This window comes from Pelophylax lessonae (assembly GCF_965119305.1).
Source record: "Pelophylax lessonae genome assembly, chromosome: 2".
In the NCBI taxonomy this organism is placed as follows: domain Eukaryota; kingdom Metazoa; phylum Chordata; class Amphibia; order Anura; family Ranidae; genus Pelophylax; species Pelophylax lessonae.
In genome coordinates this window covers 462,527,873-462,599,961 of record NC_138769.1, presented here as the reverse complement: position 1 = coordinate 462,599,961, position 72,089 = coordinate 462,527,873, and positions in this window count along the sequence as shown.

The following is a 72,089-nucleotide window of genomic DNA, read 5'->3' as shown; positions in this document are numbered from 1 at the left end:
TAGAGAGGTATTTATACCTCACTTTTTTGCTGATTGTGCTACACAAGGGGTATTATGTGTAATGTTGTGTAAATGCAGGACATTTTATGTAGGAAACACTATCCACCAGTTGAGACAATGCATCAATGATCATATATATTACTCTGGAAGTGTAAAAATAATGAATTACCCAGTTAGCTGCCACTTGGATCTCTATAATAAACTTGATACATCCTTAGTTCAGTTTCTTGTGTTTAACACTGTTAAAAGAACCCACGTGGTGGATACAGGGATAAATGAATCCTGCAGAAGGAGAGAAAGTGGATCGAACATTTAAACAATACGATCCCTCCTGGATTAAATGAGGTACTATCTTACAAGCCTTTTTTGAATCCGGTAGGTATGTGCCTTAAAGGTTTATGTGGAAACTGTGGTTACAAACCATATGTAGTTTCTTTGGTGTAGCTAAGCCTTTTATGATATGGGTAAAATGTATAACATTTTTGTGATGTGTATTGTACAGGTTCAGATCCTCTTTGGTTTGTATAAAATTTTTTATGATCATGTAACATACACAGTAAAAAGTGTAAAATAACTTTTCCCGTGCTGTGCAAACATACTTTTGAAGATTTCTTATACTTTGCATCATGCAAACAATCTATGAATAAAGTGATACTAAATACACACTGTTTAATTTACATTGTCCCTTATATTTCTGTATGTGGATGATGACACTAATTATTTAATTAAAAAAAAAAAAAAAGTACATTTTCTTGTAATCGATATACAGCTATCACAGGACCGAGATCATTCCAAGTCTGTCTGCAAGGAAACATAAGCTGGTCCTAGTCCTCTGCTGCTGGTCACATGTTCAAAGTCCTCTGCTGCTGGTCACATGTTCAAAAAAAAAAAAAAAAAAAAAACAGCCTTTGGGATACAGAGTAAAAATAAATAATTAATATCAATAAACTGTTTCAATATACTGTATATCTGAAATCAAATCTTTATTATTTTTTGGCAATAACATGGTCTGGGTGGATTTCTGCCAGTCACAGGCTGTGTCATGCCCCTCCAGCCAGTGTCTCAGAATAACAGGCAGGAGAAGCCTCCATTAATCTACATGTAATAACCCACCCTCATTGTGTTTCGCTGGTTAGTGGGGCTCTTTAGTCACATGGGCTGCTCAGATGAGTTATGGAGGAAATACTCACTGAATATAGAAACTCACTGAAAACTGAGCATGTGCAGAGTTTCCACCACAGCTGCAAAATCCCTAGCTAAAGGTCTTATATAACTTGCTGGTTGAAAGCCACTAAGGAGCTTTACAAAATAATTTACATATAGGACCTTTGCCCATGTTGACACCTTATTAGGTAAGCATTGCCTTATAATTGGATCAGAGCAATTACCAGGGATAGGGCAATATAGATATTTAAATAAATCTGACATATTGCAGGAGCTGCTTCCTTGGCTCTGGTATTTTCCTTTTGTTATGTTCCCACACCCGCCCAAGCACATTTTCATGAGCCGCAGCCACATCGCATCTGCATAGTCATTGATACCAGTAGATTTTGTAAATATGTTAACTAACAGTATTTTCAATTTATATCCAAATAATAAGCTCAGTATGATGACATGCTGTGCTATCTAGAATGGATTATTGCTGCCCCTTCAACTTGCTCCTGAAGGAGCATCTCATTGCAAAACATGTTAAATTATTTTTGTAAGGATTGTGGTACCCCCCTATTGTAGTATAATAATGGATGGTCGTTTCTGAGTTTTGACCAATTTGGTGAAGTTCCTCTATCCTTTGTGTGGTGAAGTATTGAGAATATGTAATCCTGTTTTATATACTAAGACATTGATTTTAAATTTGCTATAAAAATAAAATATGTTTTGTTTTTTGTTTTTTTTATACTGACATGTTTGTTTAAGTGTGATGCCTATAAAGACCATACCTGTCAAAGCAATCTAAAGTAGTAGTCAAAAAATTCAGATGTGGCACTAGGTACTCTAGCTGCCTACTAAGCAGGTCTCTAAAGCCTCCTACACACGCACCGATTGTTGGCCGTAAATTTTCAGCCAACGTCCGATCGGCCGATTGTCGGCTTGTTAGTATGATGCTTCCGACAACCGACTGCGACTTTTCAGCCGAACAAAATCTGGTGTGCATGCTATAAAATTTTTGTTGGCCGTCACCAGAACGGCCGATTGTTCGTCAGTCAGTACAGATTTCGCCGACAAAAGTCACATGAGCAAGACTGGGCATGCTCAGAGAAGAAAAAACACACGAAAAGTAGACCAGAACATGACATCACTTCTGCAGTTGGTTGTTGTTGGCCGACAAAATTTGTGTGCAGTCTAGAGCACATTTCAACCAACACAACAACACTGGACAAAAGACGGCCGATCGGTCGGCCAACAATCGGTGCTTGTGTACGAGGCTTTACACTACTTCCCAGTGGATCCCTGTATCTGTGTCCAGTATCCAGCTATAAGATCAGTACACTTGACCAGAGATACACATAGTCACATGATTTGGAAATGGATATTGGTGACTAAAAACTATCCAATAGCACATGTCAAATGAATGGGCCTATTTAGCAAACTTTTTTTTATACTGTTTCATTAACATTTTCATCGAGAAAAAAAATAGCAAGTTCAGTCAACATGTAATTCATATTACACATCTAGTCAAGCAAAAAGTAGACATTTACCTATTTAGCAATTTAATGCAAAAATGCTATAGTGCTATGACAAATGCAACCTCAAGCATTCAGAAATGATTTTAAAACTAGTCTGATTGATGTATATAATGAACATAGTTGTCTCAAAGACTTTTAGGGGGTTGTTTACTAAATATGGAGCGTTCAAAATCTGGTGTAGCTCTGCCTAGAAATCAATTAGCTTCCAGGTTTTATTGCCAAAGCTTAATTGAACAAGCTGACGTTAGAAGCTGATTGGTTACCATGCACAGCTGCACCAGATTCTGGGTGCATCAGTTTTAGTAACTCTCCCCCACCATGACTGTCAGAGGCCTGAAGAACATTTTCATGCATATTTTATGTTGGTCTTGGGATCACCAATGTGTCAATGAGTATAAGAATTATAATAACGACTTTGGTGACAAGAGGGGTCCCTACAAGTAAAATAGGTAAAAGTTGCACTGGGGGCTTTGCTTTACCTTCCGCTTGGCAAACACTGGAGAAGTTGTGAGAGGATGAACCAAATTATTATTTTTTTTTACATTATTAAGTATATACTGTAAGTAACATCCCTTTACCGTAATGTAAAATGCTGACATATTACTATTGCACAGTACAGTTTTTATTTTTCTGAATAAATAACACTCATTCAAAAAATGGCATTACCATTCACAGGAAAATAAATGCATATTTTATAATGCATAGATAAAGTACTGGTAAATTCTGAAAGTAATAAACATTGGACATGTTTACTATTAAGAACTTGCGGTAAATACCGCTATTAGTGCTGAAATATTTGGGTAATGGATTGCGAACACTCTTTTCTCTGCGACCTTGTCAGGTCAAAGAGCGGCTATAACCACTGAAAGCAGAAAAGAGGTAAGCCATAGTTTATGTTTACAAATGGCCTTATTAATGCACACTTTGGAACTCATGAATAAAATCAATGTCAGTTAAACAATAATTAGATTTGAAAAAGTCAATAAGAACCCAGAGTGAACCATATTTTTTTAATACTGGTAATGAATTCAACATTCAGTATGTGAACATATGGGGTGGACATCATAATGGGCATATTTCTGTTTTCAGTTGAGATTCAGGGACAATGAAATATAAATATGTATTATCTCATGGGCCTAGGTATTTCATTTTGGATAGTTTTGAGTGTGATAATGTGTTGCTTTGTGTTTTGTTGCTTTGAAACAAGCACTTTTGAGGGATTAAATGCTGCATTTCTATGTCCCCAACTGATTAAGTGTGTTTTAGCAGTATTTTAATAATATCAAGATTCAAGGAATAGCACAATATGAATGTAACTATAAAAAATAATATTATAATTTTACTTTGAATCCTACACTGGTGAAAACGCAGCAAGTCCGTCAAAATTTTAGATTTGATTCGTTCTCAGGGCAACAGAAAGCATGGATAATCCATTTTAAATCATTTTAAGACAAAACTGCTTGTATTTCCTTAAAATTTAAAGGTAATCACTCAATTTCTTTAGGAACCAGTCTTCAAAAATACAAATATTGTAAATAAAGTGATCATACATAAGATTGCTAAACAGATCAATGGGAAACACTTTAGGGAAAACAGTCAATTTCCTGCTAAGCAACACCATCTGAAATACACAGAAAAAGATGAAAAAAATACAAAAAAACATAAATCATCTCAAACACATCTCAGTAGGCAACCACAAAGAATGTACGCGTGTCTCCAAATTGAGTTCCACCATCCTGTATATGTTACCAGCTATGTTAACGAAGAGCAAAACTGTTTCAATAAAGAACAAGTCTTACTTGAATGGAAGACAAGTATTCAGCAAAAAAACACTATTACCACTCAGTAGCCACAGCCAAGAGGATGCTATAAGCATTCTAGCTCTGTAAGCGACCCAAGCATCTCACCTGATTCACACGTGGACTACACAGAAAAATCCAACAGCCTCTCCAGAGACTGTTCCTGCTGTAATAACTTTGTGACATAAAGGAACAAAAGAAAGTGATGCAGACTGCTGTGCTGTTCAAGTAGTAAATACTGACAATTCATTACATACAGAATATCAAGGAATTAAAGAGTATATCATAAAACGGTCCAATCCCAGTTACATCATTAAAACTAACTTTATCAGAAGGCCTGGGGTTACTTTGTCATAGGCTTTAAAAAAAAAAAAATTTGTGTGACTATAAAAAAAAAAAAAACAGAGAAAAGTGCCATATTCTTGCATTTCTAAAGAATGAAGCAAGGGACGGAGAGAGCTGCCAGCTGAAAATTTAATTACAACACTAGCATTAACCGCTTCCATACAGAGCAGTTAGACCCCCTTCCTGCCCAGACCAATTTTCAGCTTTCAGCACTCTCACACTTTGAATGACAATTGCTCAGTCATGCTACACTGTAACCAAACAAAATTTTTATCATTTTTTTCACACAAATAGAGCTTTCTTTTGGTGGTATTTGATCACAACTGGGGTTTTTTTTTTTTCGTGATATAAGCAAAAAAAGAGCAAAAATTTTGCAAAAAAAACACTTTTTTTTAGTTTCTATTATAAAATTTTGCAAAAAATTAATTTTTCTTCATACATTTGGGCCAAAATTTATACTGCTACATATCTCTGGTAAAATTAACCCAAATTAGTGTATATTATTTAGTCTGTGTGAAAGTTATTGAGTCTAGAAGCTATGGTACCAATTACTGAAAATTGATCACACCAGATGTACTGATGGCCTATCTCCTTTCTTGAGGCCCTGAAATGTCAGGACAGTACAAATACCCCCCAAATTACCCCTTTTTGTAAAGTAGACAGTCCAAGGTATTTAGTAAGAGGCATGGTGAGTTTTTTGAAGTTATAATTTTTTCCCACAATTCTTGGGAAAATTAAGAAAACATTTTTTTTTCTTTTTTTTTCCCAAAACGTTGTCAATTTATAAGCTATTTCTAACACATAGCATGTACACAGCAAAAATGACACCCCAAAATTCATTCTGCTACTCCTTCTGAGTATGGTGATACCACATGTGTGAGACTTTTACACAGCCTGGCCACAAAAAGAGACTCCACGTCCAAGTAGCACCATAAGGCGTTTTAGGAGCATAAATACACATAAAACTTTCTTACTACCTATCACACTTTTCAAGGCCCTAGAGCAACAATACAATGGAAAAGTCCACAAAATTACCCCATTTTGGAAAGCAAACACTCCAACGTATATTCTATGAGGCATTATGGGTCCTTTGAACATGTCACTTTGGAAAATGTGGGAAAAAAATAAAAACTTTTTTTTTTACACAAAGTTGTCAATTTATAGGATATTCCTAACACATAGCATGTACATCGCAAAAATGACACCCCAAAATACATTCTGCCACTCCTCCTGAGTATGGCAATACCACATGTGTGAGACTTTTTCACAGCCTAGCCATATAGAGGGGCCTAAACATCCAAGGAGCATCATCATGCATCCTAGCCACTTGCCTAGGCCTATTTTTGACATTTGGTGTTTACAAGCTAAAATCAGTTGTTTTTGCTAGAAAACTACTTAGAACCCCAAAACATTATATATTTTTTTTTAGCAGAGACCCTAGAGAATAAAATGGAGATTATTGCAATATTTTTTATCACACCGTATTTGCGCAGCGGTCTTCCAAACGCAATTTTTTGGGAAAAAAATCATTTTTTTTAATTAAAAAATAGGAAACCAGTAAAGTTAGCCCAATTGTTTTCCATAATGTGAAAGATAATGTTACGCCGAGTAAATAGATACCCAACATGTCATGATTCAAAATTGCGCACGCTCACAGAATGGTGACAAATTTTGGTACTTAAAAATCCCCATAGGCGACATTTTAAAAATTTCTACAGGTTGCTATCTTAGAGTTACAGAGGAGGTCTATGGCTCAAATTATTGCTCTTGCTCTAACGATCGCGACGATACCTCACATGTGTAGTTTGAACACTGTTTACATATGTGGGCGGGGTTTCCGTATGCGTTCGCTTCTGCGCGCGAGCTCGCGGGGACACGGCGCTTTAATTTTTTTTTTTTTTTTTTTACTATTTATTTTATTTATTATTTTTTATTTTTACACTGTTTTTTTTAAAAAAAAAATTGATCATTTTTATTTCTATTGCAAGAAATGTAAACATTACTTGTAATAGAAAAAGGCACGACAGGACTTCTTTTTTGTGAGATCTGGGGTCAAAAAGTCCTCAGATCTCACAAGTACACTAAAAGATAGAAAAAATAAAAAAAAAAATTAAAAAAAAATTAAATAAAATGAAAAAAAAAAAAGGGACCTTTAAACTGGTTGCTAGGCAACGACGTTTGCCGTAGCTCCGGTCCTCCAAGACCATAGAGTCGAGTGAGGGCAAGCTTGCCCTCACTCGACATCCTGTCTGTGAGGATCTGGGATCGGATCGTTTTCCCCGCTGCCGGCGGGTCCGGTAAGCGGGGAAAAGGACCAGAATGCAGCGGGAGGGGGGGGGCACCTCTTCCGCCACCCCGGAAGGGTGATCCCGCGGCAAATCTGCCGCTGGGACCACCCTTATCGGAAAGCCAACCGTCCACCGTTTAAAAAAATACCAGGGTTATGGCAGCTATCTGCTGCCATAACACCGGTATTTAGGTTTAAACGGACGACGTATGTTAACCTTTTTGGACTTAGACATGGTGGCTGTATGAAGGGTGACAGGTACTCGGGTACTTTGCTGGGCAGGTGACAGGTACTCTGGTACTGATGAACAAGTGGCAGGTACTCGAGTACTCCGATAGGCAGGTGACAGGCAGGTGATAGGTACTGATGAGTAGTACTGATACTGATAGGTGATACTGATACTGTACTGATGGGTACGGATGATCAGTACTGATACTAATAGGTGATAGGTACTGATGGGTACTGATGAGTACTGATGAGTAGTGATGGGTAATGATGAGCAGGTGGCAAGTACTCGGGTACTTCAGGTGTCAGGTACTCTGATGAGCAGGTGGAAGGTACTCGGGTACTCTGTTGGGTAGGTGACAGGTACTCGGGTACTCCGATGACAGGTACTCAAAGTACCAGAGTACCTGTCATCAGAGTACCCGAGTACCTGTCATCAGAGTACCCGAGTACCTGTCATCAGAGTACCCGAGTACCCGTCATCAGAGTACCCGAGTACCTGTCATCAGAGTACCCGAGTACCCATCATCAGAGTACCCGAGTACCTGTCATCAGAGTACCCGAGTACCTGTCACCAGCCCATCAGAGTACCTGTCACCAGAGTACCCGAGTACCTGTCATCAGAGTACCCGAGTACCCATCATCAGAGTACCCGAGTACCTGTCATCAGAGTACCCGAGTACCTGTCACCAGCCCATCAGAGTACCTTTCATCAGAGTACCCGAGTACCTGTCATCAGAGTACCCGAGTACCCATCATCAGAGTACCCGAGTACCTGTCACCAGCCCATCAGAGTACCTGTCATCAGCCCATCAGAGTACCCGAGTACCTGTCATCTGAGTACCTGATGGGCTGGTGACAGGTACTCGGGTACTTTGATGGGCTAGTGACAGGTGCTCTTTATTGGGGGGGGGCAATCAGTGTGGTTGGGGTGCACTATGATTGGTAACTAGCTGTTACCACAATCTCCTCCTCACACAGGATCAGTGTGTGAGGAGGAGAACACGGTGACAGCTAGTTACCGTGTTCTCTGATGACATTTGTGACCGGCTGTGATTGGACACAGCCGGTCACGTGGTAAAGAGCCAATTTCATTGGCTCTTTACCTAGATCGGGGATGGGCTCTGTCCGAGGGACGAGCCTCGTCCCCGATCGCCGCGCTGCGCGCCCCCGGGGGCGCGCATTAAGGAAGGAACGAGCGGCTCGCGCTGGAGCCGCTCATGTGATCGGCTGTGATTGACACAGCCGATCACGTGGTAAACAGCCAATTTCATTGGCTGTTTACCTTGATCGGGGTTGGGCTCAGTCCGAGGGACGAGCCTCACCCCCGATCGCCGCGCTGCGCGCCCCCGGGGGCGCGCAGTAGCGGGGAGATCCGGGCGCCGTCATATGACGTCGGCCCGGATCGAGAAAGGATTTGTGCCGACGTCATTTTACATGACGCGGTACGGAAGGGGTTAAAGACTACCATATCCTCCATCTACACTCTTTGCAGAGCAAGGGTATTACCCACATGAAATGCCCCGTACACACGTACCGATTGTCGGCCGTAAATATTCGGCCGACGACCGATCGGCCGATTGTAGGCTTGTTAGTATGATGCTTCCGACAGCCGACAGCGCACTTTCGGCAGAACAGAATCTGTCGTGCAAGCATTAAAATTTTTGTTGGCCAACACCAGAACGGCCGATTGTTCGCCAGTCAGTACAGATTTCAGCCGACAGACAGCAGATTAGCAAGACTGGGCATGCTCAGAAAAGAAAAAAGACAAGGAACGTTAACCATCACGTGACATCACTTCTGCAGTCGGTTGTTGTTGGCCGACAAAATTAGTGTGCAGTCTTTTGCAGTTTTCAAAAGACACGACAGCCCTGGACAAAAGACGGCCGATTTTTCGGCCGACGATCGGTACGTGTGTACGAGGCAAAAGTATTTGAGTATTCTTTTTTAAATGCATTGTTAACTTCACTTTTTATGTAGTTCAGAATTCAGTGTACCATGCACAAGTGGCTCAGCTGTGGGTGAAAGGTCAGAAGCATTAATATAGGCAACTGACACAGGACTATACGTCCAATGCTTTTTCGTGCTGCTACTGTTAGAAATAGGGGAGGGCAGTACAGAAAGCAAAGGTCACTCCCTAGTCATATCCCACTCTGCGTTTTCATGCTAATGTGTGCATGTTGTGTGTCTGTGTGCTGGATTATCAAGTCAAAATAAGGAACAGCAAAGGTAACTCAAAGAAAACAATAGAAAAACTGGAAGAAATGAGGGGTATTCCAATATTTCAAGTCACACTGAAGTCCAAAAGAGAAGTAACTTCATCTCATATACAGTAAAATTCAGTGATAAAACATTCTAGCCCTGACTTTAGTAGTCTTTATTTAGCAATACCAGTGGAATAAGTAGAAGATTTTGATCCAGGCATCCTGTTGACTCACAGCTTAAAGAGTTACTTCATTCTTGTTTAAAAAAAAAATTAAAAGTCAGCAGTTAAAAAAATTGACCTGCTGACTTTTTTTGTATTTGTCATTTTTTTATTGATTTTGTGATCACATAGTTGAATGATACAGAATGAGGTAGAACAAAAGATAATTGTGCACAATGTATAAGACTGATTTAGGGCTAGTCAAAGCCATAGTCCAACCGTCAAATTTGCTAATACATAGTGTATCACCTCTATCTGTTATCATTAGATGATGAAGGGTGATATTGATAAAAAAACTTTATATCAGAGTAAGCTGTAAAAATCAACAACAGTACATAGGATACAAGTAGTTGATAGTACATACTATACATTCCATAAATGAGGAATTCAACAAGAATATTACAGAATTCTACACACATTATGAGAAAAAGTTGCTGAACATGTGGTTTAATGTTAGTCAGCAGTATCGTCAGAAGATATGGGGAAAGGTATGGTTCACCACTGGGTGAGTTTTTGCCCAGTAAGCCCATATGTGATCAAAAAGTTCTAATTGGTCTCTCAAATTAGCCTTAAGATGTTCTATACCACGAAGTTTTGCTATGCCACTAAGGAGTTGGCTCAGAGTTACAGTAGATCGCTAGTGGAGCAGAATTAATCATCTAACCACTGTCAGACAATGGATGGCCTATTTAGCATACTTATGTAGACCCAGAAAGAGCACACCAGTGTAAGGGGTCGGATGCTAAAGATACCTCCAGCACTTGCCACAGCCCCTGGAGCACTTGCATTTAAAAGGTTATATGGGGGTACCATGCCAAAATATGTGGTAAAAACACCTGTCCATACTGCCAACAATTTTTTGGGCTAGTCCGATCAAGTGCATGTAAAACCTTAAGGGTTCTATACCAAATCATTAACGCCTTATAATTACTTCATTTATGCAATACACGTGTAGATGACTTTGTAGTGACTGCCCATATTTTGACCCACCATACAGGAAGAGTGGGGCATTGAAAAGCAGATTCCCATTTTTTCATATAGAGATGTTGGTACCCAGGTATCTGAAAAGATTCATGTAAAAGTTTATAGATTGATGAGATCAGTTTCAATTGGGAGGGGCCTTGGCTACAGACATGTTCAAATGCTGTGGGACGCTTTAAAACCAGGTAGAATTTTTTTAATAAGAGAAAATGTTTGAATTATGAGTAGGAATATAATAAATGGTCTGGAAACTTTTTTTTAGATGATTATTCTTCCAAAGACCTAAACTTGTGAGTGACTCGGTGAAGCTGCTGACTTTAAAGAGACAAACATTTACCAGCCCATAGAGTTCAGGGCTATCCTTCCTGCAGTAGATTCGTCACCAGGCTTCCAATATCTGTGTCAGGGTTCCTCGGAAACCAGACCACATTGAGATTTAGGTAAAATAAAGCAGTTTTATTGGAGCAAATAACAATAAACCCACGGCAAGCGTGAGGAGCAAGATCAGGAACAAGCCAGGGTAGGTCCAGGAGCGGGTAGTCTTCCAAGCCCGGGTCAGGTCCAAAACGAGTAGTCATCCAAGCCAGGATTGAGTCCAGAAGCAGGTAGTCATGCAAGCCGGGATCGAGTCCATAAGCAGGTAGTCTGCTAATGAGGGGTTGAGAGCCAGGAGAGTCATCAGCCAAGCCTGGTCGTGCACGGAGGAACACAGAAAACAGAAGGCTGCTAGCAGAGTTGCACCTTGGAGTGCAAATGCAAGGGCAAGGACTGCAACCCATCAGGTGATTGATATAGTCAGGTGTGCAGCATCATCACTGTGCAACACCAAAGCAGCAGGCAAGTAATGATGCAATCAGAATTTATAAAAGGCAGCAGTCGGCACATGTCCAAGATGGCTGCCAACAGGAGGACAAGGTAAGACCTTGACAGTACCCTCTCCTCAATGGCCCCTCCTCCACGGAGCAAAAAAACGGTTTCTGAGGAAAGCGAGCATGGAAAGTGCAGAGAAGGGCAGGAGCATGAACACCAGGGAATCCAGCAGTGCTCCTCAGGTCCAACCCTTCCAGTGCACCAGGTATTGAACCTGACCTCGAAACAGATGAGAATCCAAGATGCTGCTAACCTAATACTCCTCATGATTGCCCACAGGAATGGGATGAGAGCGAGGAAGTGAGGAAGTATAGTGATTGCAAACCAGTGGCTTCAAAAGTGACATGTGAAAGACATTGGAGTTACGTATGCAAGGGGGAACACCAAGGGCATAGGCCACTGGGTTTACCTTACAGAGGATGCGAAAAGAACCAACAATATGGGGTGCCAGTTTTGCAGTGGGTACCCTGAGGTTGAGATTACGGGTTGACAACCATACCCTCTCCCCGACCTGGTACGAAGGAGCAGTTTAACGTCTCTGGCCAGCCTGGAGCCTCTGACGCTGTGCAGAGACCCATAGAGACTCTTGAATCTGCACCTATGAGGAATGAAGGGCACGAAGATGTTCCTCCACAGCTTGAATGTCCTGTGGCAAGAACGACCCAGGCAACAGAGCAGGTTGGAACCCATAATTGTCCATGAATGGAGACATTGCGGAAGAGGAGTTGATGGCAGAGTTCCTGGCAAACTCTGCCCAGGGTAGCAGATCAACCCAATTGTCCTGATGGTCAGAGATATAGCAGCGGAGAAATTGCTCCAGAGCTTGGTTGGAACGCTCAGCAGCACGATTGGACTGCAGATGGTAGGCCTGAGGAAGAGAGTTGAATATCCAACTGGGAGCAAAAGGCGCGTTAGAACCTAGAGACAAACTGACTCCCATGGTCCGAGACAATCTCCTTAGGCAACCCATGTAAATAGAAGACCTCCCTGGCAAACACTGAGGCAAGCTCCTGAGCAGTAGGCAGCTTCCTAAACGGAACACAGTGGCACATCTTGGAGAACCAGTTGACAACCATGAGGATAACTGTGTAACCTTGAGACATTGAAAGTTCCACATCAAAATCCATTGCCAGGTGAGACCAGGGACGTTCCCCATTGGAAATGGAATGCAGTAGGCCCAAGGGAAGGTGCCAAGTAGAGATGTACCGAACGGTTCGCCGGCGAACGGTTCCCGGCGAACTTCGAACGTTCGCGTTCGCCGCTGCGGGCGAACATATGCGATGTTCGGTCCGCCTCCTATACATCATCATTGAGGCAAACTTTGACCCTGAACATCACAGTCAGCAGACACATTCCAGGCCAATCAGCATACCTCCCTCCCACACCCTCCCACCTCCTATAAATAAGCAAGGGCAGCATCCATCTTAGATCATTTCTGTGTTACTGAGAGCAGGGAAAGTGCTGGTGCTGCTGCTGCTGTTATAGCTGGGGACAGTTCCCAGTCTTGTTAGCCAGTGTTCTTGGTACACTCCTGCTGTAAGGACAGCACCCCAAAAAGCCCTTCCTAGGGCTGGTATTTGTTTATTTTTTTTTTGTTCTGTGATATATATATATATATATATATATATATTGTCCCCAAAAGCCCCTTTGAGGGCTGGTATTTGAGTATTTTTTTAATATATATATATATATATATATATATATATATATATATATATATGTAGCATGTCCAGAACCAGAAAAAAAGATCATATAGGTGTAAAAGGGGTTCCCACCATCCCTGCTCTACTGAAAAATTATCTTTTTTTTCTGGTTCTGGACATGCTACAGAGCTGAAACTTCACAAGTACACTTTTTAGACCCCCTAGACACTAAATCACACAAAAAAAAGTTCTTAAAAATTGTCATTTTTGATAGAGAGCCAATTATTGGAAAACTTAAAAAAAAAAAAAAAAAAACTTAAAAAAAAAAAATTCTTTGGATTTATTGTCTGGGGGGTCTAAAAAGTGTACCTGTGAAGTTTCAGCTCTGTAGCGTGTCCAGAACCAGAAAAAAAAATAGAATCAGGGTTAGGGCTAGGGCTAGGGTTAGGGTTAGGGTTAGGGCTAAGGTTAGGGTTATTTTTAGTGCTTAGGGTTAGAGTTAGAGGGGTAGGGGTAGGGCTACTAACTCTAACCCTAAGTATCTCACCGTAACCCTAACCCTAGCCCCTAACACTAAACCTAACCCTAACCCTCTAACCATAACCCTAACCCTCTAACCTTAACCCTAACCCTCTAAGCCTAGCCATAAAAATAACCCTAACCCTAAACCTAACCTTAACCCTAACCCTAGCCCTAACCCTAACCCTAGCCCTAACCCTAGCCCTAACCCTAATTCGTAATTTTTTCTGGTTCCGGACATGCTACAGAGCTGAAACTTCACAGATACACGTTTTAGACCCCCCAGATGCTAAATCCAAAGAAATTTTTTTATTTTTATTTTTTTTTAATTTTTCCAATAATTTGCTCTCTATCAAAAAATTACAATTTTTAAGAACTTTTTTTTGTGTGATCCCTCTCCGGCATGCCACAGTCCAGGTGTTTGTCCCCTTGAAACAACTTTTCCATTACTATTGTGGCCAGAAAGAGTCCCTGTGGGTTTTAAAATTCGCCTGCCTATTAAAGTCTATGGCGGTTCGCAATGTTCGCCGGTTCGCGAACATTCGCCGATGTTAGCATTCGCCGTTCGCGAACAGCGAATTTTATGTTCGCGACATCACTAGTGCCAAGGAGATTTGTTCTGGGCACAGCCTGAACAAGCAGCCACATATAGAGATACATCAGTGCCGAGAGACGACAACCAGAACTGATGAAAAATAGCCCAGGACATCTGGTTCTTACCAGGATGACCGGCAATCTTGGAATTGCGGTATGTGTGCAGTAGTCTGTTGCACAATCCCTCAGGTAAAAAACATTTGCCAGCAGGTCTCTCTGTGGGAGCATCGGGTTGAGCAGCCAAGATCTGTTCCCCAAGAGGAGAGGTTAAGTTGGGGCAGATGGCAGCCAAGATGTGATCCGAAGGTATGACCAGTGTCCTCACTGGACAACTCAGAATACTGGCAAGACAAGGCATCACCCTTAACATTCTTGGAGCCGGGGCAAATAGACCACATAGTTAAAACAAGACAAGAAAAAGGCCCATCTCGCCTGATGGGGTGTGAGCCCCTTGGTCCTGGGATATACTTCAGATTCTTATGATCGGAGAGAATGAGAACTGGAACCACAGAACCTTCAAGCAAGTGTCTCCATTCTTTGAGCGATGGGATAATGGCCAAGAGCTCTCTGTCTCCAATCTCGTAATTGCATTCAGCTGGAGATAGCTTCTTCGAGTAGAACCCACAAGGAAGTAAGGATCCATTCGATGTCTGATTCTGAGACAGTAGGCTGCCTACTCCTGTCTAAGATGCATCCACCTCTAGGACAAAAGGCAAACCAGTATTGGGATGAGACAGAATAGGAGCTGAAGCGAAAGCAGACTTGAGATCCTCGAAGGCTTGGATGGCATCAGGTGTCCAATTGTGGGAATCGCTGCCCCTCTTGGTCAGATCAGAGATAGGTTTGGCCAGCGAGGAAAAGTTCCTGATAAATTTCCAAAGGAAATGCTGAATAGAACAGAGACCACTGGGACAAGGCCATTGTAGAACAGCCAAAACCTGAGGGCCCATGGAGAACCCTTCAGCAGAAATGATGTAGCCCAAGAAGGCAACCTGAGACAGGTGGAATTCACACTTCTCAAGCATATATTCTCACGTAACCATTGCAGCACTTGTCCGACATCCAGATAGTGTGATTCAATGGAGTCCGAGTAAATCAAGATGTCGTCCAAATAGACTACCACGAATTGCTGCAACATATCACGAAAGACATCATCGATGAACTCCTGGAAGACAGTGGGTGCATTGCACAAGCCAAAGGGCATAACCAGAGATTCGTAATGACCAGTTCTGGTATTAAATGCGGTCTTCCACTCGTTGCCCTGCTTGATCCTTATGAGTTTTTACGAGGCCCTTAGATCAAACTTGGTAAAGACCGTTGCTCCCTTGAGGCGGTCGAACAATTTAGTAATCAACAGAATCGTGTATGCATTCTTGACTGTGATGCAATTAAGACCCCTATAATGAATGCAAGGTCTCAACTCACCCCCCTTTTTCTTTGCAAAGAAAAAACGGGCACCCGCTGGAGAAGTGAACTTGCGGATGTGTCCCCGGGCAAGCGCATCCACAAAATACTCCTCCATGGCCTTATTCTCTGCAACTGAAAGAGGATAAACCCTGCCACGAGGGGGAATGGCACCAGGTTGCAAGTTTATAGCACAATCGTAGGGATGATGAGGAGGAAGAGTACCAGCACGCACCTTGTCAAATACATCTTGATATTTACATTATTCAGTAGGCAACACTGAATCCGAGGAGGTACAAAGTACTTTAACAGGCCCAGAAATAGAAACATCGCCACACTGTGGAGACCAAGAGAGGATCTCAGCCGACTGCAAATCAAAGGTCAGATTGTTTTTCTGAAGCCAAGGGTACCCCGGAACAATGGAGTAGTGCAGAGACCAAATAACGTGCACACAGGTTGACTCCCAATGAACAGCCCCTATCGCCATATCAACCGGAACAGTCTCGTGGGTAACCTGTGCTGGTTGCAGGGGTCTGCCATCAATCGCCTTGATAACCAGGGCGCAGCAGCAAATGTACTGTCAATAAAATAACCGCCAGCACCAGAGTCTACCAACGACTGAGTAACCACTGAACACGCTGCCCAGGAGAGGACAACTGTGATTAGCGGTTTATCTTTACAGGACACCGAGGACAAGGAAATTCCACCTACGATCTACCCCTGACAGGACCTTAGGTGCAAGCATTTCCCGGATGGGTCAAGCAAGATTTCAGGAAATTCCCACCCAGACTAATAGAGTACAATACAGGCACAGGCCCTCCCTCCTCCTAAGGGCCCGCTCAGCCTCGGAAAGGCGAGTGAGTCCCAGCTGCATGGGTTCACAGCCAGACGCACCATCCCCAGAAGGCATGGGAGGTGAGGGAGGCATGGGCGGGAAAGAAAACATACGAGCCAATCTGGTAGAAGGCCTCCGCAGGCGCTCCTTAAACTATGGTCTCTCCCTGAGCCTGGTATCGATCAAAATCAAAAATGGAAATTATAGCCTCAAGTTCATCAGGGAGATCCTTGGCAGCAATCTTGTCCTTTAATGCATCCGAAAGACCATGAGAGAAGGCAGCCACCAGAGCCTCCTAATTCCAGCTCACCTCTAATGCTAGGGGATGAAATAAATGGCATACTCGGCAACAGTTCATAAACCCTGTTGAATGGACAAGAGCAGCTTTGCAGCAGAGGCAGAACGAGCAGACACATCAAAAGACATACGAAGGGAGGCAACAAAACTTGGGTAATCGAGTGTCAGAGAATTATCGTTCTCCCATAAGGGATTCACCCAGGCCAAGGCCTTGTCCGAGAGCGACGAGATTAGGAAGCTCACCTTGGACCTATCTCAGAAGGAAAAGCCTGAGGAACCATCTCAAAATAAATGCCCACTTGGTTTAGGAAGCAACACCACTGACTCAGTTCACCTCCATAGTGCTGTGGAAGGGGGATGAACCAGTCATCCCTCTGGTAACAGTGACTTCAGCTGCAACTGCAGATGCAGGAGCAGGAGGAACCACTGGCCGAGCAGCACCATGAGCAAGGAGCGCTGTACGTTAAAGCAACGTCTGCAACCTCTGAGCGAACAGACCCAAAAGGTGATCTTGTTGATCGAGCCTGGTAACCATAATGGGAAGCTTTGGAGTACTTGCATCATCAGGATTCATGGCCCTTGCGTACTGTCAGGACCCCTACTGACGAAGTCGTGACGCGCAAGTGTATGACGCCAAGCGTATAGGGGACGGCTCCTCACAGCTCATTTGTTACTGTTTGTATGGTCCGCACAAGCCCGATTGTGCCTTATATGTGAGTGTACTTTCATACTTTTAATAAAGGGCTACATTGCAGTGAGCACTTAGATCTCTTGCAATTTCTTTCATTTCCTCCCTGTATACTGAGCCCAAGAGATTAGGAGTCCAGCAAGTGGTATCTATTGATCCGGATGGCCTATCACCTTATTGAGGTGAGAGGCCATCTTGTGGCTAATCGGCGGTGGTGTTTTGAGCACACTTTGAATTGAGACATCTATCAAGCACTATATATATATATATTAAGTTTCATATTTGGCAATTTCTTGGATTGGACTTGATTTTTTCATTTGCAACTTATTGGTGAAAAAAAACCCTATTGAAACCCCTTTTTATGCACTTTGAGATATATATATGTATTGCATATCTTAATAAGCACATTGACACTTTATTGTTTATTAAGCACTTTTTGGATTGTTTTATATAGCGCTGTATTTCTTAAATTTTTTACCATTTTATACTTCTTTTAGTGAGGAAGTTTTGATATAGTAGCTGTATATTGTAGATTTGCACAGTGATTTGCTACATTTGCACGTTTCACCCATTTAGAATTGTGTACAAGCACTGTGTCATTTTATAATTTATTAATTGTGCTGATTATTCACCTTTACACATACTGTCAGGGGTGCTCAGAACGCAGACCACCCGAAGATGCAGTTAAAATAAAGCAGTTTTATTTGAGAAAATAACAATAAAAGCACAGCAAGATTGAGGAGCAAGATCAGGAACAAGCTGGAGTAAGTCCAGGAGCAGGTAATCTTTCAAGCCAGGGTCGGGTCCAGAACGGGTAGTAATCCAAGCCAGGATCTAGTCCAGAAGCGGGTAGTCATCCAAGCCGGGATTAAGTCTAGAAGCGGGTAGTCTTCCAATGCGGGGTCGAGAGCAGAAGGCTGCTAGCAGAGATGCACCTTGGAGTGCAAACGCAAGGGCAAGGACTGCAACCCATCAGGTGACTGATATAGTCAGGTAGCAGCATCATCACTGTGCGACACCCAAGCAGCAGGCAAATGATCATGCAATCAGAGTTTATAAGAGGCAGAAGTCTGCACATGTCCAAGATGGCTGCCAACAGGAGGGCAAGGTAAGACCTTGACAATTTGGCATCACCACTTTGGATGTGAAAGTCAGCTAAACTTTCCTGAAGTCTTACAGCTGGCTCCCCACTGCGCAAGGTAAGGCAGAGCTGTAGATTTGTTCCTGCAGCGTCTTGGAATGTGTGATATGTCCTAGGAGGCTGCGGGTGGGGAAGGGGGGGTAATGTCACTCTTGCCTGGGCAAAAATGGAGGAAGTGGGACCACATACCTGTAAAAAAAGGTGCCGACTACTTGAAAAAAAAAAAGCACCTCAAATGGGTGCAGGGATGAGGAGGAGGATGAATAGTACTTTCATTTTAGAGTACAGGCCCACTCTAACTGTAGCAACAACGGCAGATCAAAATAGGGTGATAAGGACAAGAAGGTACAATTCACACTTTAGTTAATTCTGATATGAATCTACCTTGAATCGGGAACTATCTAAATTATGGTATGTCAAATGAATATAACAATGCCTGAATTTGCTTTTGTGTGCAATAGTCTGTCTTTTTTGACAACAACGACATTTTTGTATTGTAAAGTTATATTAAACATTATTGACAACATTATTAATCACTAACATCTTTACAATTATGCCGACATATATTATCTATAAAACAAACAATAGTTTCATGGTGTGCTAAATCCTGATCATTCTATGTGTGGATTTCCTACCCAGTGGTCTATAAAAGTAAACTCTTTTTTTTTTATGGTGCACTAAATCTTGGTCTTGTATGTTTAAGGTATCCACCCCTAAAATATTTCACCACATACATTTTTAAGAGCCCTTCATTCATTCATTCTCAATTTCAGACTCTGTATTTTGTGTGGCAAAGCTACATAAGTTTGGATTTTTAAATTATGAGCATATTTGGGACAATATTTTACCTGATCCAGTATGGGGGAAAAAATCATATAGGTATTTGTGTCAGGAACCATGAAACAGACAGAAAATGTGGTAAAATCACACCTTTAATGTAATGGTAAAAAAAAGGTACAGAACAGTAAACGTAGGCAAAACATAAGCCCGGGGTTAGAAGCCAAAACCAGGAGTCAGATGAGCCAGTGATTAGGAAACCAGAAATCAGTGTAGTCAGAGGCAGAGTAACAGAATCAGGAACAAGAAGGGACGTTAGTCGGCCAAAGTCTTTCACAGGAACACAGCAGAGAAACTCCAGATATGTTGACCAGGCGAAGGCAGGAAAGGAATTATCAAGACAGCTTAAAAAGCCAGAAGGGGCAGGCTGTCGGTGGGACTGACGAGCAGATAATGACAACCAGGTGAGCCACTGAGGAAACAATGAGTGCTGACAATTAACTGACAGCTGAGCAACCTGAGCACAGAGAAGAGAGCTTCTGCGAGCCCTGACAACAACCCCTTCCCCTCGGAGGGGCACCAGGTTTGAGGGGAAAACATCTATGGAAAACACAGGGAGGACAGGAGCATGTACGTTTGATGATGAGACCCAAGGGCGTTCCTCCGGACTGTACCCTCTCCAATGAACAAGGTACTGTATGGGCCCACGGAAGCTACAGGAGTCCGTGATCGATTTTATCTCATACTTCTCATGGTTCTCAACCTGAACCAGGCAAGGACGTGGTACCGAGGTGGTGAAGCTGTTGCACACCAAAAATTTTAATAATGAAATATGAAATACATTCTAAATACGCATGTTAGAAGGAAGGTCTAATGCGTAAGCCACTTAGTTGATCCTTCGGAGATTACGGAAAGGCCCAATATACCGCTGTGCCAGTTTCAGTGAGAGAACATCAATTCAGAGGTTACGAGATGACAGCCAGACCCTCTCCCCAACCTGGTAGGAAGGCGCAGGGTAGGAGTCGGTGGTCAGCATGGAGTCTGTACCTATGGCATGTTGCAGGGACTCTTAGACCTGCACCCAAGTGCAACAGAGGTCACAAAGATGCTCTTCTAATGCAGAAATTATTTGACGAACAAAAGTGTCAGGCAACATGGATGGCTGGAAACCGTAATTCGCCATAAACTGAGACAATCGGGATGAGACCTTGACGGCACTATTGTGAGCAAACTCCGCCCAAGGTAAGATGTCTGACCAGTTGTTATGGTGGTCATAAAATTAAGCAAAGTAGGAACTGCTCCAAGGCTTGGTTGGCTCATTTTGCGGCCCCATTTGACTGTGGGTGATACGCTAAGGAGAAGGAAAGCTGAATTCCCAATTGCGCACAAAAGGCTTGCCAAAACCTGGACACAAACTGGCTACCCCTGTCCAAGATGAAAAACTATGGTAGCCCATGTAACCAAAAGATCTCCAGAGCAAAAATAGATGCCAGTTCTTTGGATATAGGCAACTTCTTAAGTGGAATACAATGAGACATTTTCGAGAACCACTATAAGAATAACTGTGTTGCCCTGGGAGTTAGGAAACGCCACAATAAACTCCATAGACAAGTAGGTCCAAGGCCTCTCTCTATTGGGTATGGGCTGTAAGAGGCCTACTGGAAGTTGTCATGGTATCTTACTCTGAGCACACACAGGACAAGCGGCTATGAAGGCGGTTAAGTCAGCACAGAGACTAGGCCACCAGAATTGTTGAGAAATAGACCAGATGAGCTGATTCTTCCCAGAGTGACCAGCTGCCTTGGGTGAATGGTATGTCTAAAGCAAAGCAGTTCTGAGATTCTTGGGGACAAAGCAGCAGTCACAAGGTGTTTCAGGAGGAGAATGGATCTGAGCAGCAGGAGTTCTGTCCCACAAAGTGAGACTAGTGCGAATAGTGGCTAGAATGCGATCTGGAGGTATCACAGGAGTAGAAACTGACTCCATCCTGGAGGAGGAGGATAACTGTTGTGACAATCCATCAGCCCTTACATTCTTAGTACTGGGTAAGAATGAGACTATGTAATTGAAGATTGACAGAAAAAGAGTCCATTGTGTTCTTCTGGGAGATAAGCATTTAGCCTCCGACAAGAATGTTAGATTCCCTTGGTCAGTCAAAATTAAGACCGCCACAGTGGTACCCTTGAGGAGATGCCTCCATTCGTTAAGAGCTATGTAGCAGTTTTTCCAGGCCTTGTGCCTGATGTGGGTCTGCCATTGTTACCGGTGACACCTCCAACACTTTTAAATTGTGAACCCAGGTGTGAGAACTGAGACAATGACCATTCCAGCATCTCTGGTTTGTTTTGTTTTATTGTATTTAGGGGATGGGAGAAGGGAATGAGTGGGATACTCCTCTGGCTCAACTAGGTACACTTTAGGACACTTGAAGAAAAATGCCTGTTGGCGCTGTCTGGACGCCAGCTGAATGCCGACCAGCGCTTCCTGATGCCTATAGATACTGTAGTTCTAAAACTGTGCTGGAACCTCAAATTTAACTCAGAAGATCCAGGACTGTAGAACACTTGACTCCTGACACTGCTTTAGCTTAAAAGTCACTAAACAGCTCCCTCCAGCCCTGCATTGGCTGAGGTAGCTCTGCATAGATACTTGTGCTGCTGCAACTCTTAACCTTGTACACTACCCACTGTACAATGACTCTTCAGGGCCCGAACTACAGGCGCCCCCTTTAACAGCTAATGGACTCTTGGATCCCTAGAACCTTCTCCGGAGTGGTCCCCTCTGACTCTAGGCAGACCCCCAGGGGCAGTCCACAGTACTTACTACCTTTGTAGGCTTTCCTGAAACTGGACCCCTCTCTCTCTCCACTGGTTCTCGGCACACCAGATCCCCTCTGCAGCTCAGCTTCACACGCTTTGGATTCCCAGCCATACTCTCCCTCCTGGGACTCTGCTTCCCGCCAAAGACGCTGTGTCATGCGTTCCCTTCAAACTTATACCCACTCCCAGAATCCTCTGTGGCAGAATCTGCCTTCTGGGGTAGATACAAGCCACTGATTGGGTTTCCTCCACTGCCCTATGAGAATCCTCTCACAGAGCCAGTGGGGAGACTCCCCTCTCAGTAACCTCACCTGGGAGACTTGACAGTCCAGCTGAAGTCATGGTCCTGCTGTTAAGCAGCCAAGGCCTACTATACTTTACCTAGCACCTACCTGTAGGGTGCTACAGCTAAATGATAGCTAGCAATTCTCTGTCCCCAATCTCGTAATTGCATTCTGCAGGAGACAATTTCTTAGAAAAGTAGCCGCAAGGATGCATAGCACTCACAGACGTAGGACGTTGAGACAGAAGGGCACCTACTCCAGTCTCAGACACATCAATCTCAAGAATGAAAGCTAACGTAGGATCAGGATGTGCCAGCACAGGAGCTGAAACATGGGCAGCCTTGGGAAACTCAAAGACTTCAATGGAATTTGAGGACCAATTCTGTGGGTTGTCATCCTTCCTGGTCATATCAGTCAGGGGTTAGACCAGAGAAGAGAAGTTAAAAATAAACTTCCTATAATAATTGGCAAAGCCAAAAAAATGTTGTAGCAGATGTAAACCTACGAGTCGAGGCCATTGTAGCACTGCAGATAGTTTCTCTGGGTCCATAGAAAATCCGGCAGTAAAAATTAAATAACCCAGAGATTTAACCTGTTCACGATGGAACCCGCACTTCTCCAACTTACAATACAGGTTATTATCTCTCAACCCCTTAAACACATGGGAGACATCTTTGTGGTGGCTCTCTAGAAATTTTAAATATATGAGAATATCATTGAGATAAGCCACCACAAATTTCGGCAACATATCTCGGAGGACATCGTTGATGAAATCCTGAAAAACTTCAGGAGCATTTTAGAGACAAAATGGCATTATGGAGGTATTTGCAATGTCTGGTGCTGGTATTAATTGCAGTTTTCCATTCGTCCCCCTCCTTGATCCTCAGGAGACAGTATGCCCCTCTCAAATTGAGCTTAGTAAAAACTGTGGCTCCCTTGAGGCGGTCAAATAATTCCGTAATCAATGGAATCTGACAATTGTTCTTATTCGTGATGCGATTGAGACCCCCTATAATCAATACAAGGTCTCAGTTCACCACTCTTCTTTTTTACAAACAAGAAGCCAGCACCAGCAGGAGACGAGGACTTGCGGATGAACCCTCGAGAAACTGAATCGGCAACATAGTCCTCCATGGCTTTATCCTCCAACACTAACAAAGGGTAGACCCAACCACAAGGGGGCATGGCACCAGGTTGAAGGTCAACTGCGCAATCAGAAGACCGGTGTTGAGGCAAACTACCGGCTTAACCTTTGTCAAAGACATCAATAAATTCACGGTACTCCTCTGGCAAAGAGGAGAGTGAAGAGATGCACAAGATCTTAACCACTTTCTTTCTGAAAATATGTCTTACTGCATTGTGGTGACCAGGAAAGAACCTCAGCCCAATGCCAATCAAAAGAGGATCTGTGCCTCTATAACCAAGGATAACCAATGACCACTGGGTAATGGGGTGAGGAAATTATTCGAAATTGGATTATCACATGGTGCAGAGCCCTAGTGCCATGGTCAATGGAGCAGTCTCATGAGTCACATGGGCAGGTTGCAAAGGTCTCCCATCATTAGCCTCAATGGCGCGGCACGAAGCTGCAGCAGAATGAAGTACTTACACACAAAGGCACTATCTATGAAGAGGCCTGCAGCCCTAGAATCGATTAGAGCCTGTGTATCAATGGACGGCTCAGACCAAAAAAGGGTAACCGGAACTAGGGGCTTGTCCTTCAGGATAACTGGGGATACAAAAATGCCACCTAAGATCTGTCCCCCTTTCCCGGACCTGCCTGGCCACAATAAAGGCACAATCTCTCCCTCCTCCTAAAGGCCCTCCCCTCCGCAGAGAAACCTGAGAAGCCCATCTGCCCAACTGTGAAGTAGACTCAGTACCAGGAGGCAAGGGAGGTGAGGGAGGCAAGGGTGGGAACGCAAAGCTCAGAGCCAAACGTACAGGAGGCTTCCGCAAGTGCTCCTTAATGGAAGTTCTCTCTCGGAGTCTAGAGTCAATGAGAATGGCAAACGTGACTAACTTTTCCAGATCCGTAGGTATGTCTCGGGCTGCTATCTCATCTTTAATGTTATCCGAGAGACCATGAGGAAAAGCAGCCACTAGGGCCTCATTGTTCCCAGCAACCACTTCTGCCAGCATAGAGAATTCAATGGCGTAATCGTCAACAGTTCTTGTACTCTGTTTGATAGACAAGATCCTCTTGGCAGCAGAAGTGGAGTGAGCGGGAAATTCAAATACCCTTTTCAAGGAAGCCACAGACTCAGGGTAACTCAGGACAATAGGTTTTTGCATCTCCCATAGATGGTTTTCCCAGGCCAAGGCTCTATCAGAAAGCAAAGCCTACGTTGCTTCTATGCATGGGGAACGCCTTGGGCAGCATCCCAAGTATATCCCGGCCTGGTTGAGAAACCCTCTGCTTTGAACTGGATCAGGGGAAGTGAGGTGGAACCAGACATACCTCTTACAGAGGTAATATTTGAGGTGGGTGCCTGCAAAGAGACTGGAGCAGCAGCAGGGATGGCCTGTAACACTGGTTGTACCAGAACAGCCGCAGTGGGATGATCCAGGTGAGCAGTTCGAATCAGGAGTGTCTGTAATGCTATGGCAAACTGATCAATGCGGTGGTCCTGCTCATCCAATCTGGGAAAACATTGCCACTAGGTGGATTGCCTGCATCTTCTGAATTCATGCCCTTCACCTACTGTCAGGAACCATGAATCAGACTGAGACAGAAAATGCAGTAAAATCACACCTTTAATGTAATGGTAGAAAATGGTACAAAACAGTAAATGTAATCAAAACATAAGTCAGGAGTCAGAAGACAAAATGGGAAGTCAGACCAGCCAGTGATCAGGAAACCAGAACTCAGCGTAGGAACAGGATCAGGAACCAGAAGGGACATCAGCCGGGCAAAGTCTTTCAAAGGAACACAGCAGAGAAACTCCAGATACGTATGTTGACCGGGCGAAGGCAGGAAAGGAATGAACTAGGCAGCTTTAATAGCCAGAAGGGGCTGGCTGTAGGCAGGACTGATGAGCAGATAATGAGAACCGGGTGAGCCACTGAGGAAACAATGAGTGCTGACAATTAACCAACAGCTGAGCAGCCTGAGCACAGAGAAGAGAGCTGCTGCAAGTCCATCCCTGACAATTTGTGGCCTTAAAATGTTGGAAGGTTTATTCTGATGTGGGATGGCATTTAAAGCGATTTGCAAGTTAAAAATAGTGCTTGCATGCAAAACTACAGAATATCTCTTAGCTTCTGTACAATCTGGCAAACAATATAAAATATTCCTACAGAGACGTCATTGGCACAATTTTTTTTAATCCAGGCTGCCTCGCAGTATTGACTGTTGGTTTTGCTACATTGGAAGGGCAGTTGGATATATGCCATTTGGTTGGCACTAAAACCCCTCCATCTTTTTCTCCATACTATGTTCTATCTTGGTTTGATACATTGTGAATATCAAGTGGATCCTGAAGAAGCCTAATTTGTGTGAAACACGTCAATCTTACCATCACCTGGTGCTCTGTCGGTTGTATAACAAACTAAACAAACAATATTTTCTTACATGTTTTTCGATTGTATCTTTAGATGTTAAATTGTGTATTATAAAAATCTTGGCTTTTAAAGCAATATTTTTCATATATACCATTTCTGCTAGGCATGCTAAAAACCTATACCCCTGTCTCCCCTAGTGGGAGATTTGGGGGATACCTTTCTGTTACAATTATTCCTACAGAGACACTTACATCAACAGTAGTAGCCCTTCATCACCTCCCACTAATGCTAATGAACAGACTCTACAAGATACCAGTTTTTGGTAATTCAAAAAGTAGCATTGATTTGAAAGTTGTGATCTTAAAAATGTTGCAAACTCGCATTAATCCAGCATCATGTCATCATGTTCATGGACACGTGGATTACTACAAAACATACTGCATCACATACAGTAGAGTAACTTAGATATTTCCAACAACTATTTAGGGATCACTATAATGAATGTGCCCAGAATTACAATAATAAGTAAAATCTATGACATGGTTAGTATTTACAAGAGAGCAACTTTCTGTGTTAATTAGAAATTGTTAATAGCAATAAAAAAAATAAAAAAAAATAAAAAAAACACAGGGGAACTTCTATGCATAAAATTAAACCCTATATAATTGAACAATTTTAGGTAAGTTTTTTTGCAGTGAACAAAATGTAACACAAAAGGCTCTATCATGTGTTACTTTCTCAGACTTTAATCTACAGTTTTGCAAGCATGCAATATATGTACTGTATATCTCTGCTAACTGCAGTGAAAGTAGGCCATACAAATGTGTCAGGCCATATGTGGTCTAATTCATTGGTTGATAATGCATCCTTATTTGCAAATGGAACATCAACTCTTATATGGGAGGATTTCAACGTTAAAAAAATCGCATTTAAAATAACCATTAGAAAAAAAACTCTTATTACTGAAAGCCTAGGGATAAAATGTAAAATCCAGCAAGGTTTTCTTTTTAAACAACTATAACTCCAAGACTTTGTAATACATTTAGATAGCTGGTGTCTGAAAAAAACCCAGAATGTTATGTGGCATTAGCTAAAGACCTTCTTGATAAGCTGGTAAATGGTCAAGTTTGAACACTAGCAAGTGTACTGGAAATGTGAATAGTTCTGAGTACTTAGTGTCTTTATTAAACAACTTACTGACATAAGTACCACAAATTGATGCAGTAGGTATGTCTGTCAGCTGTATGTCAACAATTTATTTACTGGGCTTGCAGTTGTTGACAGCTCAAGCAAAACTGTCTCTGCCATAACAATTATCCGTTATTTACCAATGCTCTATTGATATTGGACCTTTTATTGTTTTAATCCATTTGTAATGTTTTCCTATTTAGGTTCTATTCAGACCTGTTGTAAATATGTGCTTTGTAATGTTTATACATGCTAAAACCTTTCTTTTACATTTTTTTTAAACAAATATTAAAATGGCCCGAAGACACTTAAAAAGGAATTAAACTTCCTTTCCTGACTTTTACCTATAAGTAAGCCTATAATAAGGCTAACCTATAGGTAGTGTAAATATCTCCTAAACATCTAGAGTTTAGGAGAAATTTACATTACATGTAGCCAGTGGTATCACTGGCGCATGCGCTCTGAAGGAACGGCTACCTAAGTTGTTCCTTTCAAGCTACGGTTGCCACCTCATCCCTTTAAACCAGGACCCACATTAATTACACGGGTTCTGTGGTGGATAAAGGTAGTAATTAAAATCACTTAGTGCCGTATGTGCATTATATTAGTCTCAGAACCTGTGTAATTATTATATGTCCTGGTTTAAAGGGATGAGGTGGCAACCCCATTACTTCACATGCGCGAGAGTGACATAACAGCTTAGTTTTACGATAAGTAAATGATGCATACTAGCACATTATGGCTTCACCTTGCAGGGGAAAAAAAGGCCAGCTGTATACAACTACTTTAATGAAAAACTCAAAACATCACATGTTTTCTGAAAGCAGAGGGTTTAAAGAACAAAATAATGGTAATTGCAATTTTTTATGTCACACAATGTTTTTATTAAATCTATATTTTCAGTTAAAAAAAAAAAAAATTGTGCACACAAACACAATACAATTCCCAATTGTTAGCAGAGTATGTAAGATGAGATTGTGTTCAGTGAGTAGATACCAAATATGTCAAACCCGAAAATTGTACTTACCTGTGAAACAGTTTAAAAGCCTTTACAGCTCATCAGTTAAGCATTAACAATAAATTATGGTAGCAGCGCTAAAGACAGCCTCTGACGAGGTTGAGGGTATATGGCAAAATAAAATCAGCCTATCAGAACAGTGAGTTGTTATAAAGCCATAAAGTTCATAAGTCCATGATAATCTCAGGGTGAAGTCACACGAAAGATTGGGTGCATAGAAAAATCATTGTGTAATGAAAACACAAGACTTCTTTGTTGATCACTCTGCTACCACCATATCCTTCACCTCACCACTGTGCTCCCCCCCTGAGAGTGAACACGTACCCTTAACGCTAGGGTGTAGCGCTTTATTCAACAAATAATCCTCCACTTCCGGATGGCGATCCCCTCAGGGTTCCACTCCAACTAGTAGGGATATGGACAGCACCTCCTCCTCTCCTCTCACATAAAGGGGGAACAATAAGGACCCATAGCGCAATATGTACGAACAAGGCTTTATTGAAAAGTTAAAATCACACTCACATGGAATCGGATGTAGTTAGGCAAAACAACATATCCAAGGCACAGAACCCGGTCCTCCCGCTGCTAACGTTGTCCCCACTGAGCCGCACGGTACGGATTATCCAGCCACCCGATCGCGATGTTGCCCGGACTCAATTGGCGTTATGGCTGGGGATCCTCTGGGATGTCCTTGGTGTAAACAGAATGGCCGCGTGCTCACGCCCTGACGCGTTTCGTCGGCACTGGACTTCTACTGAGGGCGTGAGCACGCGGCCTCATCACCTCATCTTTATACCCTTTTGGGGGGGGGTGTGGTCCTCTACACAGGGCGGGGTCCTCCCCCACGTGGGCGGCCGGAAGTAAGTCCGCCGCCAATAAACACACCATCTGCGTTGGCGGCCGGAAGCTACTCCGCCGCTGATCTCCAGGTCCGTTCATCCGGACACTGGAGACACCGGAAGCGATGTTTACGAACTCCGCCCCTCCATGTGTCCGCCTATCCGGACATCCGAGGGACCGGAAATGACGTCGCGCATCCCGCCCTGCCCTCGAGGCAGGAAACAGGAAGTGGAGCCAAAGATCGTCATGTTATCGAGGCCGGAAGCCGGAAGTGGAGCTCGCAGCCACCAAATGCATTAAGCCGCATCTAGGTCCCACCTCCGCCGCAACCACAGTACTCACTAAGGCCGGCTTCATGACCGTCCCTGCGGCCAGTGGGAACATCTCCAGTATACATACATTTCCTCATACAATCCCCAACGTTAGTTGTAATTGACACATGCTTAAATGCATACATCTGATATATCATGACAGATACAAAACTAAACGGATATGGGTATAATTGACACATGCTTAAATTATACAGATCAGATATCCTAAAACAGATACGAAACTAGAAGAATAGTTACGTTCACTGATTCCCACCAAAAGCCTGCTATTGCCCAACAGGCTTTACCACTTGGGTGTTATATATAAATCAGTGTAGAGATAGTGTAAAAAACTAGTCCTTAAATTCCCTTAAAAAACTGATCATTATGAAACGATATTATATACTCTACCCCATATACTGGGGATATCGCTTCAGCTGTCGCCTTATATTGGTGCTCCCCTGGGGAGCACCAATCAAGCCGCATGTGTTAATATCTAAAATAGGGCTCACTAATTAAAGTTACAAAAATTAGAGTACTTGATATATCAGACCAGCTAGGTCCTATTATCACCTATCATTCTCAATTTATGGTACTCCACATAAGGTGACACATTAAAAGTATATAAATAAAATTAACTAAAACGGCCATCCAAATGGCCTAACTGACCACTATTTGAAACCTTATAACCAAATAAATAAAATTATATAAATTCATAAGAACCTACTGACATCAATTTGAAAAGGCGTATATCGTTCAATGCTACTATTATAAAAGCTCAAATGGGACCTACCCTACAGGTACCCTCAAGCTATTAGACGTACAGTACTGATAACCAGGAGAAAAAATGAGGAATACCCCGAAAATACTAGTAAAACTTTCAAAAACAAAACCAAAAACAAAAAAGGTTCCGATTACAGGATGTCTAGTACTGATCCTTCTGGGCTAGTGATCACTGATGAAGCAGTTAATATCCAACTCCACGTTCATACCATTAGGGGCTAATGCGTTAGTTTGGTAGATCCAGAAGGTTTCTCTTTTAGAGAGCTCTCTGACTCTGTTGGAGCCCCTCCATACCTGTTCCACCTTCTCGATTCCCCAAAAAAGCAACCCCGAAGGGTCCTTATTGTGATGGTACTTGAAATGTAGGGGAACGCTGTGGTATTTGTAACCCTTTCGAATGTTCCCTATATGTTCTGAAACCCTCTTGCCCAGAGTTCTCTTTGTCCGACCGATATAGATCAGCCCGCAGGGACACTGCAGGCCATATACCACATGCGTGGATCTGCAGGTAATCAGGTCCTGAATCTCAAAGGAACGTCCGTTAGCAGATGATGTAAAGGACGTGTACCCCCTCAGATGAACATCGACCTGCCTACAGGCCTTACAATGTCTACAAGCATAAAACCCAACTCTGTTATCCCAAAAGAACTTTGGTTTTACAGGTGGGTCGAGAACTTTTTTGACCAGTCTATCGCCGAAACTAGGAGCCTTCCGGTATATGAAGACTGGTTTCTCGGGGATCATTTTACCTATGAACTTATCCATTTGCAAGATGTTCCAATTTTTCCGGAAAATTTGCTCCACTTCTTTATGCTGGATGTTGAAATCTGTTATAAACCCCCACTGATGTCTCTCATTGGGCGTTTTGATTTTGTCACTCAGACACTCGCTTTGTGGAATTCTTCCGATCTCGTTCATTGTTTGTTCGAGATCTTTTGTTTGATAACCCTTTTCACAAAAGCGTTTCTTGATCACCATTGCTTGTTGTTGGTAATCTGAGTCAGCAGTACAGTTCCTTCTCACACGAAGGAACTGTCCTTTGGGGATATTCCTTAACCATGTGCTATGATGTCCACTGTGCACAGGTAAATAACCATTCCGATCTGTTGGCTTAAAATAAGCCAACGACACTAGACTGGAGCCCTGAATCATGATTTCAACATCTAGATAATGGATTTTTTCCTTACTCCAGTTAAACTCTAGCTTAATGTTGTTTCCATTGGTATTGAGATCATTCGCAAACGATATCAAGGAGGCTTCGCTACCCGCCCATACAAAAAAGAGATCATCGATGTATCTCTTGTATAGGACGAGCTCGTCCCTAGCGGCGGCATAAATGTAGCGATCCTCCCATTCCCCCATAAAGAGATTCGCTAGGCTCGGGGCATATTTAGCCCCCATGGCAACGCCCCTCCGCTGAGAGAAGAACGTACCCCCATACCAAAAATAATTATGGGACACGCAAAATTGCAGTATCGAGCCTAGGAATCTCCTCTGGGGGAATGGGATATCCGGTCGTTTGCACAGAGCCCAGTTTAACGCTAGCAGGGCGTCATGTTGAATGACCGTATAAAGAGAGGCCACGTCGGCCGTAACCACGTACACCTCTCCCTGCGGTAATTCGACCCCTCTAATCATAGTAAGAAAATCCTTTGTATCTCTCAGATACGATCTGAGAGATTGGACACTGTCCTGCAAAAAATGATCGAGGTACTGCCCAATTCTGGAGGTGACCGAATTGATGCTGTTCACAATCGGTCTAGGTGGAGGATTTGTATCGCTCTTGTGGATCTTGGGCAGCGTGTATATAGTAGGAATTCTACTATAGCTCGGCACCAAGAATCTTCTTTCCTTTTTTGTGAGTATTCCATCTTGATAGCCCATATTAACTAGACTTTCCAACTCTCTCCTATACGCAAAAGTTGGATTGCCTGGTAGGACCCCATAGGTGGAAGTATCCGATAGCATCTCAGACAGTTGTTGGTCATAAAAATTCTTGTCTAAGATCACCACCCCACCACCCTTATCAGCCGGCCTGATAATAATATCTTTGCGTTTCTCCAGCAATTCCAGGCCCTCTCTTATATACCGAGGATTTACATCCTTCTTAGGTTTTATTCTTTCCAAGTCACGAAGGACTGATTGCTTGAACACTTCAATACAATGATTGGCCGGCTGAGGTGGATTAAAGAGTGATTTGTTTTTAAGGCCACTATCTTTACCTATTAGACCATTACCAACATACTGAGTTTTTTTCAAAACATTTCTACTGGGGTTTAAAAAATGCCGCTTCAAATTAATTTTTCTAATGTATTTGTGGATATCCACATAAACATTGAATTTATTAATTGGCCTTTGGGCTGCGCATTATTAACCCTGCGTTGAGTATATTGGTCTCTTTTTCGGTGAGAGCGATGTTTGTCAGGTTGTATATACCCTTTACTCCCTTTCTCTCCTTCTTTTTTTGGTGTTTGAATCCACCTCTACATCCTCTTGTTGTACGTCTACCCTGGGCCAGGGGTGGTCCCTTTGGTTGTCCAGGTGGGGGAGCTGGGGCCTCCAGGAGTCCATTTGTGCCCCTGCGGGTTTCCCTCTCCACGGTTTCCCTCTCCTCCTCCCGCCTCTGCCTCTTCCCCCCCTCCAGGGAAAAGGGCGATTCTGGGCCGGAGTTCTTGAATTCTCAAGACCCGGTGCCTCATTGTACCTATTATAGGTGGGCACAGAATATGTGTATCCAGAATCATACTGGAACTGCCCCTGATGCGTGTTGCCCCTATATGGGCCATTAGGGGCTCCCTGTTGCCAGTCACTTCTAGGATATTGTAAAGGGGCAGGAGGACCTCTCTCCTCCATCTCTCTTGAATTAACATAATATGTCGGCTCACCCCTATAGGGGGTAGGGACCGTACCTACTGTGCTGTTACCTTTTCCTTTACCCTTACCTTTCCCACGAGGGGTACTTCTCGGCATGGACATCCGAGGTGCAGCTACCGGTGCCAGTGACTGAGGCACCTGCTCGTGGTTGGCGGGTAGTGGTGGCATCTGCCAGGCATATACCGCATTGTTTTTGAAGTCTTCCATATCCCTACGGAATTTTTTGACTTTCTTTTTATGTGTCTCACGATCTACTTTCTCCAATTTCTTCTGTATGTCTGTATTGAACTTAATCACCTGAGGTGAGTCCTTCTCAGGTTCAATATTGGTCTTTATTTCTGCTATTCGTTTCTCTAAAATGGTCATCTTTTTCTTTTTCCGTTTTAAAACCAGTTCCTGTAACTTAATGCCCATATTGTTAAAAAATTCAAGCCATTCCTTTTGACTAGCCTCATCATCCAGGCCGTCCTGTGGGGTTACCTCCCACCTTAGGCTCCGCATGATGATGCGTTCCTTTAGGTACTGCTCGAAGGTACAGATGTCCCACCATGTGAGTATCTGCTTCTCGAGCAAAATACCCAAAGCAGCCAGATCCGATCCCAGATCCAAATCGTTATCGTCCTCGATCTCATCTGCAAATATGTTTTTCACATCAATTTGTCTATTTTTGAGAAAGAGAATTGCATCCATAGCTGCTAAGTTACCAAAAAACAAAATGCACAAAAGGAGCAAGAAAGAAAAGATAATTCCTTATCCCACCCACTCAGCGCTTATGTGTATGCAATACTCCCAGGATATATCTAGCAATTCCGCAAGATGTATGTTCTCATCTGCCTGTATTACCAATAAAGCAGCCGCTATACTCAGATCATAACAAAAAAAAGGTGCGTATAAGAGCCTCAGCCCACATAAACACTAGCAGCGCTAAAGACAGCCTCTGACGAGGTTGAGGGTATATGGCAAAATAAAATCAGCCTATCAGAACAGTGAGTTGTTATAAAGCCATAAAGTTCATAAGTCCATGATAATCTCAGGGTGAAGTCACACGAAAGATTGGGTGCATAGAAAAATCGTTGTGTAATGAAAACACAAGACTTCTTTGTTGATCACTCTGCTACCACCATATCCTTCACCTCACCACTGTGCTCCCCCCCTGAGAGTGAACACGTACCCTTAACGCTAGGGTGTAGCGCTTTATTCAACAAATAATCCTCCACTTCCGGATGGCGATCCCCTCAGGGTTCCACTCCAACTAGTAGGGATATGGACAGCACCTCCTCCTCTCCTCTCACATAAAGGGGGAACAATAAGGACCCATAGCGTAATATGTACGAACAAGGCTTTATTGAAAAGTTAAAATCACACTCACATGGAATCGGATGTAGTTAGGCAAAACAACATATCCAAGGCACAGAACCCGGTCCTCCCGCTGCTAACGTTGTCCCCACTGAGCCGCACGGTACGGGTGATCCAGCCACCCGATCGCGATGTTGCCCGGACTCAATTGGCGTTATGGCTGGGGATCCTCTGGGATGTCCTTGGTGTAAACAGAATGGCCGCGTGCTCACGCACTGACGCGTTTCGTCGGCACTGGACTTCTACTGAGGGCGTGAGCACGCGGCCTCATCACCATAAATAAAATTAACTAAAACGGCCATCCAAATGGCCTAACTGACCACTATTTGAAACCTTATAACCAAATAAATAAAATTATATAAATTCATAAGAACCTACTGACATCAATTTGAAAAGGCGTATATCGTTCAATGCTACTATTATAAAAGCTCAAATGGGACCTACCCTACAGGTACCCTCAAGCTATTAGACGTACAGTACTGATAACCAGGAGAAAAAATGAGGAATACCCCGAAAATACTAGTAAAACTTTCAAAAACAAAACCAAAAACAAAAAAGTGGTCAGTTAGGCCATTTGGATGGCCGTTTTAGTTAATTTTATTTATATACTTTTAATGTGTCACCTTATGTGGAGTACCATAAATTGAGAATGATAGGTGATAATAGGACCTAGCTGGTCTGATATATCAAGTACTCTAATTTTTGTAACTTTAATTAGTGAGCCCTATTTTAGATATTAACACATGCGGCTTGATTGGTGCTCCCCAGGGGAGCACCAATATAAGGCGACACTGAAGCGATATCCCCAGTATATGGGGTAGAGTATATAATATCGTTTCATAATGATCAGTTTTTTAGGAAACTATTGAGAGAATCAATTAAGGGAATTTAAGGACTAGTTTTTTACACTATCTCTACACTGATTTATATATAACACCCAAGTGGTAAAGCCTGTTGGGCAATAGCAGGCTTTTGGTGGGAATCAGTGAACGTAACTATTCTTCTAGTTTCGTATCTGTTTTAGGATATCTGATCTGTATAATTTAAGCATGTGTCAATTATACCCATATCCGTTTAGTTTTGTATCTGTCATGATATATCAGATGTATGCATTTAAGCATGTGTCAATTACAACTAACGTTGGGGATTGTATGAGGAAATGTATGTATACTGGCGATGTTCCCACTGGCCGCAGGGACGGTCATGAAGCCGGCCTTAGTGAGTACTGTGGTTGCGGCGGAGGTGGGACCTAGATGCGGCTTAATGCATTTGGTGTTCGCATCGTATGCATGCGGGGGGTGACGTTGTTCCGGTGTATGAGAGAGGTCGGACGTGGTGGCTGCGAGCTCCACTTCCGGCTTCCGGCCTCGATAACATGACGATCTTTGGCTCCACTTCCTGTTTCCTGCCTCGAGGGCAGGGCAGGATGCGCGACGTCATTTCCGGTCCCTCGGATGTCCGGATAGGCGGACACATGGAGGGGCGGAGTTCGTAAACATCACTTCCGGTGTCTCCAGTGTCCGGATGAACGGACCTGGAGATCAGCGGCGGAGTAGCTTCCGGCCGCCAACGCAGATGGTGTGTTTATTGGCGGCGGACTTACTTCCGGCCGCCCACGTGGGGGAGGACCCCGCCCTGTGTAGAGGACCACACCCCCCCCCAAAAGGGTATAAAGATGAGGTGATGAGGCCGCATGCTCACGCCCTCAGTAGAAGTCCAGTGCCGACGAAACGCGTCAGGGCGTGAGCACGCGGCCATTCTGTTTACACCAAGGACATCCCAGAGGATCCCCAGCCATAACGCCAATTGAGTCCGGGCAACATCGCGATCGGGTGGCTGGATAATCCGTACCGTGCGGCTCAGTGGGGACAACGTTAGCAGCGGGAGGACCGGGTTCTGTGCCTTGGATATGTTGTTTTGCCTAACTACATCCGATTCCATGTGAGTGTGATTTTAACTTTTCAATAAAGCCTTGTTCGTACATATTACGCTATGGGTCCTTATTGTTCCCCCTTTATGTGAGAGGAGAGGAGGAGGTGCTGTCCATATCCCTACTAGTTGGAGTGGAACCCTGAGGGGATCGCCATCCGGAAGTGGAGGATTATTTGTTGAATAAAGCGCTACACCCTAGCGTTAAGGGTACGTGTTCACTCTCAGGGGGGGAGCACAGTGGTGAGGTGAAGGATATGGTGGTAGCAGAGTGATCAACAAAGAAGTCTTGTGTTTTCATTACACAACGATTTTTCTATGCACCCAATCTTTCGTGTGACTTCACCCTGAGATTATCATGGACTTATGAACTTTATGGCTTTATAACAACTCACTGTTCTGATAGGCTGATTTTATTTTGCCATATACCCTCAACCTCGTCAGAGGCTGTCTTTAGCGCTGCTAGTGTTTATGTGGGCTGAGGCTCTTATACGCACCTTTTTTTTGTTATGATCTGAGTATAGCGGCTGCTTTATTGGTAATACAGGCAGATGAGAACATACATCTTGCGGAATTGCTAGATATATCCTGGGAGTATTGCATACACATAAGCGCTGAGTGGGTGGGATAAGGAATTATCTTTTCTTTCTTGCTCCTTTTGAAAAATAAATTATGGTCTTAGAATGATTTATCTTGTTCAGCTGTTGGCAGCAATTCCTAATATGTGTGTAAAAGTAAATAATCAGCGCAATTAACAAATAATATTAAGGTTATAAAGTGACACAGTGCTTATACACAATTCAGATATGGTGAGACATGTGCAAATATAGCAAACAACTGTGCAAATAAACAATATACAGCAGCTATATTAAAACTTCCTCACTAACAGAAATAAAATAGGTAAAAAATATGTATGGTATATAGAAAATACAGCGCTATATAAAATCATAAAGTGCTTGCAAACAATAACGTGACAATGTGCTTATTAGGATATACAAAAATACAAAATATATCTTAAAAGTGCATATAGAAAGTGTCCATAAGATGCATTCCACAAATAAAGTGCAGTTTGAAAAATGAAATCCAATCCATGAAATGGCCAAGTGTGAGGCTAATATAAAAGGTGCTTGATAGGTGTCTCAATACTAAAGAGTGCTCAAAAACACCACCACCGACTAGCCACAAGAGTAACTTATGCCCGGTACACACGTGCAGATTATCTGAAGACTTTTGTCTGCAGACTTACCAAAACCATATAATACGAGGTCAAACCTAAACACTTTCAATTTGTATGCAATCCGGCAGGCCCTTGCACTACATAGAAAAGGTAAGTCTGCAGACAAAAGTCTTCAGATAATCTGCACGTGTGTACGGGGCATTATAACAATAAGTCACTTATTGAAGTGAGAGGCCATCTTGTGGCTAGTTGGTGGTGGTGTTTTTGAGCACTCTTTAGTATTGAGACACCTATCAAGCACCTTTTATATTAGCCTAATTCCCGCATCGCATAAGTGTGAACCGGGGCTTAATCCCAAAGGGAAATTGTTGCAACACAGCCACACTCAACAAAGACAACACGAGATCATAACAATGAGCAGAACAAGATACAAAGCCACAACAAAATACCAATAACAGCCATTAGCACCAAATGAAAAAAAACTAACTAAAACTACACACTTTTTTGAGCAGTGTTATTTTAAAAATAAAGAGTGTTACTGCACATTTTATTCTGTAATTTGTCCTGTTTAAAATGACACTAAAATTATGATTCTGCTACAAAGCATTGCAAAGTTATCTACATGTGAAATAAAGTGGGTTTTTGTGGTTGTGCGACACTGTACCCAAATAACAATTTGCTTTTTTCCCAACAAATAGAGCTTTCTTTTGGTTGTATTTGAACACTTTTGTGGTTTTTATTTTTTGCACTTTAAACAAAAAAAAGAGCGACAATTCTGAAAAAAAAAACTATATTTTTTACTTTCTGCTATAAAACATTCCCAATAAAAAAATACAATTTTTCATCTTTTTAGGCCAATATGTATTCTGTTACATATTTTTGGTAAAAAAAAATCCCAATAATTGTATACTGATTAGTTTGCGAAAAAAGTTATCACATCTACAAACTAGGGGAAAGATTTGTGACATTTTTATTTTTTACTTTTTTACTAGTAATGGCGGCGATCAGCGATTTTTAGCAGGTCTGCGACATTGCGGCAGACAGATCGGACACCTAACTGACACTTTTGAGGGGACCAGTGACATTACTGCAGTAATCAGTGCTAAAAATATGCACTGTTACTGTACTAATGACACTGGCAGGAAAGGGGTTAACACCAGGGGCGATCAAAGGTTTAAGTGTGTCCCTACGGGATGCTATCTAACTGTGTTGGGGATGGACTTACTAGATGAACATAGAGATCTGTGTTCCTGAATATCAGGACCACAGGATCCCTGTGTTCATCTGTGACAGAACAGCAGCTTTTCTTGTTTACATAGGTAGATTGCCATTCTGTCTCTATGGGGAGCAATCGTGGGTGGTCAGAGGGCATCACATCCACCAGACCCGCTGATTGGCTCCCCCTCTGGCCAATCAGCGTGCGCACCCCAACTGGCTATTAAACAGGTAGTTCGTTTCGTGTAATAGAGCCGACCTGCCATGGTATATGTCGGCAAGTGGTTAAAAAAATATATATAAATTAGGGTTTTTACTCATCTTCCTAACATGATTTTTTAAACATGTTTGCAAAAACATCTTTGGCAATGAATGGGTTAGAGAATTCTTCTTTTTTAATGTTGATCTTTAATTATTAAAATGACTACTCCTCGCCAAATAGAATTTTTAATGGGATAGCCAAACCAGATTGTTTCCATGATTTCTTGAAGTCACCAGGATATCACTCTGCATAGATGCTTCTCCTGGTTGTAGTTTAAAGGGTCATGGAACGCTATACCTCCTGGAAGTTTGGGCATTGTAAGATATGTGTAAGATAAAAAGTGTACCAAAACTAATCAAAATTTTTGTTGGATTGCAATCAGCAGAGTCTGAAACAGATTTATCAACCTGGGTTTAACATTCATTTTGTCATTACTATTTTTTGACCTTCCGCTCACATTGACTTTAATGGGATTTGGATTCAGCATCTAAACTTTAGTCATTATCTGCAAACCTACCTTGAACTGAACCTGGTACGTTCAGCTGCCCATCCCTAATCCTAAATCACAATGTACTGTATGTTCTCACCTTAACTGTTTGTAGTTCCCAAAACCTCTGAGTTTTACAAAAGCCTATAGTTTTCAGCATACAGCATCCATACATAACTATTCACAATAAGGTGGACAGATTAAGAGAACTGTTGAAGCCATGGTTTTTTTTCACAGAAAATAGGTACAGGAAGTCAACTATGACCCCCCTAAAATCCCCCTTCCCCCCACAAACACTTCCAAACTGCATCAAATAGTGGGCGTGGTCAAATTTCACTAACAGTGGGTTTCAAAGAGGCATTAAATACCAGGAGTGCATTACTTTGGGGTGAGTGGGTGTTTACAAATAGAGTGCAGAGTTTGGGGTGCATTACGTATATAATACAGAGTTAAGCCGCCTTCCACAGCTGCTTACCACAGCATCCCCTATACACATCTCACTTTCACCCCTCTTCAGCTCTCACCTCTGCATGCACCCCCCTCCATTGCCCCCTCTTCAGCTCTCATCTCTGCATGCACACCCCCCCCCCTCCATTGCTCCCATCTTCTCCTCACCTCCTTTAACCACTTGCCCACCGCTCACATTGAGCGTACTGCGGCAAAGTGCCACGATCCCGTACAGCGACGTAGACCTACGTCGCTGGACTCCTCCCCCTGTAGGCGGCGCTCGCGCGCCACCGGAGGCGCGCTCCCGCTGTTTTCATTCACAGTGGGAGTCGGGCCAGGGGAGGAGCAGCGGCAATCGCCGCTGCTCTGCCCCGATCGTCTGGGAATCGAGTGAGGAGATCCGCCCGCCTGTGTAAACAGAGCGGGCGGATCTCCATAGTGACAGGGACTGACAGATCGGAGTGTTCAGCATAGCTGGACATCCGATCTGTCCCTGTCTCACACAGTAACCTCCCCCCCCCCACACGTCAGTAAGCACCAGGCATACATTAACCCCTCCCTCTCCAATAAAATTAACCCCTTCACTGCCAGTGTCATTTTTACAGCAACAGTGCATATATATAGCACTGATTACTGCAGTAATGTCACTGGTACCCCCAAAAGTGTCAAAAATGTCAGTCAAGGGTCCAATCTGTCCGCCAAAATGTCGCAGTCCCGCAAAAAAAATCGCAGATCACCGCCATTACGCGTTAAAAAAAAAAACACCAAAAATGACAGAAATCTTTCCCTTTGTTAGTAAACGCAATAACTTTTGCGCAAACCAATAAAAATACGCTTATTGCGATTTGTTTTACCAAACATAGGTAGCAGAAAACAAATTGGCCAAAAATTTTAAAAAAATTTGATTTTTACATTTTTTTGGGGGGAATTTCATATAAAAAAATGTTTAAAATATTGTTATTTTTTCAAAATAAACGCTCTTTTTTTGTTTATAGCGCAAAAAGTAAAAATCGCACAGGTGATCAAATACCACCAAAAGAAAGCTCTGTTTGTGGGAAAAAAAGGACGTAAATTTCGTTTGGGTATGGCGTCGCACGACCGCGCAATTGTCAGTTAAAGTCGCACAGCGCCGAATCGCAAAAAGTGGCCTGGACGGAAGACAGCAAAATCCTCCGGTGGTAAAGTGGTTAAAGCTCCACCATTTTCCATGTCTTACTTTTGTTGCTGTATTAACCAGAAGCACCCAGGCGACTCTAGTACTTCCCCGCACACTGTAGGTGGCTCTGCCTCTCTCACTTGAAGGAAGATCATCCACTGTGGTTGTCGGCATCTGCACTGCACCTCAGGCACCGACAACTCCCTTGTCCCCATCCTGCACTCAGCGAGACACACATAAGGAGATAAAATCTGTGGGAGCTGTTGCGAGACAAACTATCACTTGTAAACACAGAAACTGGACTGTATTTATAAAAGTGATAGTGATAAGCAGGGAGCAGAGGGCCTGAGCCAAAGGTGTTTGAGCTGAGTTCTACCAAGTTCCAGCTGAAAAAAAAAGCCCTGGTTGAAAAACAATAAAGTAAAGTGGAAATCCAGGGTTATGCTGAAGTACAAAAATGTATCTGTGAATGAAACTCTGTTACCAGTTGTGTATCTTCTCTATTGCAAGCTCATAGCTCTGATGTAAAATGAGAATTGTGGTGTGTATTAAAGGAATGGAAGACATTGATGAAAGCAAACATATTATTTCTTCCGAAGGCAGAGTGGATGAGGACTATTAGCTATATAAAAACAGTCAGTGAAAATACAAGATCCATAACCAGGCCTAGAAGTAGGATACTAGGTGCAGGAAAACAGAACAGGCAGCTTGAAAGAGAGACTCCTTAGATGTCTTAACCCCTCTACTGTCAAACCACATCAGTTTTCCCCTAGCACTCAGGAGTAAGGCCCTCCTTCTTTAATCCCCAGAGATAAAAGTGCTATAGAAATGCAAATTAAAGAAAACAATGTTTTTTCCTGAGACTGTTCTTCTATCAGGAAGCTGGCTGGTAGACAGGTTGGATTTTCATCCTCATGGTCTCAACCATCCAGCCAAAATCCATTTGGATCAAGTCTCACCATGCAAGTTCTATTCTCCCCAGAACAGTGGCAGGTCTTAGTGCTTCTGCACTGGGACACATATGACAGCTGGTGTTGGTTCACCTGACACAGTGTTTTCTTTTCTCAGTCCAAAAAAAAGAAAAGACATGGCACTCACCGCAAATAATTCTTCTTTATTGTATTAAAAATTGGCAAAGGTTAGAAACAATTTATAACCATCTGCCAGCGACTGTTTCTCATACAAAGCGAACACTTTCTTAAGACGCTTTGCATGAGAAACAATCAGTAGCCAGATGGTTTTATATTGTTTTTAGCCTTTGCCAATTTTTGATACAATAAAGAAGAATGATTTGCCATAAGTGCCCTGGATTTTGTTTCTTTTTGAATTGAGTAAATCGGCAATTTATTTGCTAGGAGCATGGAGACCCGCCTTTTGGGGCTGTGATTTCACAGAGGAAAATAGTGTGGAATTTCTAAGAGCAACCTTTTCAATATTAACAGTTCTGCACTCCCTCCAGAGAAACTAATGGTGAGTGCCACATATGCATTTGAGTTACTGTGTTTCCTTTACAGGCTGCAGGGCCATGAATTCCTAGATCCCTGGGGCCTTCTGCATAGCTGTAATTGCTGTCCACCTTTTCTTATCTTTCCCTATCTTATTTGCTCCACCTCTCCCATTTTTATCTTTAAATTATAAAGCTTGTGTGCAGGTGACACTCCTCCCTTACCGGCTTACACAGCCCTCTCTATGTTTTGCTTTCAGTTTTTTTTTTTTTTTTAACTCTTACTATGGAGATATGGCCTGTTCCCTCTGCTAGCCAGCTCATGGCCCCTCCACAAAAAAAGCCTTCTGACCTTACAACTCTTTTAAGCTTATGCCACAAAAACACAATATCACCCATGTATTATATTTTATTAATCACATTCCATAGATCTAAATCTCCATAAGAACAAATAATTTTATTTTGTCATCAGTGTAAAGCAAATGCCCTAATCAAGGTATTTTTCCAGTGATGGTTCTTGTGCATGAAATACAGAAGGGCACATGGGAGGCTTTGACTCCACGAGGAGGGTATTTTTTCCTAACATATCATGCCTAACATATAAAAGCAATACAAATAGAAAATAGGCCACAAGATTAACCACCCTAGTAGCCCTATTGCTGCCCTTGGAGGGTTTTTCCTGCCAACTGGAAAACCTGGCAGTGCACTCATCAAGACAATACCTCCATATAAGGTGGCATGGCTAAGGCATAGGCTGTGCCAGTAGCTAGGGTTAACTCCAGAAATGTTCTAAAGCTACACAACCTTTAGCAGTCACAACAATGACTTTGTGATAATCAGGCCAAATCAGGCTTAAACAAATGACCTCCTACTCTTTTCTCTGGAGTTCCAAGCACTATGCCTCTCCCCCTCAGTGCTTCTGTCATGCACACCCTGAGCACTTGTGGTTATCCATCTTTAACTAAAAAGTCTGAAATCTACTTGATTAGTTTCTCTCACTCTGCCTTCAGGATCCAAAATGGCCCTAAGGGGTCTGAAAATCAATATCTGGACAGTATATCAAGCTGAGGCATATACAAAACAGGAAATTCCCCTACTACTGCATGTATATTGCAACATACTTCCCTTAATACCCAAATATAGACAGACAACAGATACTTCAGGGAAAACTTTCATTACACGGGTCCCTGTTTTGTCTCTCCATTGGAGGGAAACCAAAGGTTACTATATTCATACAACTGTAAAATTATAACAATGCATTTACTAACACATTTCTATATTTGCTGCTTATTTGTGTTGAAAAATCTTCATGAATGCAAATAGAAACATCCTATTGTACAACTAAAGGGATATAGATGAACCTTAGTGCTGAAGCACAACCCTTATTGTTTGCAAAGCTTCCAGGGTGCTACTGTACAGGGGTTGTCTTCCCTTACGTTTCGTGAAAGAGCACTGACTTTGACAGGGATCATTAGAAGGCTCCTTGTGTAACATTTCTGTGCATGCATAATGATGATATTGTAGTAAACATATTAACATCCTCAAATGACCATGGCCTGGCTTCACATACTTTAAGGTATTTATGGAGTGCACACATAGACTGTCTTGCAGCATTCTCAATTATGCACCTTCATTAATAAAAAAAAAAAAAAAAAAAAAATCTTTTGATGTCTGCTTTAACAGCAATGAATTAAAAAATGTTTTTTTATTGATTATATTTGTGTCAGTCTAATAATGTTGTATATTTTTTCCTATTTAAATAGGCAAACACATTAAAAAGAGTGTTTTGAGTAGAAATCAGGAAAGAGTCAAAACAAGTCATATTTTGAAATAAGTGTTTAAAAATCTAAAATATTTCTTGACTATCAGGCCTAATTAATGTCTCCACGCTGACCTCTGCATCCAGCCCATATCAAACATGTTACAGCAGAAAAAATTCAACATGAGCTCTATACCAGGCAAGACTGGTTACTAATGAATACTAATGAACAGTAATTACTGGAGTTCAGCCATTGAAAACCCACTGCAGAGACATATGCTAATAGGCTTTACACAGCAAGACTCAGACTTCACGTAGCCTACACTTGGACGCACTGAACTCGGTTTTCTGAAATGCTACATTATTCACAGTACAGGCAGATGATTAACAGAGATTTTTTTTCCAAAAACCACCAACTGGTGCCTTGTTTCCTAAATGTTTATTAAAAGTAATTAATAGCACCCTTATTATTAACAAACTAATAATGATACATTCCATTACATACCGATAGGAAAGCCCAAGGCAGTAAAATGCTAGAGGCTTCCTCCCAGTATAAGGGCTTTTGGACATCTGGTAGGGCAGCTGCTACACATTTGCATGGTACCTAGAGAACTGAACACCCAAAAAGTAAGCTTTTAAAAATAATTAGTAAAGCTGCTGCATAATAAAATACAGCAGTCTTTTATATCTACAGTAATTACACTTTACAATACACATCCAAATTTCTATTAACCGCACAATGATAGATGATTATTTTTTTTATTGATTTGTGCTGAAACTGATCTATAATGAAGGGTGCAAAACTGGACACACTTTTGCATTGGTCACACCTTTGAAAAAAAAAGAAATAAAGTATACATGTAGAGTGTTGGAAAATCTTTGCAGGATTGGGCATCGATCATTTTACTTAGGAAAGGGAAACACGGTTTTCAGCATGCATCTATACCACAAGTTGCCCATGTCAGAAAAAATATTGTGGTGAGTGTCTATGGTGCGGAGATTCAGTATAGTTTGTGATGTTGTTTTTCTACCCATCATTCTATATGAAAAAACTGCCTGTCTACATGCAACCTATTTTTTACAGTTTTAGTTTGCTGCAGATGAATGATATTGCTAAAATATGTTATGTGGTGTTGCTTTGTACAAACATTTGGTAATCCAAGTTACTTAAAGTGTTACTAAACCCACAGCAGTAAAATCAGCCTGTATATGCAAAAAAAAAAAAAAAAAAAAATGCTTATTATACTCACTGTGGAACCCAAGGAGTCACCCTCTGCATTGTGTAAAAATGGCTCTTTGATCCTGTCTTTTCTGATCCTTCCCTTTCTTTCACAGTCCCCAATCCATCTCCTGATAGCACAGAGGCTTGGAGGCAAGCTGCACATGCTCAGTTTGGTGTGTTTTGCTAGAGCGTTTTTTTTTTTTTCTTAGGAGGGTGCATGTGATCAGCACACGGCCATTCAGCTCTGTCCAGACAGAGGGTAAGGGGTCCTGCAGCCTCATAGGACAATCAGGGAAGAATGAAAACTCCTACTGATAGAAGTCACAAGCCTGCTCAAACTGCGATGAAAAAAGGTATTTAGCAGTTTATATTTACTAAAACTATTGTATCTCCATGTTCTGTGTACTGTGGGAGACCAGATATAGTGAATGCAGGGTCATGGGTTTAGTAACACTTTAAAGTAGAAATCAAGCCTAGCACTATCTATTGTTTTAAAATGTTTTCTCACCTCTTCTTCTGCCTATCCTGCCTACCCTGTGTAAAAAAGATCCATATATAGGCGGTTCCCGGGTTACAAACAAGATAGGGTCTGTAAGTTTGTTCTTAAGTCAAATTTGTTTGTAAGTCGGAACAGGTACATTATTTAAGTGTAGCCCCAGTCTAAAGAATAGTTTTTAAGATAGCATAGGGAAGGGTTAACACCCCTGTACCATTGTTTTTGCTGTCTGTGCCCCTTTTCAGAAGATTTCACCTCACTTTCTGTCCCTATAACAACTGGATTTTGAGAATTTTGGGTTATTGTAGAAACAAGGATTGGTGATAAAACTTCAGTGGAGACATCTTTTTCCCATGAGAACTCTTACAGGAGTGATTTTCCCTTCCTAGGGGGAGATTTCTCCTCACCTCCTGTTGTCTCCCTCCGTTTGTAAGTAGGAGTTGTTTGTAAGTCGGGTGTTTGTAACCCGGGGACTGCCTGTACTTACCTTTTTTTCTTACCTTTTTTTAATTGTGATCTGGTCACATGATCCTGCAGTTCTTGTTCCCTTGTGTCATTGAGGGCTTGACAAACAACTGGGAATTCCGGGAGTTGAGACTTCACTCATAGGCTCTCATAGCCCAGCCATTGATGGTGCTCCCTCCTCTCCCCTTCAACCACCGCTCGTTGACACAGGGGAACCAGAGCTGCAGCATCACATGACTGAAGCAGATTAAAAAAGATAAGTGTGCAGATCTTCTTAGACACCGTAGGCAGAATAAGCAGGGGGGGGGGGGTTATTTTTTTATTTTTATTTTTTTTTGACCTATTTTGACATTTTTTTTTCATAAATTATTTTGACATTTAGAAGTGGGGGTGTTAATATAGAAACCTCCCAGGGTGTCAAATACATTAGAGACACCACTACCTGCGGGTAACATGCAGGTTATGTTATGTCATTTGTTAAACCGTTTGATGCTTTGGCTAATACAGTACATGCTTATAGTGCTGAATATGATTGGTGATGATTATTGCTGTGTGTATTGTGTTTGTTATTGTTGGACATGACATGATGGCTGGTATGTACAAGCTAATATGCAATATATTATATCAGTGGTTATATCGGGGCACAAAGAAAACAATAGTTTTTTATATGCCTTGTTCACACCCTGTATGTGTGATGGTGCAAGCATGTCTACATGTTTAGGCATAGGCAGCTCACTGCACCGTATGACATTCCACTGCAGCAAATTCATTGCCTGCTTAGAGTTAAATCAGCTGTTTTTTGTGACAATTCAATAAATTAAAAAAACAAAAAAAAAATGTAACAACACAAAGCACCACCCCTACACAACAGACAGATTGGTGTAAATTAGCCTTTCTGTAGATTCTGTGTCTTTCACAGATGACTAATCTCACACTGTTTGGAGGACAGTTTAAGGCTGGCCATACATTATACAAATACTTTCTGTACAATTTACAATTTAGATTTACCTTCAACTATGGCCTGCCTAATTGGCTACAAATTGAAAATGTTGTTTAGTTTTGACCTCATATTATGTGTTTTTTGGTAAATCTAACAGAAAATTGTACAAGAAAATTGAACATGTATGGCCAGCCTAAGGTTGCCTGAATCTAGGTCCACTTTTAAAAAAGTATTGTTTTCCATGTATTTCTATCTTTCGCTTTGTTCACAGTAATTTTACTATATATTCTTCCATATTTCAATGTAAAAAACATGGTTATGATACAGTTAATAATTGCCAAACACCCTTTAGTCAACATGGTTCATTTTTTGCCATTTAATCTGTTTTAATTCACTATGCACACTGGTCTCAAAATGGGGTACTCAGTCTTGAGTTAAATAAGGTGGATTTAGCCTATGAATTAATACACTGAAGACCAAGATGAAATGTTGATTTCAAATAGTGCTGCGCAACATTATACTGAATACACATTGTACCATCTGACACTAAATTGATGCCGCAGTCTATTCAACTGAAGGTATGCTACAACTTGTTTGCACAATCTGCAAAGCTTTATTTTTTTTTAAGGTTACAAAAATAAAGTATACTTCAATTAAAATATAAGTAAATGGGGTAAAGAAAATATTGTGTCTGTGTTACTATACAATTAGGTCTTGCTTAAACTTATACAATTAATGTTTTATTGCACATTTGCACATTCAAGTCACCAGCCAAATCGTTTCAATGGGCTGTCCTACCCATGAGAAACATGGGAAAAGAAGCGCTATGCAGTCTGGTGCATGCGAAAATGTGTGCAAGTGCCAATGTGTGGAGGTGCCATTAAGAATTTATGGCATCATGCATGTCTGCTAAAGAACAACGCATTTCTGTGTGGGTCAGAAATGCACGTGATTATGCACACGTTCTCAACATGCATACATGTGAACACAGCCTTAGCAAAATTGAATGAATTTCATTGAAATTAATGGGCTGCCCTACAGGTGACGTGTGCGTGCAAATGCATAGGTATAGGTGTGAACTAAACCATTGATTTCATTATACTTTTCTCCAAACTGAGTACATTGTACAAACCATTTCTGATATTTGTATCCAACTTTAAACACAATGAAGATAGATGGGTATTCCTGCAGCCACACACCTTTCCAGCCATGTCATTATGAAGTAAAAGCAGCATCAGCTCGCTCCATCGGAAGCTACGCCCCCAACATGTTTGACCCCCCTGGGGCTTAATTATGGAGCTACCTCCATGATTAAGCTCTGGGGGTGGGGTGAAATGGGTTAGGGTTGTGGTTTCTGATGGAGCGAGCTGAGGCTGCTTTTACTTTATAATGATATGGCCGTATAGGTGTGCGGCTGTGAGAAAACCCTTCTATCTTAATCATGTATCCTAAGTCTAGACGGTCTCACCCCAAACCTGCACCCATCTATCGTCTTTCACTTCACTGGCCTTTGGATGACTGAGTGGGAGCCCCTGAGCTGCATTTAAGGTCAACTTTGAGCACAGTTCTCTTGGACTTTAATAGAAAAGCAAAAAATCCAAATTTAGAGGCAAATCCAAACTAATTTACTTGTTCCTCCTTTGCTTATGTAATGAAGTCATGAATGTTGCCCTCAACCCAACCTTCTGCTGCCAAAAGGCCTAAGTGCAGAAGCCAAATTCGGTAGTGTCATTATGTAGTCAGTAGTGTCAGTGTGACAGCCCTGCCACTGTGTGACTAAGTATTGGCAAAGGGCTCTCAAGATTTTTGATTGTGAATTTACACTATGAGGGGCTACAGAGTGTCAGTTCTGAATGAAGATTTCAAATTTTTCCAAGTTTTGAAATTCCTGATTCAGGATCTGGAGCTCAGAGACTTTAAAGAGTTTTAGAAGGGAAGATGTCTCCAACCCCTGTATCTAGGTCTTACTAAAGATGGTTTGTCCCAAGGCAGAAGCCTCTACAACCGTGGACATTTTCATTTGCTCACAAGTTAAAGAAGACTGCATGGTGACTGAGTCTGGACAGAGACTGACTTAGAGAAGATATAGAGTTGTTAGCCAGGAGCTGATTATTTTTTGTTGAACTGATGCAACATTAAAAATCCTCTGTGAGGGTAACTACTTTTGTATGAACCGTCTTTTGGTTTGGTTAAAAGTGGGCAATCTGCCCTCAAATATAGTTCCTGTCTGGATTGGACTCACTGTAACCATGCAACACCGTTTGAGTGACATTCCCGAGATCATAGATAATTTACTTGGCCATAGCTTTATAAATAATTATATTTCGTACACTGTTTTATTAAAAGCCCTTTTCGTTTTCATTACAGCTTGACAAAATGCACAACAATGTAAACAATTATAGTTTTAAAAAAATGTTTTAATTAATTATTATTAATACTGTAATTGTATCTGACAATTATAGTATGCAGTCATGTGAGAAAGTAAGTAGAGTATACTGTATATATGTTTTGAGAAACTTATTGCCATACAGTAAACACATATGGTGTGAAAAATAGCTCAAGGCTAGTCTTGTACTAAACACTCAATAACTGCATCTGATCATTTTATAAAATAATATCCTCTTTCCCGGCACTCAGACTTGTAAGAGTCAGTTCATTTCATTGATTCTTTCAGTATAATATTTTACATCACATTTGTAGAGCACAAGCAACTACACTGGTAATCTTAAAAGCATTCTCAGTAGCAAAGGATGTACAGCTCAGTGTTTGAAAACATCTTATGCACTTTCCTCATACACGATTCAATTCCTTTCCTTCAGTATTATATTACAGACATGTGTTCAGTATCCCTTGGGCTTTACATTTAATTCTTTTCATAAATGCCACAGAGATTAAGTGAAGCTATATTGTGAATGCAAGTATGTCTGTGCTGTAATAGAAACCTGGGGTTGGTAGAACAGCTTAGGCTCCTGTGTGTTACTTGACTTGTTTAATTACATGTCCTAGATCCACTGAGATCTCCACTTGCATTCAGCTTTAGCAGGAGGGCAATTAAGCCAGCAGATACTATAGCTGGCAATCCATCTCAGAGTCAAGGTAGTTCTCAATAATTATTAATAATTATTGTCACTTGGATTATTCACTGCATCCTGCAATCTTTAAGACTGACACATGCCAGGTTTGAACTTAGCTCAGTATTTTTCACTATCACATCTGTCAGACAGACGAGCATTATTCATAGAACCATTCACGGCCAATTTTTGGTGTTTTATCTAACTGCTAGATAACACTTGTCTGTATTAGGAGCAGTTCTATGGCAAAGGAGACAATGTTTAACCCTCGGTTTATTTTAGATTTACACATTTCCTTGTATACTATTTGTGTTACAGCTGAATCTGATCATTTGTGTTTGTTTTTTAATGCTGATCAGTGGGTAATAACGAAGGGCTGCAAAATAAAATATGACTATGGCATAGCATAGCATTGGATCCACACACTGTCAGTAACATATTTCAAACCATATAAGATGCCATTTTCAGTATGATCGAGGGAAAATGAGAATCGCTACTTACTAATAACTCCTTTTCCATTAGCTCTTCATGAGGAAAAACACAATGAGATTGAGGCTCACTATATGAAGCTAAATTTTATAAAAAGAGGTAAAACCTTACCCCACCATCTATTAAATGACAAAGAACCTGAAAACAGTTTTATATGTAAATTTAATTTTAAACAACAAGGAAGTATTAGATGAGCCTCATGAGGAGCTAATGGAAAAGAACATTAGCGAGTGATGATTCATGTTACCTGCATGCATGCTGTGTAATGTGTAAGGGTCACTAAATACAGACATACATGGATTGAAATTCAGCCAGTTCAGTAGGAACCAGCCAAATTTCAATTCATGTATGGACAGGGTAGTTGTACAGAAGTCAATCTACTGAGCGACTTCTGTACAACCAGTCTGTTGGATAATTTCTACTCGTTCAGCAACGCCGGTTATATCAGTGTATTCTGATGGCATGGAAGTCTGTCTGCTGTCAGAATACAATAGTTCAGCAGAAGGATTTACTGCTTGAACAAAAAAAATAAATAAAAGAGTCATCTATGGGATGCCTTAAGCTGGCCATACATGGATAGAAAATCGTTCAAAAAACTTTTGTTTTTTTTATAAAGATCTGTCGAACAACTAACGTCATCATTGTTAACGTCATCATTGTATCGAATTGGTTTCCACATATTATCAATCGTTATGACATAATGAAAAGAAAGGGGTGCGCTGATTAGGTGAAAGGCTGCAACCAGATGATAGGACGTGTATATGTTTAAAAGTGATGGTGCGCTTTTCTTGAATGTGAAAAATAATATATTCAACAATATATAACAAAAATGGAAAAAAAACCAAATCAAAATCACAGTGATAGTTGGGTAGGTGTAAAATACACAAACAAATTGGTCAAATAACACTCGATGTGACTTTCCAAATAAGCATTAAAATAAAAGTCCATTGAATAATGTGATCCAAAATGTGAAAAAATGGTGAAGAAAGTCCAATTAAAAATCAAGGTGATGATGTAGTGTTCCCTCCACCGGGTGAAATGCCTCCTTACCTGGCGGAAAGAAGGTAAGTGCCTGATAATGATATTCTGATATGGAAACCGGTGCTCTATTTCCACCTGCACACGTGCAAGGTCACCCAGGTGATAAATAAATACAAGCCTCTTACCAGATGTAAGAGACAATCAAGCCTCTAAATATCCTGATCATGAGGATGCTTCTTTAACACCATGGATGGATGAAATCATTCACACTTTCTTCCCTCTGTATATATCAACATGTGTCTCCTATCCTTTTGGGGTGATGGACTCCCCGCGATGTTCCAACGTACATAAAAGAATGGATGGGACTAATAGTGCATTACCTTTTATATGCAATTTATTGATATACAGATTTGCACTTACAGTTGGGTTGAAAGTTCGGGCAGAAAATCAAATATTGACAGGCTGAGGATCTCTAGGTGCATCGGGTCCGGCTGCAGCACGGACCGCCGATGACGCAATGACGGCACGCCTCCCTCCTGACGCGTTTCCTCCAATAGGGCTTCAACTTGAGATGGGAGATAGGCGCGCGCCGTCATTTCCGCCAATTTATACAGGTTAGTGTTGTCCTCCCCTTCCGGTGTCTGCAGAGAATGTCCCGAGCGCCGGAAGTGTCTCTTTTTTTCCCAGATAGTATATATACTATAAAGATCGCTTATATTTTCACTCTTACAGTGTTCTACAGGGGATGTTTGTAATTAAAGTGAAATTTGGCGCTTGGACTTCAATTTTCCTGCATTTATAAGGGGATGTGACACCGGAGGAGGGTATCAACTACTTCCTGTTTACGTTTCCTTAAACCTTTTCTATAATTAACAAATTAATGAGTATGTATAAGAATTCAAACATCTTAGTATGCATAATTATAAACGGTCACAAATATTCAGTGAATAATGTTTAAAATCAATTTCAGTTGAATTAAAAATTAAAAATAAAATTAAATATTTAATACTGAATTATGTGCCTAAAAAGATGAAAACCTTTGTTAAAATATGTACTAAAAATTTAAAATGTTAAAATTTAATAAAATTTCATAAAAATCATTTTATTTAGTTAAATTCTTAAAATCGTATCATTTGATAATAAAAAGGTGGGTATGAAAGTTTAGGAGCTTCGGGAATTTATATTAGCTGTTGTTAATGTGGGCATTAATATCCCATTCTATGTTATGTCCTCTAGGTTGGAAACATTTTAATTCAAAAATCCAAAAAGTTTCCCTCTTTGAAATCGTCCTTTTTAGATTACTCCCCCTCCAATGTGGGGTGTATTTTTCTATAACGGTGATCTTCATTTTTTTAGGATTTTTACGGTGGCATTGGGCATAATGTTTTGAAACACTGTGTCCTGGGAAGGCTTTGTAAATATTAGTCAAGTGTTCTCCTATCCTAATACTAGCTGTGCGGATGGTTCTTCCTACGTACTGTTTGTTACACTCACACTGTAACAAATATATGACTCCTTTAGTGTGACAGGATATGAAATCCTTAATCGGATATTCTTTTCCAGTCACACAGGATGAAAATTTCTTTGTTCTGACCGTATTGGCTTCTTTGCATATCCTGCATTTGCCACATGGGTAAAACCCATTCATGTCTGGGAAGATTTTCGTTATTATTGGTTTCTCCACAGGATTTTGGGCTACTAAATTCTTTATGTTCTCCGCTTTTTTAAAGATGATTTTCGGTTTTTGGGGTATCACAGGTCCTAGGACCTTGTCATTCTGTAGTACTCCCCAATATTTTCGAAATACATGATTGAGCCATTTATAACCTGAAGAAAACTTCGTAACGAAGGCGAACTCGTGATGGGACCGAGTTTCTTCTAGTTTTGTTTTCTTAACTGGTTCTGTCAATGCAGATTGTTCAATGAGGCTCATTTTCTGTATTTCCTCATCCATCTCTTGTGGGTCATACCCTTTTTCCACAAATCTTCCTTTTAAAATCAATGCTTGTTCCTGAAAGTCGGTTTTTTCTGTGCAATTCCTTCTTATACGTCTGAATTGCCCTTTAGGGACTGCATTGAGCCATGTAGGGTGGTGGCAACTGTCTAGAGCAATGAAGCCATTTTTATCTGTCGGTTTAAAATAAGAACGGGTGGCGAATCTGTTACCTTTTCTAAAAATGGTTAGATCTAAAAAATTGATGGAACTTTTACTGTATTGATATGAGAATCGGATTCCCCAACTGTTACAGTTGAGGTTCTTCATAAACTTCTCAAGGGATTCTTCATTCCCCCTCCATATTAACAGTGTGTCGTCAATATATCTTCTCCATATCACTAGTTCCTTCACTTTTTCTGAAAAAATATTACGATCTTCCCATAAGGCCATAAACAAGTTGGCCAAGCTTGGAGCAAACTTGGCCCCCATTGCAACGCCCGTTTTTTGTAGATAAAACTCGTGATTATAGTAAAAATAATTATGTTCCATCCCGAAGACAAGTAGGTCAAGAATAAATATTTTTTGTTTAAAAGGGATTTCTAAGTTTGCATCTAAAAATGTCCTCACCGCTTCGTAACCCAGTTCGTGTGGAATCACAGTATAGAGAGATGTTACATCTGCTGTAACTAGCAGTACATCTTCTAATATTTCTAATTCTGTAATTTCTTTGATACACTGGGATGTGTCTTTCAGATACGCGGGAGTTTCTTGTACAAGCGGCTGAAGAAAAAAGTCCACATATTTACCAATTCTTGAAGTTACTGAATCGATCCCACTTACTATGGGTCTTCCCGGGGGTTGGGTTAGGCTTTTGTGAATTTTGGGGAGATAATATATGGTGGGAATTCTTGGGCACAAAGGGACCAGGAATTCTTTCTCTTTTTTGTTCAAAATGCCTTTCTTATGACCTTCTTCAACAAGTTTTTCAAGTTTCTTCTTGAACTTAACAGTGGGATCTCTCTTCAGTACCTCATAAGTTTGTTTATCGGATAAAAGGTTGTCCATTTCTTTTAGGTAATCTTTCTTATGTAACAGGACGATACCTCCCCCCTTATCCGCAGGTCTTACTATCAACTCTTTATTTTCACACAGTTCCTTTACGCCTTTGTTTAAATCATGTTGTGAGTTCCTTTCCATTTCTTTTGCTTCTAATTCCTTAATCACCAAGTCCCGAAAAATAGTCACTTGTTGACTGTGTAAACCTGGAGGGTTGAATAATGAAGCATTTCTTAATCCCGAAGGTATGGAAGAAGTTGGCTGGTATGAAACGTAATTCCTTTCCCCAGCTTTCGAGAGGAAATGTCTCTTAACATTTAATTTCCTCACGAATTTGTGGATATCCACAAAGGTTTGGAACTTATTCAAGGCTTGTTTTGGGGCGTATTTGAGTCCCTTACTTAAAGTATGTTCTTCGGACTTCGTTAATTCGATGCCACTCAAATTAAATATGCCCTGTGTGTTGATAGGACTTTTATTCTTTTTGGAGCCACCCCTATTCCCTCTCTTGTTTATTTTCTTTTTTTGCCTTTCTTGTGGCCTTGTCCTAAAAAATTCTTCTTATTCTTAATAGGTTTTTCACTTCGTGGGGTATCAAAAATATCTTCTCTGGTTTCATACCTTTCATTCCTCAGAGGTTCAAACCTGTTCTGAGAGTTTTGAGGGTAGAACCTGGGAGTGTGTGGAGAATCGGAATAATTTCCCATATAGTCCATCGGGACCCTTTTGGGGGATCTAGATCGAGATCGCCTAGGTTGTCTCTCTCTGGAATAATATCCATGTTCTTGTTCTCTCCTATGTGGTTCTGGACCCCCCGAACGGGAGCTGTCCCTTTTCTTTTCCGCTTTCTTCTTCCCTTTATTATTGGATGGGTTCTCCTTTAAAGGTTTAAATTTTTGGGGATAATTCGAAGTCTTAACTTCTGTGGCACTTTTGGAAGTGGAAGCTTCTTGATTATCCACTTTTTTGGTTTTGGTTGCCCCTTTGATTTCCCTAAAACCCAAAGGGACAGTGCTTTTTTCCACCGTATTATCATTCGTAGCACTTTCCATTTCCTCTGTTTCTTCTTCAGTTTCAATATTGAGTTGCCATTTGAAGACTCTACCCGCTTGGTAGTCTTCTAGGTCTCTGAAATATTTTTTCCTTTTCTTCTTCTTTTGTTCTTCTTCTTCAATTGCTAATATTTCCCGAAGTTCATGATTGTATATTTTGTATGCCTCTTCTTGTACAAAAGATGAGAGTTTTTCTTTCATTTCCAAGATTTCTTTGTTTAATTTTAAAACTTTCTTCCTCCTTTTGTCTATGAGGAAGTTCAGGAGGCTCATGCCTGCCCCGTTAAAAAATTGAAACCACTCCATAACGTCTGGGTCGCCCTGGTCAGGGGCGATGTTCCACCTCAGACTTCTGGGTACCAATTTATCTTGGACATATTTTTCTAAAAACACTATATCCCAGGATGCATGTAGCTCCGCTACCATGATATTTTTTAATCTCATAAATATGCCTCTTAAATCCGTGGGTTCAAAAAGTGTTTTTTCAAAGATGTCTTCTACTATAAGCTTGCGAGTACTATGGTACTCGAAGACATCCATGTTAATCTGCTGCTACCCTGGTAATTATAAATGCAAATAATGAAAAGAAAGGGGTGCGCTGATTAGGTGAAAGGCTGCAACCAGATGATAGGACGTGTATATGTTTAAAAGTGATGGTGCGCTTTTCTTGAATGTGAAAAATAATATATTCAACAATATATAACAAAAATGGAAAAAAAACCAAATCAAAATCACAGTGATAGTTGGGTAGGTGTAAAATACACAAACAAATTGGTCAAATAACACTCGATGTGACTTTCCAAATAAGCATTAAAATAAAAGTCCATTGAATAATGTGATCCAAAATGTGAAAAAATGGTGAAGAAAGTCCAATTAAAAATCAAGGTGATGATGTAGTGTTCCCTCCACCGGGTGAAATGCCTCCTTACCTGGCGGAAAGAAGGTAAGTGCCTGATAATGATATTCTGATATGGAAACCGGTGCTCTATTTCCACCTGCACACGTGCAAGGTCACCCAGGTGATAAATAAATACAAGCCTCTTACCAGATGTAAGAGACAATCAAGCCTCTAAATATCCTGATCATGAGGATGCTTCTTTAACACCATGGATGGATGAAATCATTCACACTTTCTTCCCTCTGTATATATCAACATGTGTCTCCTATCCTTTTGGGGTGATGGACTCCCCGCGATGTTCCAACGTACATAAAAGAATGGATGGGACTAATAGTGCATTACCTTTTATATGCAATTTATTGATATACAGATTTGCACTTACAGTTGGGTTGAAAGTTCGGGCAGAAAATCAAATATTGACAGGCTGAGGATCTCTAGGTGCATCGGGTCCGGCTGCAGCACGGACCGCCGATGACGCAATGACGGCACGCCTCCCTCCTGACGCGTTTCCTCCAATAGGGCTTCAACTTGAGATGGGAGATAGGCGCGCGCCGTCATTTCCGCCAATTTATACAGGTTAGTGTTGTCCTCCCCTTCCGGTGTCTGCAGAGAATGTCCCGAGCGCCGGAAGTGTCTCTTTTTTTCCCAGATAGTATATATACTATAAAGATCGCTTATATTTTCACTCTTACAGTGTTCTACAGGGGATGTTTGTAATTAAAGTGAAATTTGGCGCTTGGACTTCAATTTTCCTGCATTTATAAGGGGATGTGACACCGGAGGAGGGTATCAACTACTTCCTGTTTACGTTTCCTTAAACCTTTTCTATAATTAACAAATTAATGAGTATGTATAAGAATTCAAACATCTTAGTATGCATAATTATAAACGGTCACAAATATTCAGTGAATAATGTTTAAAATCAATTTCAGTTGAATTAAAAATTAAAAATAAAATTAAATATTTAATACTGAATTATGTGCCTAAAAAGATGAAAACCTTTGTTAAAATATGTACTAAAAATTTAAAATGTTAAAATTTAATAAAATTTCATAAAAATCATTTTATTTAGTTAAATTCTTAAAATCGTATCATTTGATAATAAAAAGGTGGGTATGAAAGTTTAGGAGCTTCGGGAATTTATATTAGCTGTTGTTAATGTGGGCATTAATATCCCATTCTATGTTATGTCCTCTAGGTTGGAAACATTTTAATTCAAAAATCCAAAAAGTTTCCCTCTTTGAAATCGTCCTTTTTAGATTACTCCCCCTCCAATGTGGGGTGTATTTTTCTATAACGGTGATCTTCATTTTTTTAGGATTTTTACGGTGGCATTGGGCATAATGTTTTGAAACACTGTGTCCTGGGAAGGCTTTGTAAATATTAGTCAAGTGTTCTCCTATCCTAATACTAGCTGTGCGGATGGTTCTTCCTACGTACTGTTTGTTACACTCACACTGTAACAAATATATGACTCCTTTAGTGTGACAGGATATGAAATCCTTAATCGGATATTCTTTTCCAGTCACACAGGATGAAAATTTCTTTGTTCTGACCGTATTGGCTTCTTTGCATATCCTGCATTTGCCACATGGGTAAAACCCATTCATGTCTGGGAAGATTTTCGTTATTATTGGTTTCTCCACAGGATTTTGGGCTACTAAATTCTTTATGTTCGCCGCTTTTTTAAAGATGATTTTCGGTTTTTGGGGTATCACAGGTCCTAGGACCTTGTCATTCTGTAGTACTCCCCAATATTTTCGAAATACATGATTGAGCCATTTATAACCTGAAGAAAACATCGTAACGAAGGCGAACTCGTGATGGGACCGAGTTTCTTCTAGTTTTGTTTTCTTAACTGGTTCTGTCAATGCAGATTGTTCAATGAGGCTCATTTTCTGTATTTCCTCATCCATCTCTTGTGGGTCATACCCTTTTTCCACAAATCTTCCTTTTAAAATCAATGCTTGTTCCTGAAAGTCGGTTTTTTCTGTGCAATTCCTTCTTATACGTCTGAATTGCCCTTTAGGGACTGCATTGAGCCATGTAGGGTGGTGGCAACTGTCTAGAGCAATGAAGCCATTTTTATCTGTCGGTTTAAAATAAGAACGGGTGGCGAATCTGTTACCTTTTCTAAAAATGGTTAGATCTAAAAAATTGATGGAACTTTTACTGTATTGATATGAGAATCGGATTCCCCAACTGTTACAGTTGAGGTTCTTCATAAACTTCTCAAGGGATTCTTCATTCCCCCTCCATATTAACAGTGTGTCGTCAATATATCTTCTCCATATCACTAGTTCCTTCACTTTTTCTGAAAAAATATTACGATCTTCCCATAAGGCCATAAACAAGTTGGCCAAGCTTGGAGCAAACTTGGCCCCCATTGCAACGCCCGTTTTTTGTAGATAAAACTCGTGATTATAGTAAAAATAATTATGTTCCATCCCGAAGACAAGTAGGTCAAGAATAAATATTTTTTGTTTAAAAGGGATTTCTAAGTTTGCATCTAAAAATGTCCTCACCGCTTCGTAACCCAGTTCGTGTGGAATCACAGTATAGAGAGATGTTACATCTGCTGTAACTAGCAGTACATCTTCTAATATTTCTAATTCTGTAATTTCTTTGATACACTGGGATGTGTCTTTCAGATACGCGGGAGTTTCTTGTACAAGCGGCTGAAGAAAAAAGTCCACATATTTACCAATTCTTGAAGTTACTGAATCGATCCCACTTACTATGGGTCTTCCCGGGGGTTGGGTTAGGCTTTTGTGAATTTTGGGGAGATAATATATGGTGGGAATTCTTGGGCACAAAGGGACCAGGAATTCTTTCTCTTTTTTGTTCAAAATGCCTTTCTTATGACCTTCTTCAACAAGTTTTTCAAGTTTCTTCTTGAACTTAACAGTGGGATCTCTCTTCAGTACCTCATAAGTTTGTTTATCGGATAAAAGGTTGTCCATTTCTTTTAGGTAATCTTTCTTATGTAACAGGACGATACCTCCCCCCTTATCCGCAGGTCTTACTATCAACTCTTTATTTTCACACAGTTCCTTTACGCCTTTGTTTAAATCATGTTGTGAGTTCCTTTCCATTTCTTTTGCTTCTAATTCCTTAATCACCAAGTCCCGAAAAATAGTCACTTGTTGACTGTGTAAACCTGGAGGGTTGAATAATGAAGCATTTCTTAATCCCGAAGGTATGGAAGAAGTTGGCTGGTATGAAACGTAATTCCTTTCCCCAGCTTTCGAGAGGAAATGTCTCTTAACATTTAATTTCCTCACGAATTTGTGGATATCCACAAAGGTTTGGAACTTATTCAAGGCTTGTTTTGGGGCGTATTTGAGTCCCTTACTTAAAGTATGTTCTTCGGACTTCGTTAATTCGATGCCACTCAAATTAAATATGCCCTGTGTGTTGATAGGACTTTTATTCTTTTTGGAGCCACCCCTATTCCCTCTCTTGTTTATTTTCTTTTTTTGCCTTTCTTGTGGCCTTGTCCTAAAAAATTCTTCTTATTCTTAATAGGTTTTTCACTTCGTGGGGTATCAAAAATATCTTCTCTGGTTTCATACCTTTCATTCCTCAGAGGTTCAAACCTGTTCTGAGAGTTTTGAGGGTAGAACCTGGGAGTGTGTGGAGAATCGGAATAATTTCCCATATAGTCCATCGGGACCCTTTTGGGGGATCTAGATCGAGATCGCCTAGGTTGTCTCTCTCTGGAATAATATCCATGTTCTTGTTCTCTCCTATGTGGTTCTGGACCCCCCGAACGGGAGCTGTCCCTTTTCTTTTCCGCTTTCTTCTTCCCTTTATTATTGGATGGGTTCTCCTTTAAAGGTTTAAATTTTTGGGGATAATTCGAAGTCTTAACTTCTGTGGCACTTTTGGAAGTGGAAGCTTCTTGATTATCCACTTTTTTGGTTTTGGTTTCCACATATTATCAATCGTTATGACATAAATGGTCATTTTTTTGTTGATTAACCACTTCAATACAGGGCACTTTCACCCCCCTTCTGCCCAGGCCAATTTTCAGCTTTTAGCGCTGTCACATTTTAAATGATAATTGCGCAGTCATGCAACGCTGAACCCAAACAAAATTTTTATTATTTTTTTTCCTACAAATAGAGCTTTCTTTTGGTGGTATTTGATCACCTCTGGGTTTTTTCTTTTTTGCTAAACAAATAAAAAAATATGAAAAATTTTGGGGAAAAAAAAGTTTTTCTTTGTTTATGTTAAACATTTAGTAAATAAGTAAGTGAGGGGCACTGATGAGGTGGCACTGATAGTCACTGATGAGGTGGCACTGATGGGCACTGATGATGAGGCACTAATATGTAACACTGATGGGCACTGGTAGGCGGCACTGATATGCAGCACTGAAGGGCACTAATAGGTGGCACTGATAGGTGGCACCGATATGCAACATTGATGGGCACTAATAGGTGGCACTAATTGGAACTTATAGGCAGCACTAATGGGCACTGTTGGTGGCACTGATGGACATTGATAGGCGGCACTGATGGGCAATTATAGGTGGCACTGATAGCTGGCACTGATGGGTGGCACTGATTGGTGGCACTAATAGGCAGCACTGATGAGGCACTGACAGGCATTACTAATACTGTCAGGAGAGCCCCCGATTGGCTCTCCTCTACTCGTGCCTGGTCAGCACGAATGGAGGAAAGCCGATAAACGGCACTTCCTGTTACAATGTGATCAGTTGTGATTGGTCACAGATGATCACATGGTAAAGAACCTACGTCATAGGTTCTTTACCGGGATCGGAGATGCGGTGTGTCAGAGTGACGCCTCGCGGGTGCGCGCCAGCAGCTTATCCTGCTGGACGTCATATGATGCCCAGTCAGGATAACTTAACCATTTGCAGCTGTCATTCTGCTACATAGCGGGCGGGAAGTGGTTAAAGCACATGCGCTGTACATTTTTACTATTGGTTTCTCTCCTACAGTTTAGAAAACTGTTTAATTACGCAGCAAAAATCCGACATGACGGATCTTTCTTTTGGCATAAAACTTTGCATTTCGAGAATCAAATTGCTCCCACCAATTTATCTAAAGTCTAACAATAAGGCTTATTGAATGCTTTTTCGAACAATTTTCTATCCAGGTATGGCCAGCTTTAGAGGTACTTATTACCTCTGACAGAAATCACAGTGATACTCCTGACAATGCCTTTATCTGCTTTTATCTCCAGAAGGATGGTACCATCTTTCCTCAGACTCCAGAGTCTACTTTATCGACTCAGATGCTAGCTTAAAGATACTGAAGAAAAGAAAGACACTGCTCCAGGTGTATATTGTGTGGTGATTGCCAGGAGATAGGATATCCAATAGAGTGCTGGCCCCGGCCCGCCTCCGTGGGAACACTTGTAGGAAAAGAATTAGCCACACATCCAGGGATTCCAATAGGTTTCAAATACCTTTATTTCCAAAAAGTTGCAAGTGATGACACCAAAGACACCAGCATAAAGTCTCGTAGACGCGTTTCACACATACATCTTGTGCTTAATCATTACGGTAATGATTAAGCACAAGATGTATGTGTGAAACGCGTCTACGAGACTTTATGCTGGTGTCTTTGGTGTCATCACTTGCAACTTTTTGGAAATAAAGGTATTTGAAACCTATTGGAATCCCTGGATGTGCGGCTAATTCTTTTCCTACTAGCTTAAAGATAACATAATCATGTGAATCCTGGTGTCTGCGCAGCTCTGAGCTGTGTTAACAAGTATCAGACATAGATCAGCCCCTTGATGAATTTTCTCACTGCGTAACTTGCTATAAAATTACAATCTTGAAGTCTGACCACTGGGGGAGAGGATACTGAGAACATGCTTCCTCCTGCCTGCAGCAAAATGATGACATCACCTGAGTCTGGAAAAAATGCAATTGTCTGGGACTCAAGAATAACTTTTTATTTATAAAAGGCTCAGAGTTAAAAAAAATAAATAAATAAATAAATTATACTGTTGCTGTATATTGTGACATTTCGGGAATGTATTTATGCAGACATTTAAAGTTACTTAAAGGTTCACTTCAATGTCAAAAGCCATATGTTGCCATTAAAAGTGAATCCATACACAAATAATGTGATTCTTCAATAACAGAGGTACTTTTATATTTATATAATTACATACTTGCAAATCTTATTTCTGATGATCATTTTATTTTACACTAATTACTTTTCCTATTTATTTAATCCCATGATATTCTTTATATATTGGAAATACATTTCCATTTATCCTACTTCAAAGGTTCAGGATAATATTGCACTTAAGTTCAATTGGAACAATTATGTGCATTACCATATAGAACTGGAAAGTTTAAATAAGATGTACAAATGATGTAATGGTTTAGTAATAGTAGCGGTAGCAATTGACATTTTACAAGTGTTTACAGAAACAGGTGTTCTTTCCACTTTTTTTGAACTACACTGCAAGCATTTTTTTCTGCTTGTTTTCAAAAGCCAATTAAGCAATCAAATCAATTACAGGAGGTCACAGACCTTGCAATGGCTAATTCAGGAGGGAAATTCCCTCATCTCTTTAATCAGCTGCTTTTTCTGGAAACATAAAACCACTGGTTGCTTATAATACGTTGGACATCTCCATCCCACTGCCTAGCTGAAGCCATCCAAGTACAAACAGACACTCTTTTATTGTTGCTCTGCAGGCATGAAACATCTGAACTAATTCCAACAAAGTCAGGATGCCCATCCATTACTTCTGTGCCTTGTTTTCTAAAGCAGATCTGGCAACCTTAAAATACATTTTTATTCCAACTTAAAACATGAATTGTTACAGAAATAGTAACTAACAATGGCCACAAAAAATAATTGCACTGTGGTTTTAAAAATATATGATGTTTTCTGAAAAGCAAATAATAAAGACGAACAAATGCACTGCCTGTGTATGGTACATGAATGTCCTTTTATCTACATCACACATAATCAAACATTTCCCAGATGCAATCACGTCATTTATCTATCTTTTCAAAAAGGGTATTGGGGGTTCCTAAGAGGGCAATGAATTTAAAAGGATACTCTCTGCTGGTTCTATATGAATGTAGTGGGAAACCTAGATCTACAAGTTTAAGGACGCTCAGGGGAATTTGCATTTTACGTGGAATTCTATTTTTTACTTACCTTATTTCAAAATTATCCCTAATCCTTCCCTCCACCTCTTTGCCTCCTGAAAGACACAATTTGGGTACGAAAGGCTGATAGCAGCTCAAACAAACTTTCACTTTTTTATCTTTCTAATGTAGGGCTTAACATGAAATACAGATGCCCAATTAAGTTTTGGGACACACGCGGTGCCCATCAGAGGTATTTGTTTGCATTTATTGAACCGACTTTAATTTCTTCCATAAAGCAATCTGTACAGCAAATTTCCCATGTAGGAATATCTAAAAATGAATAGGATAGGAAATATTGGGCTTCATCTGTTAGCATCATAGACAGGCTTCTCCACTTGTATAACCACTTAAACAGCAATTTCAAGTTTAATTTACTAGCTAAGGTAGGTTAGGGAGCCCACCATTACTCATCTTGGTCAGCCCACAGATTCCAAACCAGAAAGCACTCCAGTGCCTGTTTGTCCAACCTATCATCACCATCAGGAGACTTTAAAATGAAAACAACCAAAGTCTGTAGAGCAGAAATCTCTCCTCATAGACCAACTCCTGGGCCATTTGACATACCAGAGTGTAAATGTGTTTGCAACCAATGATATCCAAGTACTTGCTGCAAGCTTCCACTAAAAACCCCTGTAATCCATTTGGCTGCCAGGAAGCTTTGTGTGAACAGGGAGAGGCTGATCCTATAAGTGCCTACCCACTATGTAGATTACAAGAGTCATTCCTGGTAGCTAGCAACCAGGAATGACTGACACTAGAGCAGCAGATATCAGTGTGGGAAGTCTCACTTTGTATGGTGCTCTGCCACTGACACATGATTCAGCTCATTGATCAACCTCCTGGTTTTAGATTGATATATCAAGAGCTTAAAGGCCCGTACACACTTGCAGATTGTCGGCCGAAAAGCTTCGGCCGACGACCGATCGGCCGATTGTAGGCTTGTTAGTATGATGCTTCCGACAGCCGACAGCGCACTTTCGGCCGAACAGAATCTGTCGTGCAAGCATTAAAATTTTTGTATGCCGACACCAGAGCGGCCGATTGTTCGCCAGTCAATACAGAATTCGGCCGCCAGACAGCAGATTTGCAAGACTGGGCATGCTCAGAAAAGAAAAAACACAGGGAAAGTTAACCATCACATGACATCACTTCTGCAGTCGGCTGTAGTCGGCGGACAAAATTCTTGTGCAGTCTTTTGCACTTTTCAACAGACACGACAGCCCGGGGACAAAAGAAGGCCGATCGTTCGGCCGACGATCTGCACGTATGTACGGGGCATTACTCTGGGTTCTCAGAACATTCTGACAAGTGATACAGCCTTGATGACTAGGGATTTTTTGGCCCATTGAAAAATGTTGGCGGCCATTTGTCCTGTCCTATTGTGATTTGTGGATGTATTCTAAATAATTTGGGACTCCAGCAATGTCTGTTTGGTGCTTCTTCTTATTCAAGTATACATTTACTGGTCTCACTGGCAGTGAAATACAACAAAAACAGTAGGGATCGGGCCAGAAAAAAAACAGTAGGAAGTGGGCCAAAAATAAGATATTGGCACCCAGGTTTTGGGGATCACGAGCCTTTCTGAAAGATCACTAAAGGTACCTTCTGACAAATTTGTTGTCTGATTAAAATGTATAAATCCACTACCTGTACACCTTTGGGGAGATTTACTAAACCTGGAGCACTCAGAATCTCATGCAGCTGTCCAAAGTACCCAATCAGCTTCTAACTTCAGCTTGTTCAATTAGGGCTCTTTCACACAGGCGGACCGTTCAGATCCGCCTGTCTGTTTTTTTGGCGGATCTGAATGGTCCCCCCATACATCCCTATGGGAGACATGTTCGCTGACATCCGATCCAATCCTTTAAATCTGGACGGATGGAAACCCTATTTTCCATCCGTCCAGCGGATCAGATGGGATCAGATGAGAACGGACCGACGGTCCGAACCCATCCAATTCCCCCATAGAGATGTATGGGGAACTGACAGCTGTGTCTCCGCACACAGCACGGAGAACAGCTGTCATCCTCCTGCTCAGCAGGGGATCGGCAGATCGATCCCCCGTTGAGATAAACGGAGTCCGTTCCGACGGACGGGCTGTGTGAAAGGGGCCTTAAGCTTTGACAAAACCTAGAAGCTGATTGGTTACTATGCACAGCTGCAACAAATTCTGTGTGCACTGGTTTTAGTAAATCTACACCAAAAGGCCCATACTACTATCAAATTTTAATTTTGCAGTTCATTCAGCAATATCATTGGTCTGGTAATCTGACTAATGCACTTTTCAACTGGTCACTGTGCATCGTGGACATTAGGCAAGGTCATAGTTATTATGTTTAGTAATGGATTAATGATGCTTAAGTGGATGTTAAAAATTAAAAATATTTATTTTAACACAGCCTTGATTATTTCTTCTATAGAATGGTATCCTAGACCTGTTTTGATAGCTTCTCTGATCTTAATGATCATTTACTTATGATATTTTGTGCTTAGATATGTTCTCCAACAAACTCTGGGGTCAGCCAGAAACTGGTCTATTTATTTGAAGGTCATATGCGACATTAATTGCACACAGGTGGACTCTATCCAACAAAATATGTGATTTGTAAAGGGAACTGGTTTGCCAAGATTTTTGTTAGGGGTTTTACAAAAAAAAAAAGGGGCTGAATACTTTTGCAATCATGACTTTTTAAAGTTTTTTTGCTCCGAGCTATTTAGGAAAACTTTATAGGTTGGTTTGCATCTTAGCACAAAAGACTATTTTTCTGTAAATCATTGACATAAAATCCCATTTCAATACCAGGTTGTAACACTATCAAATGTGAAATAGTTGACAAGGTTAAATACCTATGCAAAGTAGTATAAAAACTGTATATGTATAAAATTACAATATCTCACAAAAGCGAGTACACCCCTCCCATTTTTGTAAATATTTTGTTATATCTTTTCATGTGACAACACTGAAGAAATGACACTTTGCTACAATGTAAAGTAGTGAGTGTACAGCTTGTATAACAGTGTACATTTGCTGTCTCCTAAAACTCAACACACAGCCATTAATGTCTAAACCACTGGCAACAAAAGTGAGTACACCCCAAGTGAAAATGTCCAAATTGGGACCAATTAGCCATTTTCCCTCCCTGATGTCATGTGACTAATTAGTGTTACAAGGTCACGGGTGTCAATGGGAAGCAGGTGTGTTAAATGTGGTGTTATCGCTCTCACTCTCTCATACTGGTCACTGGAAGTTCAACATGGCACCTCATGGCAAATAATTCTCAGAGGATCTGAAAATAAATAATTGTTGCTCTACATAAAGATGGCCTAGGCTATAAGAAGATTGCCAAGACTCTGAAACTGAGCTCCAGCATGGGGGCCAAGACCATACAGCAAGGGCGTGGTTTGAGCATGGCCGCGTGAAGACGCTTCCTTTCAGAGCTCCCGGCCAGAGGCTCCCTTTCAGCTCACCGCAACAGCGATTCCTGCATTGCCTGCCGCCGATACGATCCCCCCGGCATCAGGAGTACACAGCGGGGGTGTTTTGCGGTATGGATCGCTTTCTTCGGCCGCTCCAGCCCGCGGCCTCCACCCCAGACACGGTCAAGATGGCGCCGGCGCGCTCTGCTCCCTTACCACAGCCACGGAGTGCTGCCATGGCGAACCAAAGGGACACACAGGGAGACGACCATCAACTGCCCCCTTTCTCTCCGCCGAGTGACCTGTCTCCCTGCCTGCCGAGATCACTCTCCCTGGGCTTAGATGAAGAGGAGATCGCGAGGGGGATGGATCTCTCTGGCTCCCCGGCCGCGTTCTCCTATACAGGACACACTCAGACCTCTCTTCCTGCCAGCTTGGTCCAGGTGCCTGCTTCACACCACACAGTGAGTAACCTTGGGACTGCAGTTCACACCACTGTGCCCCTTTCCGCCCCGCAGTCAGAACAGGCCATCTGGGCATTCTTGCAGCAGCTCCCCACAAGAGCAGACTTTGAGTCCCTGGCTAACAGGGTCGAGACAGCTTTGAGGGGTGAGGTGATGAACCTTAAACAGGAGGTCACAGATCTGGATGCTAAGGTTACTGCTGTGACACAGGAGTGTGGGACCACATCCCAAGCTGTCCAAGCTTTGCAATCCTCCCATACAGATCTGGCTGATCAGGTTACCAACTTACACTTGCTTCTCGACGACCTGGAGAACCGTAGCCGGCGACAGAACATCAGACTTAGGGGGATCCCAGAGTCATTTGAACAAGGGGCGCTTCGAGCTACAGTGACTTCCATCTTCAACAGGTATTTGGATCGTCCCCCTGAGACGAACATTGTCATTGACAGAGTTCACAGGACTCTGGGTCCTCAATCCACAACTTCGGATAGACCCAGAGATGTGCTGTGCCGCCTACATTCTTATAATCTTAAAGAGGAAATCCTTCAGAGGGCCTGGCAGGTGGGCATTTTGGAGTTTGATGGGGCCGCGGTCCACCTGCTGCCTGACGTGTCCCGCAAAACACTGCAAATGCGCAGATCCCTTAAACCCTTGCTGGAGCGGTTGGGGGCACAGGGTCTCACCTACAAATGGGGACACCCCTTTCATGTCATTGTGAAAAATGGCAACAGATCCTTCTACCTGCGCCACCCTTCTGGCCTTCCTGACCTTTTTCAGTTCGCTGCAATGGAACCCATGCAGGTGCCGAACTGGCTTACATCAGCGGGCACCCCGGAGCCGCGTACCATTGCTTCCAGAGAGGACCCTCCTGAAGATCGCTACAACCGCCGCCCTCGGAGGGGCAGGCGCCGAGGCTCCAGACGGCCCACACCGTGAAGAGTTCCTGGTTACTTACATGGGGTCTGCAGGTTCCTGTTCGCTCACTTTTTCTGAGCGACTCCCATGAGTTCTTGGGGAATGACTGTCCGTACCCGCCACTGTTAGATGTTACAATTGACTGATCTCTCCACCCGCTTTTTTCTTTTTGTACATTTGACTGATTTCTCCACCCACCTTTTTTTTTTTTTTTTTTTGCCAAAAGTTGCCCACAGCCGGCTCGGGACTCGGGGCTGGCTACACATTACTTTACTTTATATGAGGTTCTTTTTCCCTTGTTTTGGAGGCCTCGCTTGACTTTTTTTTTTTTTTTTCTTTTCTCAGTATTGTTAGTGGGTGGGGATAGGGTGTGGCTCGGCCGCTTCCGGGGATGAGTCTCGGTGGGGGACGGGCGATTGGAGATGACCGGACCCCCGGCTCTGGCCGAGCTCCTCTGGTGGGATTTGTGCTATGGGTGGGGGACTTCGTTTTCTCCTTCAGGACTGTAGCTTTATTTGCTGTTCTCCAGGTTCTTTTGCCCCTGTGTTGCCTTTCTACTGTGACTTTTTTCCACTGTCCTATATAAGACTTGGTCCTTCCGATGTCTGTTGGGTGTCACGTCCTTTGGTTATTTTTGCTGTTTTACTTTTTCTTTTATTTTTATTTTTTTATTATGGTGGGGGAGCCACATGGCCGGGGCTCTGAGCATACCCGTGCTTTGCCACTTCCCTCTCTAGGCCGCCTCTACCCTGGTGGTAGACGAATATCTCGATAGAGATTTCTTGATAGTTTGAGTCTTTTTTTTTTTTTTTTTCTTCCCGTTTCTTCTCTTTCTTTTCTTGCTCCTTTGCACTTTTTCTCAGCCTAGCCTCCCTCAGCCTTTTCCTCTACTCCCCTTCTTTGGGTTTTTTTTTTTCTCCTCCCTCCTCGTTACCCCCCTTCCCCCACGCTGTCTTGGACTGGTTCTTGTCCTCAGTTGTGTTGGAGATCATGGCCTTGAAAGTTCTTTCTTGGAACGTAAAGGGCTTGAACTCGCCTGAAAAGCGAACGAGTTGCCTTTCGGAACTCTGGCGTCAGAGGGCGCAGGTCGTCTTCTTACAGGAGACTCATTTTCGGAGCGACAAAATACCAAAACTTTGCAACAAACGGTTTCCAACGGTCTACCATAGTTCTTCAGCGTCCTCTAAATCCAAAGGGACCAGTATCCTCTTGGCGGGCTCTCTCCCCTGGCAATTCCAGGACGTGCTGTCCGATCCGGAAGGGCGTTTCCTTTTGCTTAAAGGCTCGATCTATGATCATAAGGTCACATTAGCTACTGTTTACCTACCCAATAGTAGCCAACTTCCTGCCCTGGAAAAGTTCCTTGCCACTTTAGATTCCTTCCTCAAGGGTACTTTGATCTTGGGAGGGGACTTCAACCTTTGCCTGGATCCACGGGTGGATTCCTCTGGGGGTACCTCCTCTATGTCGAGCGGCGTGAGACGCCGCCTGCACGAATTATTGCACTCCCATCGTTTAGTGGATATCTGGAGGATCTTTCACCCCCGGGAGAGGGATTACACCTTTTATTCCGCGGTACACGACTCTTATACCAGGATCGACTTTTTCTTGCTTCAACATTCGTCCGTTCCGTTGACTTCCAAAGCTGAGATTGGGCATATCGCCTTGTCGGACCATGCCCCCACGGTGTTGGAACTCAACATCCAAAACTCCCATCCAACCACTCCTTCTTGGAGGCTGAATGAAGCGCTCTTGCAGGACCCCGCCATAGTCACGGACGTCCTTGCAGAACTACAGGCGTTTTTTGCTGCCAACTTGGACTCGGTAGACAATCCCCTTTCAGTTTGGGCGTCTCATAAGTGCGTTATTAGGGGAATCTTGATTAAGCACGGCCACATTGTAAAAAAAAAGAGAATGGAGACTCTCTCTGGGCTCCTGTCACGCCTTCGGCGGTTGGAGAGCAGCCATAAAGCGGGTTCGGATACGGCCACGGCCGTGGAGTTGTTGGAGGTTCGAGAAGCTATACGGGAACACTCCCTCTACGAGGCAAAACATGTCTTGGTGAAGGTTCGACGGTCTTTTTATGAATACGGGGACAAGTGCAGCCGCCTGCTCGCTAATGCCCTGAGAGCGGGGAGGTCCTCTACCTTCGTGTCTGCCTTGTCTACTCCGACGGGCACGAGGATTCATTCCACCCCGGACCTGGCGAAGGCCTTCCGCGATTTTTATTCTTCGCTATATAACATTGATAGAGTGCCGGCCTCGCCCTTGGAGCCTCAGATCCCTCCGAGTCTGGCCTCCTACCTTCGCGAGGCTAACCTTCCAACCATCACCGCTGAGGAAGTGGAGGACCTCTCTCGGCCCATTTCGGTAGCGGAGTTCGGGGCGGCAATTGCATCCACTTCTCTACGCAAAGCACCTGGCCCTGATGGTTTCTCGGGAACGTATTATAAGACCTTCCAGGATGTTCTCGCGCCACATTTCGTTAAAGCTTTCAATGCCATTACTGACGACAAACAGGTACCGTCGGATATGCTGAGAGCCAGCATAACGGTCCTCCCCAAACCAGGCAAGGACCCCCTTTTGTGTGGGAGTTATAGGCCGATCTCCCTGCTCAATTGCGACCTCAAGCTTTTCTCTAAGATCCTGGCAACTAGACTGGCTCCGTTGATGCCGCGTCTTGTCTCTTTGGACCAGGTTGGCTTTATTCAGACACGTGAGGCTAGGGACAATACTGTTCGTTCCCTTAACATTATAGAGAGAGCACAGAGGCTTCGCACACCGCTATTGCTCCTGTCTACAGATGCCGAAAAGGCGTTTGACCGGGTGAACTGGTCTTTTCTTCATGCCATGCTGCAACATGTGCACCTGCCGCCCCCGATGCTGTCCTGGATAGCCTCGCTATACTCTACCCCCACTGCGACGGTCCGCGTCAACGGGTTTAGCTCGGACCCCTTTCCTATAGCCAACGGCACCCGACAGGGATGTCCCCTGTCTCCGTTGCTATTTGTTCTGACATTGGAACCGTTCCTCCAACACGTCCGGGATAATCCCTCGATCCAGGGTGTACGTACAACTGACTGCCATCATAAAGTGGCTGCTTACGCAGACGACTTACTTTTTCATATCACCAAACCTCTCATATCCCTTCCTTCTTTACTTGCTGA